Raw genomic sequence first — 71004 nt, 5'->3', positions numbered from 1 at the left:
CGTGCACAGGACTGGTTGGCTCCGCAAGGCAAATAATGGAACATATCTATCTATCTATCTAGGCCTTTCTGTCTATCTATCTATCAACGCGTGTCTAGTTTTAATGTGATGTATTGTGTGTATTATCCAGTCAGACTTTTTCTGTGTGGTATTGTAGGCTATGTCCTGTGTGGGACGAACCACCTAAATGGATTCCCGACGATTTGTGTCGTTTGGTATTAATAAAGACTTGACTATATCTATCTAGACTATTTAATTAAAAATTATTCACCTCAGGCTCCGTGAATAGTGGGGAATAGAGGGATAAAAGACAAGAGATATATCCCTTGTCATTTATCCCTCGTCTTGTCGATTAGTTTGTTTATGTGACGATTTCAAATACTTTTTTGGTTTTGTTTAAAGCATGCTACACGCGATTGGTTGGTTAGATTGGTGGCATGTAGAGCAAATTATAATGATTCCCGCTTAAATACGAACGTTCTAGATGTAGCCTATAAATACTCCCGCTTATCATCACTTGATATCCAAACCACTATGGCGTTTCGATCTCTGAACTGAAAAAGGGTGGGTTCGTACAACACCGGGTGCCCAGTTACAGCCGCGATTAATACTTCAGCCGACATTTTGTTCAGTGAGTGAATAAAGGTAGGTAGGAACCAAAGTGCCTGCCGATGTTCCCTGGGATCCACGCAAGCGAAGAGCGTCTACATTCCGATTGGCTGTCAGTGTTTGGTCGCTGAAGCGAATAATAGTCATTTGCATAAAGTTAAAAAGTTTTCAACTTCTTTTTGACGCTCTGGTCGCTCAACTTTGGCCGCTGGTAGCGTTGGTCGCTTTGGTCGCTCTGGTCGCTCTTGCCCATAGAAAGTGAATGACTTCCGGCGATTTGGTCGCTCAATTCGCTTCTGGTGTGGACGGACAGTAACTGTACGTCCACACCAGGAGCGACCAAAGCGTCAAAGACGCTCTGGTCGCTCACAAAGTTTCGCTGCGAATTTTTCTGTTCGCTTTGGTCGCTCAAGTCGCTCATGACGTACAATTCAATTATGCAGACGCATTTAAAGGAACCGTATGCGTTTAGTAGGCCCTACAGACAGCCATATCAAATAGTGAACTCTCCCATACACCTTGGCCATATTGCCGAGACGGTTTTGCTTGTTCGATAAAGTGCTTCGACAACAAGTAGGACAGTGATTCCCCCCAATATAAAAAAAATCTTAAAATGTAGGCTAATTACAACCGAGAACAAAAAACCCTGCGTGCTGTAGTAGTTAAAATATGTTTCACTGATCTGGATCTGCAAATCATGATCTGCACTCATTCGTCGCATTCAAAACAAATAGACGTTGGGACACATGGCTAATTTGCATACGTGCACAGGACTGGTTGGCTCCGCAAGGCAAATAATGGAACATATCTATCTAGGCCTTTCTGTCTATCTATCTATCAACGCGTGTCTAGTTTTAATGTGATGTATTGTGTGTATTATCCAGTCAGACTTGTTCTGTGTGGTATTGTAGGCTACTGTCCTGTGTGGGACGAACCACCTAAATGGATTCCCGACGATTTGTGTCGTTTGGTATTAATAAAGACTTGACTATCTATCTATCTAGAATATTTAATTAAAAATTATTCACCTCAGGCTCCGTGAATAGTGGGGAATAGAGGGATAAAAGACAAGAGATATATCCCTTGTCATTTATCCCTCGTCTTGTCGATTAGTTTGTTTATGTGACGATTTCAAATACTTTTTTGGTTTTGTTTAAAGCATGCTACACGCGATTGGTTGGTTAGATTGGTGGCATGTAGAGCAAATTATAATGATTCCCGCTTAAATACGAACGTTCTAGATGTAGCCTATAAATACTCCCACTTATCATCACTTGATATCCAAACCACTATGGCGTTTCGATCTCTGAACTGAAAAAGGGTGATACTTCAGCCGACATTTTGTTCAGTGAGTGAATAAAGATAGGTAGGAACCAAAGTGCCTGCCGATGTTCCCTGGGATCCACGCAAGCGAAGAGCGTCTACATTCCGATTGGCTGTCAGTGTTTGGTTGCTGAAGCGAATAATAGTCATTTGCATAAAGTTAAAAAGTTTTCAACTTCTTTTTGACGCTCTGGTCGCTCAACTTTGGCCGCTGGTAGCGTTGGTCGCTTTGGTCGCTCTGGTCGCTCTTGCCCATAGAAAGTGAATGACTTCCGGCGATTTGGTCGCTCAATTCGCTTCTGGTGTGGACGGACAGTAACGGTTGCCCGCTTGCCCGGGGCAAGTAAAAAAAATGTTTGGGCAAGTTGAGATTTTTTCTGGTTGCCCGAACGGGCAAGTGGATTTTGGGTGTATGTTAATATAAAAGCTATTTATTCAAATGTTTTTAGAAACTGCAGAACAACCTTTTTTTCCGCCAAACCACACAAAATAGAAGTATTTGCAATTGATCAGCGCGCTGTCTTCTCGGCTCTCGGAAAGCGAGTTAACAGACACGCATCGCTTCAGTGCGAATATAGCCCCGCCTTCTGTCACTCACTCGCAGTGCGGTCTCTGGCAGTGATTCACTAAAGGTTAGCCAACACAGCTAGCATCTCAAGTGCAGCACCTCCGCGAACGGTTTAGGTAGAAGTTAAATGGAGTAGTGATGGAGGAGTGCAGTTTGGAAGTACTTTGGATTGAGGCAAATTATCAAGGAAAGTCAAGAACACGGTTTTGGGTTTCATAACTGTGCACATGCACACAGCAATAGCGATCTTTTTGACGAAATTGGACCCTCACAAACTACTGTATATATTACATGAAAGCTGAGCCTCCACTTATTCCAACAGTCCAAACCATATCATTCTGTGACTAAAACTCGCAAATAACAACTTAACAAGAAATGTCCCCTTTTCTTTTAACAACCAAAAATGAAGTATTACCTTTGTGATTTTGGTCCACAAAGTTGATTCTGATCGAATAAAACCACCATAAACAGATTATCCAGTATCTGGGCCAAATTTTGCAAATTAACATGTTGTTTTCAATCAATGAATAAGAGAAGGTTTCTTAGGAAATAGGTAAATTGCCTTCAATCAGAAAACATATTCTTCAGCGCAATCTAGTGGCCATATATTTATTTGCGAGTGTTTGGCTTGGTGTATTCGATTGCCCTGAACTTTAAATAGAGGTGTCAAGTGTCAAAATTGCAAGATATCTACCTTTATTTGTGGCTCATAGTAAGACAGCGCTCCCAACTGATAACGACCAACTGATACTGATAATTATTTCAGGTGGAAATGTTATCTTCCACTTATGCCGTGTTCCATGGCTTTATTCACTTTAACTTTAAGTATTATCCCCATTGAATATTTCACTTGCACAACAATCTTTCTTTTGGCACAAAGATGACATTATCGCCCTTGCAGTTGTGGAGATATAATCTATTTACTTTGGGTTCTTTCCTGAAAAAAACGTTCCCCCTGATATCGAAAATGGTATAGAATATCGATATTTTAGTTAGAAAATACAGTATCGTGACTGACAACACTACTAGAAACGCGATTGTGATTATTCAGTTAGAGCTACAAGAAACTTGAAAGTTAAAATAGACATATCTTTGCTACTACCTCTAACATTTAGTTATATACATTTGCATCAAATCATGCAGGTCAGGTCTACATATAACTTGGCGATAGCTTTAATAGGTTGCAACGGTGGACTGAAATCACTTCATGGCACGATGTGACCGCTCGATAAATAAGTAAACAAAGAGAAGTTTGTTATTTTTTAAACACAACATGTGTGGAAGCTAACATTCAGCTTCAGTCTGAGCTAGGATGATTTTTCTGAGCCCCCCCCAAAACCAGGCCAGGTGCCTGGCAAAAAGAGGCCCGTTCACGATTCTGATTATAATTTGGGCAAGTGAACATTACATTCGGGCAAGTTGAACCTGACCTGTACTTGCCCGATGGGCAAGTGCTTTTGAAACCTTAGTGTCAACCCCTGCGTTTTTCAACGCGGGGTCCGTCAGATAGACATTCATGTTAATCCCTCACCGTCGGATATAGACGAAAGGAAATCGATGTTTATCAACGGTGATGCCGTAGCTATTGTCTATTGATTTGTTTGACAGATTCACCATTAAACGTGTTTCTAATGCCATTTCTAGCGAGAAATGTACTTTTTCCTTGAATAATCTTCAGTCAGTGAATGTGTATGATCTTTATTAATATTTATTATCTGAATGGGAAATGCAATATTTTAGGACCGATTCACCGTTAAACGTGTTTCTAATAACATTTCTAGCGAGAAATATGCTTTTTACTTGCATAATCTTCAGTCAGTGATTGTGTCTGATCTTTAGTTTTATAGTTATTAGGAAGACTTTATCGGCTCGCTCGCATGTTTCAACGACGTCAGGTTGCTAGGGACGCTGCTTTCGCTAAACTAGCATCTCACGTGTTTCCTGCGTTTGTGTTATTAAACCGTTACTTTATGTAACTTTTAATGATATTGTAATAACCACAGGCGAGGTAGTGAGCGAAGTAAGCTTGATAGCAGGTTTTATTGGATTCCACAATCGGACAGGCAGGCACAGCTCCACCGGAAAACTACAACAACCAAAACTCCCGCCCGGAAGGAAACCCCCAGAAAAGCCACCGGGTTTTCCATTGGATTTTGGATTATTGCAGAAAAATTAGCATCTTTGAAGCAACTCCTCAAAAATGGAAAATAAATAAAAATAACCGTGCTCCAAAGAACGAAGTGTATACCAATGCATTCTGAATGGGAGTGTTTCTCCGATTTTTCCATGCTACACAGAACGAAATGTAAACCCATGCAAATAAAGACTTCATGGTCATAATCATTTAAATATCATTAATCTACAGAGTGTGTAGGGAGGTATTCTATTTTTTTCAACGGGGCTGAATCCAGTCACTTGACCGTCATGGTTGCTATGGTGGTTGCTATCGACCGCCCCCTCTAAAACTCGTGGCTCTAAAAAACACGCGGCAAAGGAGCTGCCGTAAATTGTGTTGTTTTTGTCGTAAACTAGGGTCCGATGGTTGAAAAATAGACAAATATTCCAAGGTATCCTTAAAAGGCAGCTTGGATGTGTTTATTTTCTGCAGTTTAGACTTCTATAACTAATTTTTGAAAGCAAAACACCAAGCTCATTGATTTAACGAAGGAGGGTTATTTGAAACAATTTATTAAATAAATATTTGTGAGAGGTCATTCCTTCTCCTGATTTTACTTCCTATTTATGTCTAGGATAAACCCCTACTGTCCACAAGCATCCCCCCCCCTCCCCATATGGATTTGGAGAATTGTTGCCACGTCCCAGTGGTGGAGGTATCATATATATGAAAGAGGGCATTCAATTATAGCCTACTACAATGATCAATTAGGAGGCCGAAGCCCTAAAGGAAGTGATCCAATAGGTGACTGAGTCGGCAACATTTAAGTAAGCTGTATAGGGTCTCTTATATATCAAAGGGGGTCTCAAAGGACGCACACGCTTCAACCTGTGGCTCCAGCACTACAGGAAATTACTCCGCACGTGCTCCATCTCGTTGCAACTCACCCAGCGGCTCGCTTGCAAGATTTTGGCCTGAAGTTCTTCCCAGACCTACACCCTAGCCATCCAACATGCATATCTGTGAATGCAGGCCTCTCTTTAATAATGACAAAAAGTTATGAGAGAAACACACATTCACTTTTTGTTATCTCATAAGCGGCGTGGTGCCGGCTCCTTTTGACCTTTTGACCCCAGACTTCAAAAACGTGGCCACAGGCCAGCTGTGTCTACACACCTTTAGCCACAAATGTACACCTCCATCCCACAAAAAATGGGGACTAGAAACTAACCTCTGTCTTATGTACATTTACTGTACTGTTGGAGGTCACGCCCCTTTGCCAACCTTTTCGAGATAGCTAGGGATGCTAAAATGTTTACACACATTTCCCGGGGCCCCGTGAACGACATATCCGAGATTTGGAGTTCTAGCCCTTAGAGAAAAAAAGTTTTCCCAAATGGAGTGTCATTTGGACAAAGCCCCTCAGAAGTGTAGCCTGCAAGACCTTATGGTTCAGAATGTGGTGGAAAAACAGTTTTTGAGACAAGAAGGTCCTACCGCCCTAAAATTTTAATACCTTATTCTAGGGCCTAACTGGGACCTCCGCACCGAAACTTGGCCCGGTCGGACCCCGAGGGCCGGAAGGGTGGGGCCTGCCCTCGGGGTCTGACCGGGCCAAGTTTCGGGCAGGAAGGGCCCCCCCTCCCTGCCCTCGGGGTCCGACCGGGCCAAGAGACAGAGGTTGGTACATAAGACATAGGTTGGTTTCTAGTCCCCATTTTTTGTGGGATGGAGGTGTACATTTGTGGCTAAAGGTGTGTAGACACAGCTGGCCTGTGGCCACGTTTTTGAAGTCTGGGGTCAAAAGGTCAAAAGGAGCCGGCACCACGCCGCTTATGAGATAACAAAAAGTTAATGTGTGTTTCTCTCATAACTTTTTGTCATTATTAAATAGAGGGCTGATTCTCAGATATGCATGTTGGATGGCTAGGGTGTAGGTCTGGGAAGAACTTCAGGCCAAAATCTTGCAAGCGAGCCGCTGGGTGAGTTGCAACGAGATGGAGCACTTGCGGAGTAATTTCCTGTAGTGCTGGAGCCACAGGTTGAAGCGTATGCGTCCTTTGAGACCCCCTTTGATATATAAGAGACCCTATACAGCTTACTTAAATGTTGCCGACTCAGTCACCTATTGGATCACTTCCTTTAGGGCTTCGGCCTCCTAATTGATCATTGTAGTAGGCTTTAATTGAATGCCCTCTTTCATACATATATGATACCTCCACCACTGGGACGTGGCAACATTTCTCCAAATCCATATGGGGAGGGGGGGGGGATGCTTGTGGACAGTAGGGGTTTACCCTAGACATAAATAGGAAGTAAAATCAGGAGAAGGAATGACCTCTCACAAATATTTATTTAATCAATTGTTTCAAATAACCCTCCCTCGTTAAATCAATGAGCTTGGTGTTTTGCTTTCAAAAATTAGTTATAGAAGTCTAAACTGCAGAAAATAAACACATCCAAGCTGCCTTTTAAGGATACCTTGGAATATCTGTCAATTTTTCAACCATCGGACCCTAGTTTACGACAAAAACAACACAATTTACGGCAGCTCCTTTGCCGCATGGTTTTTAGAGCCACGAGTATAGAGGGGGCGGTCGATAGCAACCACCATAGCAACCATGACGGTCAAGTGACTGGATTCAGCCCCGTTGAAAAAAATAGAATACCTCCCTACACACTCTGTAGATTAATGATATTTAAATGATTATGACCATGAAGTCTTTATTTGCATGGGTTTACATTTTGTTCTGTGTAGCATGGAAAAATCGGAGAAACACTCCCATTCAGAATGCATTGGTTTACACTTCGTTCTTTGGAGCACGGTTATTTTTATTTATTTATTTTCCATTTTTGAGGAGTTGCTTCAAAGATGCTAATTTTTCTGCAATAATCCAAAATCCAATGGAAAACCCGGTGGCTTTTTGTCAAGGGAACCGAGGGCGACGCTCACTTCCGGGTTTGCCAACATACGTCGTCCCTCTCCACCACTCTATACTGTAAAAACACATGTTCAAGTTGAATGATGATGCATGAATTTATTCTTTATTCTGCCATAGTAACACGGTAAATAAATGGCAAAAATAGGCTGAGAACGAATTCGTATTTACGATATTGTAGCGACCCTGGGACAGTTAAATAGTTAGTGTGTTATGTGTTGCATTGTATTTCGTTGTCCGTTATGCCAGTTGTTCTATGTGCTTGTATTGGAATGTTCTTCTTGTCAATCAGTGTGGGGGCGAATCATTAGGTCAGCTGGGGGAGGGCCTTGGAAGAACACGAGGGTGGGGGCCTGCACGTGAGTGAGACCGTGTTGAACATGAAGGTCTATCTGACGGACCCCGCGTTGAAAAACGACGAAAAAGGTACACATTTTTCGTCGAAAAATGACGCCAGGGATCCTTGGCCATGCGTCACACACTTGACGAGTACCCCGCGTTGAAAAACGACGAAAAAGGTACCCATTTTTCGTCGGAAATCGACGCCAGGGTTCCGTGCCCATCCACCCACTCCGGTCCAACAACAATATAAAATGATACCGTAATGCACCTGTTCTTTGTTCCGTGCCCATCCACCCACTCCGGTCCAACAACAATATAAAATGATACCGTAATGCACCTGTTCTTTGTCTTTGTCTAAATGGATCAATACATGATGAATCACAATGATTGCAAGCAGAGTACCGTGAGAGTTATTGAGCAGCAGATGAACCAGTCCAAAAATCGGACACGTTAACGGAGCACTGAACTAGGCCCTCTCGGATGCCATTTGTTTCACTACGACTCCTTTCAGCTGCACACCCCTCTTCCCCAGCGAGATAATGGCTAATAAAACGCTTGAGGTGGTGTTTTGAAAAGAAAAAACGTAATTTTTTTTAGTACACGGTATAAAGATAATTATTAACCTTTGATTGATATACACACATTTTCTGCGGAGACACATTCCTGCTCCCCACTTGTATTGGAGTGAACGAGGATATCTACTTCCGGGATCCGTCCACAGCCCACTAAACCGACTGCAATACCAGGCGTGGCCTCTGAGCACTGGTGGATTCCGGAAATATGCACCAGTCCTGGGGGCCTGTATTGTAGCGTCACAGGGTTTGGGGGGAAGGGGCGGGCCTTCTGAGAGGGGGTTCCGGGGGTTTCCTTCCGGGCGGGAGTTTTGGTTGTTGTAGTTTTCCGGTGGAGCTGTGCCTGCCTGTCCGATTGTGGAATCCAATAAACCTGCTATCAAGCTTACTTCGCTCACTACCTCGCCTGTGGTTATTACAATATCATTAAAAGTTACATAAAGTAATGGTTTAATAACACAAACGCAGGAAACACGTGAGCTGCTAGTTTAGCGAAAGCAGCGTCCCTAGCAACCTGACGTCGTTGAAACATGCGAGCGAGCCGATAAAGTCTTCCTAATAACTATAAAACTAAAGATCAGACACAATCACTGACTGAAGATTATGCTAGTAAAAAGCATATTTCTCGCTAGAAATGTTATTAGAAATACGTTTAACGGTGAATCGGTCCTAAAATATTGCATTTCCCATTCAGATAATAAATATTAATAAAGATCATACACATTCACTGACTGAAGATTATTCAAGGAAAAAGTACATTTCTCGCTAGAAATGGCATTAGAAACACGTTTAATGGTGAATCTGTCAAACAAATCAATAGACAATAGCTACGGCATCACCGTTGATAAACATCGATTTCCTTTCGTCTATATCCGACGGTGAGGGATTAACATGAATGTCTATCTGACGGACCCCGCGTTGAAAAACGACGAAAAATGTGAGTAACCCCTGACTGCAGCCCGCAGATCGAGGAGGAGCTAAATGTGGGCGGGGTTAAACGTTTAACCCCGCCCACATTTAAGGACAATTCCGCGCAGTATCATACGTTCTCCCGCTTTCGAGCGGAGGAGCTAAATGTGGGCGGGCTTAAACGTTTAAGCCAGCCCATATTTAAGGAAAATTCCGCGCAGTATTATGGACCAGACGGAAATACGTTCTCCCGCTTCTGTCTTTGGTTTATTTGACTTAGCTAATATAATTGTGTACGAGTGTACGAAATAATATGTGTCTATACTAAAAAAGACATTTGAAATGACAAGTTAAAAGTAGGAATGTCTAAGTCTATCAAATGCATGAACCCTTTTCCATATTACCGGTAAGTCATTGTGCTGTGCTGTGCTGTATTGATGTTTGAGAATGTGCTGCCGGATCTCCGCCACCAGATGGCGCCCGAGAGGAAAAAACCATGGGTTAAACGTTTAGACCCGCCCACATTTAGCTCCTCCGCTCGAAAGCGGGAGAACGTATGATACTGCGCGGAATTGTCCTTAAATGTGGGCGGGGTTAAACGTTTAACCCCGCCCACATTTAGCTCCTCCTCGATCTGCGGGCTGCAGTCAGGGGCACTTGAAAAATGTACCAATTTTTCGTCGGAAATTGACGCCAGGGATCCTTGGCCATGCGTCACACGTTTCACGAGTAGGGAGTGAGACTGTGTTGACCTGACTGCTTGCTGCGCACTTCCATGGACAATCTGCTGAGGTTGCAGCCTCATGCATTTGAGGAAAGGAGGTCCGGAGGAGGTAACGTAACGTATCTATATTTATTCATGATGATGACAATCTGTACAAACTCCTTTGTCGTAGTTTGACCGAGGGCAGCGAACGATTTATCTTGATAGTTTCTAAGTTCTATCATTGACGTTGAAGCTATAGCCAACATTAGCTTCACTAAGTTCTGATTGACTTAGTTCCTCTCCCTGATCAAATGTAAACAAAGACAGAAGATTGATAACTTAATTGATTTAGCTCTGTCTTATTTATTTATTTTAAAATGCAGTGTTTTCTCCTTTTAGGAACTTGTTTCTGCCAACTCACCTCTTCATTGCCATCTACCAGTTCCTGCCTTTCATTAAGCTCTGATGTTCCTTATAAATAAATAAAAATGTGTTAACTCAATTGATTATGCCCTCTTTTTTATGAGATTTATGTGGTGTGCAAACAAAAGTCTTGTAACTTTTATTGTAATGATTTGACCACTATGACGGTATGTTGGTTGTGGTATATGTTATCAATATTGTAATTGGTTTTTGACAAAATATTGGTTTGGAGTGTGCGGTTGCCTGGTACCATGGTTGTTACTTGGTACAAATAATATGGATGATTTACGACCCATTTAGTGGGGAGTCTGAAAACTGCTAACGAAACGTCATTGAAGTGAAAATAAAATAAATAATTCGTACTGTTGTAAATTCAAAATGAATTTAAATAGGAAAGCTAAACGTTGAAGCACATAGGGCAAAACACTCCAGTAGCACTAGGCATGCTAGCCAACAGTGTGTCGCGCTGGTAGAGGCTAGCTAGCTAAAAAAAACCTCAAGAATTACAATATATTTCTAGAATAAATATTAATTTAGAGCTCATAAGACACTAGCACACTTACTGTGCATGTCAGCTTCAATTGCTTGGCTTTAAAAAAAGCTCTGATGTCCTGTCCATTACTTTTTGACATTTTGCTGTATAATTAACTAGGTAGGATCAGAGAATGTCGGGCTCTGGTTGTATCGCTATCTCGTCTTTTTTCAGTTGTGACTAGATGTCCCCTCTGCGGCACCGTAGTTGTGGATTATTTTCGTATGAGGTGCCAGCCTGACTTGGACAATGAATGAGATATTAATACCAATACTCTATGGCTGGTATGCAATGATGAGGCATCAGACAGTCAATTAATTTTAGCCTGAATACATAGGTAAAAAGCACCAGACCGCTAGTACCATGGATGGACAGTGTCAGAGCGAAAACCTGTTGAACTAAATGGATGTGGTTAGGCAGCAGGCACGCAGGCTACACCGCGGGATACATCTGCAGACCACTGGCACGTTAATAAAGGTAAGATGCGATATTTATTGCTTAAGATTTTCTGATACTTTGGCGAGATCTTTTGTGTTTTTTGCCCTCATGTGGTCAGCTGTTTTAACTTGAAATAGTACTACTAGCCATAGCCTCCAAGTAGCCTAACTTAAATTATCCAGTGTTCTTACGGTGTTGGGTATAGACTAGTGGAGATTACGATAGTGGAGTCGGTGGAGTCAGTCTCTTGTTGACTCAAAGTGACTTGGTCATTCGCTTTGCTTGAATTATGGAATGATTGTGTGTGTGTGGGGGGGGGGGGGGGGGGGGGAGTGCATGGGTTTTGGTCAGAATGCCATGTAGATTGGATGGATGTGTGTTGTGAATTGAGAACAGCCAGCTCATGATGTGATATAAAGCGTTCAGCTATAATTATTTTTGGCTTTTTCGATCTTGACATTTGTAGTGCTGTGTGTATACGTTTGCCCCTTCTGAACTTAAACACGTAAGCCCCTCTTTGTTTATTTTGGTATAGCTCATGTCATGTCACGTCAACATTGAGTGCATCATGGAGCAGAACATTGTGGGTCATCATGTCCAATGCTTTTTGAAAACGCTTTCTTCATAAAACTTGTCAGACATAATTTTTTTGTAAAAATCTTATTAATTAGTAAGCTACACAGGTATCCCGTTTTCAGAACCTTTCATGACCTGCGCTAAAGAAAAATAAGGTGCATCCCCAGCACTTCTAAAAATGCAGTCCAGATTGCGTCTCTGTCCCCACCACATTTCAAACCAAACTGACGCCAATGCCCTTATCCTAATTCTAACCCAACCCCAACCCTAACCCAACCCTAACCCAACCCCAACCCTAACCCAATCCCAACCTTAACCCTAACTCGAACCCTACTCTCTACCCTAACCCTATGCCTAACAAGGTCATAGCTTCCCAGCCCCCTTCAAGCCCCAACCCACGCTTCACAAGCATAACAAGTGGGTCGGCCGGGGCGTGACCGTATGTGAAGTCCCAGCGCCTACGGCCAGGGATCGGGGTAACCCATTCAACCGCCGAGCTATTGGGTGGTCCGACATCGGTCTCTGTTCGAGCCGTCGTGGACCCCAGCGTCCCTGACCCACTATATCCAGTTCTCTGGGCACTCATCAATTCCCCTCCTTTTTTTGTTACCTTTTATTTCACCAGTTTTCTTCACATACACATGCCAATCAAAACAACCAAAATTAATACAACTAAACGAAGGGAATGGGAGATATTGAGGTGCCAGTGCACCCAATGTCGCAGCTTTTTGTACCACGACCGAAGGCGGGAAGAGCCGTTGTGTTAATCGGCTGCAGGCATTCGTCCGTTTGTCCTGCAGCCGTCCAGCGCTCTGTCGCCCCCTGGTGTCCGATCCCACACCGCGGAGATCTGCCCACGGACCACAATCAAGAGATTTAGAGAGAGAGAGACATTCCCCGAGGGATTGACTCCATGGATGGACGCGTTTTATTCTGGAGGAACTTTCTAGTTCTCAACAACTTTTAATGGAGTAAATAGCGGCAGCAGATGAGCTGCAGGTTTAAAATATGGAAACAGGTCAGGCGACGCGAGGGCTGCGCTTCCATTTGAATCCTTAAACATGCTAATCGTTTGTTTCCTCCATCTTTGCATATTGCTGCTTTTTGAATTTCACAAAAATATGGATATGAAGCGATCATACAATAGCTCTCTATAGAGTGACAATTTTACTCTTGCCAATAATTATACACAAAATGCAGAATCGAAATGGGATTTCTGATCCGAAATTTGGTAGGCTTTTCGATAACAGTATATTCCACTTCCAGAACTAAATTAAGTAATGTAGGCCTATTCATCACGAGGAGAGTCATGTGTTCATCATGGGGAGAGTCATGTGTTCATCATGAGAGTCATGTGTTCCTCATGATGAGAGTCATGTGTTCATCATGAGAGTCATGCATTCATCTTGAGGAGCCATGTGTTCATTATGAGAGTCATGTGTTAATCTTGAGGTGTCCTGTGTTAATCATGAGTCATTTGTAAATCATGAGAGTCATGAGTTCACCATGAGAGTCATGTGTTCATCATGAGAGTCATGTGTTCATCATGAGGAGTCATTGATGTGTTCATCCTGAGAGACATGTGTTCCTCATGAGGAGAGTCATTTGTTCATGAGTCATGTGTTCATTAGTGTCATGACTTCATCATGATGAGACATTCATGTGTCCATCTTGAGGAGTCATGTATTCATCATGAGAGACATGTGTTCTTCATGAGGAGAGTCATGTGTTCACGAGAGTCATGTGTTCATCATGATGAGTCATTCATGTGTCCATCTAGAGGAGTCATGTATTCATCATGAGACATGCGTTCCTCATGAGGAGAGTCATGTGTTCATGAGAGTCATGTGTTCATCATGATGAGTCATTCATGTGTCCATCTAGAGGAGTCATGTATTCATCATGAGAGACATGCGTTCCTCATGAGGAGAGTCATGTGTTCATGAGTCATGTGTTCATGAGAGTCATGTGTTCATCATGAGTCATAAGGTCATCATGAGGAAAGACATGTTTCATCATGAGAGGCATGTGTTCATCTTGAAGAGTTATGTGTTCATCATGATGAGTCAATTGTTCATCATGGAGAGAGTAATGTGTTTATCATGAGTCATGTGTTCATCAGGAGAGTCATGTGATCATCATGGGGACAGTAATTTGTTACTCATCAGAGTAATCTGTTCATCATGAGGAGAGTCATGTGTTCACCATAAAGAAAGACATGTGTTCATAATGAGTCACGTGTTCATCTTGAGGAGACTAACGTCTCCTAGCATATATTTCACATATATTAAAGTACACATCATATTCAGTTAGGGAGTAATGGCAGACAGCGGCCACTGGGAAGCAGCATCGACACATTTCACATGATGTTAATGTTGACTCGCTGATTGGCAGCGCCGGTAACCCCCAGCAGAGGGCGCAACTAGCACACTGTGATGCGTTCTCTACACAAATGTACACAAAATGATACTGAACCTTAGAGCCTATTGAATACCCAATGCCTAGGACCAAAGACCAAACCAGACCCACCCAATAAGAACCAATGCAGAAGTGTACACACGTACACACTTATTCTATGTTGTACGTCCTTGCATATCAAGACAGTACTTGGCATTTTTTGTATCGACTTATCCTAGCTATCCGGGAACGGGTTAACCTAGCGATTGTGAGTGGTCATGTTCCTCAGTCAATAGAACAGGTTCTTCCACCCCCTTGTGGTTCATCAGAAGACTTCCACTTCCAAAGCTTTCAATCTGTTGACCAATCCAGGGAACAGCTTCCCTTACTCACCGAACACGACCGGGGGTTTAATTAATAAGCAGCAGACGAGCTTACATGGACAACTTTAATAATTCACCTTCACTCACCGCTTCTCAAGCGATTAACGTGCAAGCATGCAGACACACACGCACACACACACAAATGCAGACACACACACATCCATCAGTGTCACGTGACGTAGCAGAGGAGTGACTAGGGAAATCAATAGAGATGGTCAACGTTAACCAAACAGACATTTAATGAGATAAAAACGAGGACAGAGCCCAGAGACACACCATGAATCTCCTTCATATCGTTAGATTTAATATGTATAGATGATACGGGCTCATTAAAGCTCAGGAAGTTCAGAGGGAAGCTTGAGATGTGATGGGGTCATCGCTCTGAAACTCCCGGCGATGGCTGACGTCCACGACAACAGACGGGGGTCGATGAGGAGGTGGTCCCGGTCCAGGTCCCAGTCCCGGCCCAGGTCCAGTTCCCAGAGGGGGCATCATCAGAAGTCTCTGGCGCGGTCGTTCCCGCCGCAGAGGTAGAGGAGAGCCTTCCCATAGTCCCCCTTGGTGTCCTCCTGGGAGGGGGGGAGGTTGGGTTACGAATTCAGACCACTCACGTTCCGTCTCAGTTGCCATGGAGACCACAAGGGAGTGTGGGGGTGGGGGGCGGTTGGTTGAATTAAGTAGTGATGACTGATAACATCAACGCTGGATTGTAGCGTGCCGTCACCGCTACGCCACGTTACGTAATTGTTACATCACGCTACGTAACAGCTAAGCTCTGCTACAATATGCTACGTCACCGCGAGGTCAATGCTCTACAGCACGCTACGTCGGCGCTAGTATAGAGCAGACAAACATAGAGAGGTGAACTATTTCTAGAGAGGAGAGCTGTAGATCTAGGTCAGGGGTCTCAAACTCAATTTACCTGGGGGCCGCTGGAGGTAGATTCTGGGTGAGGCTGGGCCGCATTAAGTTTTCCACAAAAAAGTACAAATATCCAGTCTTCTCAAGCTCTACTATTAACAGTTCTGTAACATGAATGCTTTTTTGCACCGCAACTTTCTCTGTGCATATAAGACACGTTGGGATGCCCCTGTGCTCTACAAAAAAGTATTCCGTCTCCCACTTTTCCTGAAATAGTCTGTGCTCGTCACTAACCTTTCTATTCACGGCAGGTTTGAGAAAGACATGACTGGGGCTGGAGAACAGGATATATTTTCCTTCCACTTTGTGTCACTCCGGAATCACGTTTCAACCAAGCGACTAATGTTGCTTATTCGCGTTAGCAAACTTGACAACAAGCCCCCCGGAAGGGGTCCCAACCCTTTCACAGCAAAGGCTTTATTTAAAAAAATATATATATATAAAGCCCAGGGCTTTATATATCTATTTTTTATAAAGCTTGCTGCGCCCAACAACCTTGCGAAGACGGGGTGAAATGTGCATAAGCATTTTTCACCGCAAATGTTGGTGCGTGTGTGTGTGTGTGTGTGTGTGTGTGTGTGTGTGTGTGTGTGTGTGTGTGTGTGTGTGTGTGTGTGTGTGTGTGTGTGTGTGTGTGTGTGTGTGTGTGTGTGTGTGTGTGTGCGTGTCAAGCCCGACCCGGCCCGTGCATGTTCTGTACGAGCCCGGCCCGGCCCGACACATTAACTGTAATTATGAGCCCGAGCCCGATTTCAACCCGAATTTTTTTTTAATACATGTGTAACTTATGATATATAAATTTAGATTAATATGTGTCGGCCTCAACTTGATACAAAACACCCTTTCACACGTCGATATTTCCTCTCCCACTGGACACACAGGAACACACACACACACACACACACACACACACACACACACACACACACACACACACACACACACACACACACACACACACACACACACACACACACACACACACACACACACCTACCGACGTATCCAGGCCCATGCAGTTATAAAATGCAATCAAACATGTCAGAACATAGACATTTTCTATAAATAGCCTACCAACGTTTGCAGTGAAAAATAACTGACCCACATTTCATGCTCAGGGATATGAAGCTCCACAACTTCAGGAACTCGGTTGCTAAGCGGTTAGTTTCAGATGCTTCAGTAAGATCGAAATACATCAGAGGAGTCAAACAGGAGAGAACCCGGTCAGGTGCATGGTGTTTGGAAAGAGATACACACAGAAAGGGCGTATCTCCAGTGCACACAGACTTGGGAGAAGCCATACCGTTGGCCTAGCACTTTTCACCTCCGTCTTATGCAAGGTTTTTATGCGCAGCAAGCTTTATAAATGAGGCCAACGGGCAAGCGCAGCGACTCGGCAAAAAAAAAAAAAAAAAAGTAAAACGTGCGGGCCGCACTAACACTTAACTTTGATATCAAGTAGGGGGCCACAAAATATCGTCCCGCGGGCCACAATTGGCCCGCGGGCCGCGAGTTTGAGACCCCTGATCTAGGTGAACTACTTCTAGAGAGGAGAGGTGTAGATCCAGGTGAACTACTTCTAGAGAGGAGACAGATCTAGGTGAACGACTTCTAGAGAGGACAGGGGTAGATCCAGGTGAACTACTTCTAGAGAGGAGACAGATCTAGGTGAACTACTTCTAGAGGAGAGGTGTAGATCTATGGTATGGATCTCGGTGAACCACTAGGAGAGGTAAAATCTATAGGTATAGATAGTGTACCTGGATGGTGTTGTACAGCGACACTTTGTAGGTTTGGCAGAAGACCTCTCTGATGTCCAACATGTCCACCTCGCTCCGGGACACCATGACCCGGATCAGGGTCCCGTCGTCCGTCCCCGCACGCTGGCCAATCACAGACAAGTTTTAGAAACACCCACACACGCTGGCCAATCACAGACAAGCTTTAGAAACACCCCCACACGCTGGCAAATCACAGACATCCTTGAGAAACATGCAAGCCAATCACAGACCAGCTTTAGAAACACGCTGGTCAATCACAGACAAGATTTAGAAACACCCCTGCACACTAACCAATCAAGTACGATTGTGTGTGTGCGTGTGCGTGTGTGTGTGTGTGTGTGTGTGTGTGTGTGTGTGTGTGTGTGTGTGTGTGTGTGTGTGTGTGTGTGTGTGTGTTACCCTCATGGATCCATAAAGCGACACAGCGAAATAGGCGGGAACACTTCGAACGCACTTCACTGGTAGAAGAAAAAAAAACACTTATTAGTATACTACTGCTACTACTGCTAATACTATTACTAATAATAATAATAATATTACTACTACTGCTAAGAATATTACTACTACTGCTAATACTATTAATATCAACACTGCACTATTAATACTACTAGTATAATGTAGAATAGTGTATAGTACACCATTGCTACACTATTTATACTTGTATTACAACAGCGTATACTACTGCTTAATGTGTGTCCATCTATCATGTGTCCATGTGTGTGTGTTCATCCTTCATGTGGTCACCCTTCATGTGTTTATCCTTCATGTGTTAAAGGGATACTTCACCGGCGGAGACATGAATCTGCATTGAAAGTGGGTCATATATTTAGTCGAATAGTAACATAAATTTCAAATTTTGTGCCTCCTTGATCGAGAAATGGCAGACAGTGACTTTCGGCACTTGTGGATTGAAAACGACAGCTCCCACAATGCCAATCAGTGGTCACTCCCTGAGGGATGTAGCATAACAGCCCATCAGCGTTCACTCCCTGCAGTCCAGAGTGAACTGCAGCATGGAGGAGAAGTGATTGTTGCCGTTTGCGGACTCCCGGAGCTCTATATCTAAATAATATAATATGATATAAAATATAGGTATCTATATAATATAATACAATATATAATATTACGGTCAAAAGCTGTGTTCGCCTCCGGATGATATTATGAATTAAAAACTGCGTCAGGTTCTCGGACGTCTCTGATACTTCCAAAACAGGTAAAGACTCGTAGTGGGGTTTATCTCGGCCAGACTCCTGCACGGGTTCGGTTTACCCGACGGGTGAACCGCACAATTTCGATGAAACGGGGGAAAAATAATGTATGTACTGTATTGGACACGGGTGCTGTTCGTGTCGGACGCCTGAACAGCACGTGTCGGTCGCAGGTTTTGCGATTGCGAGCGAGACTTCTCCGTTGCTGGAGATGTTATTCAGGAGCGGAGGAGTCAACCAAAATCGTGCTGGCGGAAGACTATCGCGGTCCACAATCGCGGGCAACAATCCCATTCTCCTCTATGTCAGAGTTCAGTCTACTTCAGAATGATGTTGAAGTGGAAGAACCTGAGACGTCGGAGAACCCGACGGAGTCGTTTGAGACGATATTATGAATAAACGAATGCGTTGGGTTTTCCGACTTCTCTGGTCCTTACACATCAATCTGAAGTTGCAGTTCAATCTGGACTTCAGAGAGTCAAAGCCAATGTTTCTTCCCCCAATTCCTTCTCCAACATGGCCGAGAATCAATACACGGGTCTCCACTTCGGTTTTTCCTCATTCAAATTTGCATCTGCCATGGTCGGAGGTTTGTGTCGGTCTAGTTCTCTAGCTAAGTGGTGGAGAAACATGGCGGACATTGTGTTTACAAATTTGCGGAACCAGTGGTTTGTAGCCCTCGGCCCTTCTAGCAGGCAAGCAAATTTCTCCTGACCTGACGTCAGACGCGTCATTTGACGTCAGGTCAGGAGAAATGTAAGGAGGACAGCTGGGCCAAGGGCAGACTGGGTTAGACTGAGGGAAGAAAAAACTGTTTTTTATATTATAATAGCGATTTTATAATGTTAGAATGCCGGTTCTGCATCGGTGAAGAATCCCTTTAATGTGTTCACCTCACCGATGGCCACCATGAGGTTCTCCAGGTTACCGGTGGTCTCGCTCTTGATACTCTCCTCGATGTCAGTCCCGGCCAGCTTCTTATAGGCAGCGAACACTGGAGGAGAACGTAAAGCTACCACTTATTGTGTGTGGTATGACCTGACACTTAATGTACGCACTAATTGTCTGTTGTACGTCGTGACACTTAAATATTAGTACTTTAGTGGCATCTTATCCTAGTTATCTTGTTTTATACGGGGAATGGGTTAACCTAGTGACTGTTAGTACTTGGCACTTGGTTCTATGAGCATCCTTACTGTGCCGACAGCCATATATTGTTGTTTCACTTCTTATGACAAATGTACTTATTGTAAGTCGCTTTGGTTGAACGCCCTGAACCTGAATGAAAATATCTATCAATACATAATGTAACACGCACGTGGTGAGGGAAACATCCTGTACATATTCAATCATAAACGATTCAGTCACGTTCACACTATTGTTATTTTAAATGTTTTGAAGTGTACATATCAAACAGTAATCGGGGTTATGGCGAGTTAGCTTAGACTTAGTTTAGGTGAGTTTGGTTACTATAGTGACTTAGGGGGTGGGTGTGGTTAGTAAAGATAGTAAGGAGGTTAGTGGACAGCAGTGAGTTAGGGGGTGGGGCTAGTTAGTAAAGATAGTAAGGAGGTTAGTGGACAGCAGTGAGGTAGGGGGTGGGGGTGGTTAGTAAAGATAGTAAGGAGGATAGTGGACAGCAGTTTGTTAGGGGGTAGCTAGAGAAAGACCAAACCCAGTCTCAGGTGTTCATGACTCCTCTTGCCCAGGATGGAGATGAACACCTCTTCATCTGTTCCAACCTTGGAGGCTCCTGCCTCAAACAGGTCCTACACACACACACCCCCACACCCCCACACAGTTTAAGACTCGATGTAAACTGGTTTTAAGACTCAGTGTAGGCTGGTTATTTATTGGTTTTAAGACTTAGTAAAACTGGTTTCCTACCTTGGCGTCTTTCTCAATCTTTCCCTCGTTAACCCCTTCTTCCCTGTTCCCCTGGAGAAGGACATACAGATGACAGACAGGCAGATGACAGACAGACAGACAGACAGACAGACAGACAGACAGACAGACAGACGGATCAGACGGATCAGACGGATCAGACAGACAGATCAGATGTCAGACACCACTAGGTATCACCATAAGGTGATTCCAGGAAGTACAAATCCAGCTGTATATCTACCTCCCTCCTCCTACCCCCTCCTCCCCCTCCTCCTCCCTCCCCCCTCCTCATCCTCCCTCTCCCTCCTCCTCCCTCCCCCCCTCCGCACCTGAAGGAGGACTAGCAGGAATCTTTCGTAGTGGCCCGACGTGTCGCTCATGATGTCTTTCTCAAGCTTCCTGCCAAACTCTGAGAGGAGAAGGAGAAGGAGTAGAAGGAGGAGGTGAGGAGGGGAGGAGCAGCTGGTCTAGGAGGAGGGATGAGATGAAGGTGAAACCTTTCTTGTAGGTCTTGATGACTTCCTTCAGCCGCTCTGGGCTCCGCGACGCCAGGACCTCGATCAGAACCTCATCGTTCGTCCCTGCACCCTGACGACCAATCAGAACACTCCATCCTCAGTTAGACATACATAGACTGCTACTATAACCAGGCTGCTACTGTAACCAGCCTGCTACTGTAACCAGCCTGCTACTATAACCAGCCTGCTACTATAACCAGGCTGCTACTGTACCCAGCCTGCTACTGTAACCAGGCTGCTACTGTAACCAGGCTGCTACTGTAACCAGGCTGCTACTGTAACCAGCCTGCTACTATAACCAGGCTGCTACTATAACCAGGCTGCTACTGTAACCAGGCTGCTACTGTAACCGGCCTGCTACTATAACCAGGCTGCTACTATAACCAGGCTGCTACTATAACCCGGCTGCTACTATAACCAGGCTGCTACTATAACCAGGCTGATATTATAAACAGGCTGTTACTATAACCAGGCTGTTCTCATAACCAGGCTGTTATAGCATGAGGATAACATGTTGAGTTAGCATGTTAGCATGTTGAGTTAGAATGCTAACATGTTGAGTTAGCATGCTAACATGCTGAGTTAGCAGGTTAAAATGTTTCATTAGCATGCTAACATTTTGTGTTAGCACGTTAACATGTTGCGTTAGCAGGTTAACATGTCAGCAGGTTAACAGTGGCCGGCTGAGTACCTTGAGGGCCTTGTTCAGCAGCGAGGCATCGTAGAGGATCGGGGGGGTCATCAGCGCTACGATCAGACTCTCAAACAAACCGTCCAGCTCAGACTTCAGATGGCTCACCAGGTCCTGAGAACACAGATCACTAGGAATCAATACAGTATCACTGTCTCTGGATTACATCTCTGCAGATCTGAACAATACATAAAGAGAAAATCATAACATTTTCTATAGCAGGTTTCAAAGGTTTCAATTAAACCAATTAGGGATCGACCGATACCGTTTTTTTAGGGCCGATACCGATACCGATATTTTTTCATCAGCCTTAGCCGATACGCCGATACGCCGATACGGACTTTCTTGAGCCGTTTTTTTTTTTTTTTTTTTTTAAAGAAACATTTATTGAACTTCAATATAAAAAACAATATTTAACAAATAGTAAAAACAGGTGAAGTAGAACAAGTAAGAACAAGTAGATGAACAATATTTAACAAATAGTAAAAACAGGTGAGGTAGAACAAGTAAGAACAAGTAGATGAACAATATTAAACAAATATTAAAAACAGGTGAGGTAGAACAAGTAAAAAAATAAATAAAAAAATTGGCGAAAATCAGCCGCGTATCGGCCGATACCGATACACGTAAAAAACGCGAATATCGGCCGATAATATCGGCCGACCGATATATCGGTCGATCCCTAAAACCAATGATCCCCTATAAGGGGGGTTATTTGTTTATCAACACGGCGGATGCGCGAGCAGAAAGGTGGCGAAAAGATCATTTGTTTGACCGGTTGCAATGGTTATCTCCATGTGGCTAATTGGCAGTTGCGGTGTTAATTTTGTCAGCTTACTGTTACATTAAACTGTAATCAGAAAAATTGGTTATATGCTATAGCATATAAACGCGTTGTCTGGTTACAGTTTAAATAATTTTTCACAATTTACCAGCTCTCGTTTTGAAGAATAATCACCGCGCCATTCGTTTCAATGGGAATTGCGACGGCCTATACTTTCAACATAAAGTGTACATGTTTATAATTTAAATTCGTCCCGGCCTTTATAGCACAGATACTATAGGATCTGTATAGACCCTAGAGCAGGGGTCTCAAACTCGCGGCCCGTGGGCCAATTGCAGCCCGCGGGACGATATTTTGTGGCCCCCTACTTGATATCAAAGTTAAGTGTTAGTGCGGCCCGCACGTTTTAATTAATTAATTTATTTCTATTTTTTATGTTTTTTGCCGAGTCGCTGCGCTTGCCCGTTGGCCTCATTTATAAAGCTTGCTGCGCACAAAAACCTTGCATAAGACGGAGGTGAAATGTGCTAGGCCAACGGTATGGCTTCTCCCAAGTCTGTGTGCACTGGAGATACGCCCTTTCTGTGTGTATCTCTTTCGTTGGTAGGCTGTCTATGTTCTGACATGTTTGATTGCATTTTATAACTGCATGGGCCTGGATACGTCGGTAGGTGTGTGTGTGTGTGTGTGTGTGTGTGTGTGTGTGTGTGTGTGTGTGTGTGTGTGTGTGTGTGTGTGTGTGTGTGTGTGTGTGTGTGTTCCTGTGTGTCCAGTGGGAGAGGAAATATCGACGTGTGAAAGGGTGTTTTGTATCAAGTTGAGGCCGACACATATTAATCTAAATTTATATATCATAAGTTACACATGTATTAAAAAAAAATTCGGGTTGAAATCGGGCTCGGGCTCATAATTACAGTTAATGTGTCGGGCCGGGCCGGGCTCGTACAGAACATGCACGGGCCGGGTCGGGCTTGACACACACACACACACACACACACACACACACACACACACACACACACACACACACACACACACACACACACACACACACACACACACACACACACACACACACACACACACACACACACGCACCAACATTTGCGGTGAAAAATGCTTATGCACATTTCACCCCGTCTTCGCAAGGTTGTTGGGCGCAGTAAGCTTTATAAAAAATAGATACATAAAGCCCTGGGCTTTATATATATATATTTTTTAAAATAAAGCCTTTGCTGTGAAAGGGTTGGGACCCCTTCCGGGGGGCTTGTTGTCAAGTTTGCTAACGCGAATAAGCAACATTAGTCGCTTGGTTGAAACGTGATTCCGGAGTGACACAAAGTGGAAGGAAAATATATCCTGTTCTCCAGCCCCAGTCATGTCTTTCTCAAACCTGCCGTGAATAGAAAGGTTAGTGACGAGCACAGACTATTTCAGGAAAAGTGGGAGACGGAATACTTTTTTGTAGAGCACAGGGGCATCCCAACGTGTCTTATATGCACAGAGAAAGTTGAGGTGCAAAAAAGCATTCATGTTACAGAACTGTTAATAGTAGAGCTTGAGAAGACTGGATATTTGTACTTTTTTGTGGAAAACTTAATGCGGCCCAGCCTCACCCAGAATCTACCTCCAGCGGCCCCCAGGTAAATTGAGTTTGAGACCCCTGCCCTAGAGTATCTGTGGTATAAAGGCTTGGATGAATTTCGAATTATAAATAGGTACACTTTACAGTCCCTCCAGAAAAATGCGGCTTTTTTTGTGAATGTGTGAAAAATCCTTGATTATGCGGCACGTTTTCTTAAAAAATGAGATGAAATATGCGGCATATTTATGCAATTTTATGCGATGAAATTGCGGGAACTTCCATAAATAGCGTGAGCTTGCGAAAAAATGTGCGTGATTACGTCACTTCATAACGTTCCCATGGCAACAGGGGGAAATGGCTGATGTTGTGTGAAGTAAACGCAACATTTTTCAACTGTCTGCTACGATATATGTGACTTTTGCAACGAAAATGCGGGATTATGAAATAATGCAAGCCCATGTAGAAATCGGCATGTGGTGAAAGTGCGGCATATTTGAAAAAATGTTGCCCCCGCATGAATATGCAGACTTTGACTGATTATGCGTTGAATTATGCGATCGCATAATCGCGTTTTCCTGGAGGGACTGACTTTACGTTGAAAGAATAGACCGTGGCGATTTCCATTGAAACGAATCGCGCGGTGATTATTCTTCAAAACGAGCGCTGGTAAATTGTGAAAATTAATTAAACTGTAATCAGACAACGCGGTTATATTGACCCTCGAGTATCTGTGGTATGAAGGCTGGGACGAATATCGAATTATAAATATGTACAATCCACAACGTTAGCTCCCTGGCTCATAGCTCAGCGGACTAGAATACCTCCCGTTGACAAGTCGTAGCTACAGTCCGTCCTATTTATGTGAAAAACGTTGTATTTGGATTGTAAAACGCATGGAAATATGAATGGTTGATCTTGATTTATTTTCTTTGGCAAGTGACCATGGTATAAGCGGGATAATGCCCTTTGAGGTGTCAAAAACATGTTTGATCGATCGTAATTAAAGGGGACTACTTTTGAAGGGAGATTAACTCAGAGTATACATTTGATAAGCATGCAATACAAATAAGAAAAAGCATAATTATTAAAGTATTTTAATTGTTTCATTATGGTGGCAAGCAAGAAGTAGAATAAATGGGATAATCAGTCTAATTAAAAGGGTTTGTGCAACCAACCGCACAACATGACATGATTGCGGCTCTTGTCGTCTTGTCTCTTTCTGCCAACGACATGCGCGTAGAGTGGGGAGTGAAATAAAGACGTAGACTGATAATCCCTCTATAACAACTCCCCGAAGCCATGGGGGCGTGTCTTCAGGCTCCGCCCACATAGTGCATGGGGTGTGTCTTCAGGCTCCGCCTACCTTCTTGTAGCTCTTCTTATAGGCCTCTTTGATCTCCTGTCGCTGGCCGTTGCTACGAGCCGTCAGCAGCATCAGCACCGCATCCTCGTCCGTTCCTGATCAATACATCTGATCAATCAATACCTGATCTATAAATAGATCAATACCTGGATCAATTAATACCTGATCTATAAATAGATCAATACCTGAATCAATTAATACCTGATCTATCAATAGGTCAATACCGGATCTCTCATTAGATCAATACCTGATCAATTAATAATTGATTTATCAATGCATAAGTCTATTTCTTAGGTTAGAGATGGTTAAGGTTAGGTTAAGGGTATAGATGTATAAGTTAAGGTCAGAGACGGTTAAGGTGAGGTTTGAATTTAATTTATTGTAAATGTTTTTATTTCGAACAAGAAATAGAAAAGAAAAGCAATAATAAACAGTAAAATAAAATGATGAAACAAGTGGACGGTTACAATAAAGTAATATTTACACACAATGAATGGGTTGGAGATGTAGAGCGCTGGTAGCTCAGTCATCCTGGCTCCGCCCACGCTAACGACACGCTAACGACAAGCTAACGACCAGAGAATGACACTTTAACGTCTCTGGGACTGACGGGGGGATAGGAGTTCAAAGGTCAAACTGTCAAACAATAATCTAAAACCCATACATGGAGGAGGAGGTAGAAGGGGAAAAGGAGAAGGAGGAGGAAGGGGAGAAGGAAAAAGAGGAGGAGAAAGAGGAGACTGACCTATTCCTTTCATAGCCTTGTTCAGGAACTCGGCATCTGATTTTGGGTTGAAGTTGACGAAGGGACGGACAGTTCCTCGGTAATCCTAGGACCAGACCAGACCAGAGCAGGTAGGGGTTAGACCAGGGGTCTCAAACTGAATTTACCTGGGGGCCGCTGGTGGCAGATTCTGGGTGAGGCTGGGCCGCATCAAGTTTTCCACAAAAAAGTACAACTATCCAGTCTTCTCAAGCTTTACGATTAACAGTTCTGTAACATGAATGCTTTTTTGAACATGAATGGCTCTTTTGAACATGAACGACTTTAAAACATGAACCTTCTTCAGAACATGAAGTGTCCTTCTGAACATCTTGCCTACTCCTTACTGCCAGAGACCTGGCAGCGCTTCCTCTCACACAGCTCCTGCAGGGCCCATGCAGGGCTTTATATATATATTTTTTATAAAGCTTGCTGCGCCCAACAACCTTGCGAAGACGGGGTGAAATGTGCAGTTGCATTTTTCACCGCAAACGTTGGTGTGTGTGTGTGTGTGTTAGGAACTTAGGGCTTTGACTTTTGCCCAAAAATCATATTCAAAGTTTGTTTGTTTATTAATATTAATATTTGAATATATTCGAGTATTTATTAACAATATTTTGACCATTAAATGCCTTCAGTAAGACCTGGATTGGGCTTTGTGAGGTTTGTTTACCGGCGTTGCTATGGTTACCGGTCTTGCGTGTTCCAACGATTTATTAGGTTTCTAATAAATCGCTGTCTAATCAATACTTCATTCACTGCCTCTTCCGTGGTCATTACAATATTATGAATAGACTGTGTCGACGTCTCTCCCTCTTTGCCTGACCATAACAGATTTGAATATTAAGGGCTGCCTAATATTCGTTCGTTCGTTTCTATAAATAGCCTACCAACGTTTGCAGTGAAAAAAAAACTGACGCACATTTCATGCTCAGGGATATGAAGCTCCACAACTTCAGGAACTCGGTTGCTAAGCGGTTAGTTTCAGATGCTTCAGTAAGATCGAAATACATCAGAGGAGTCACACAGGAGAGAACCCGGTCAGGTGCATGGTGTTTGGAAGGAGATACACACAGAAAGGGCGTATCTCCAGCGCACACAGACTTGGGAGAAGTCATACCTTTGGCCTAGCACATTTCAAGGTTTTTGTGCGCAGCAAGCTTTATAAATGAGGCCAATGGGCAAGCGCAGCGACTCGGCAAAAATAAAAAAATTAAAATTAAAATTAAAACGTGCGGGCCGCACTAAAACTTAACTTTGATATCAAGTAGGGGGCCACAAAATATCGTCCCGCGGGCCGCAATTGGCCCGCGAGTTTGAGATCCCTGGGTTAGACAGTCCAGAGACAGGTCATTAAGGAGCAGGTGGGGGTTAGACAGTACAGAGATGGGTCATTAAGGAGCAGGTAGGGGTTAGACAGTACAGACAGGTCATTAAGGAGCAGGTAGGGGTTAGACAGTACAGACAGGTCATTAAGGAGCAGGTAGGGGTTAGACAGTACAGACAGGTCATTAAGGAGCAGGTAGGGGTTAGACAGTACAGACAGGTCATTAAGGAGCAGGTAGGAGTTAGACAGTACAGACAGGTCATTAAGGAGCAGGTAGGGGTTAGAGAGTACAGAGACAGGTCATTAAGGAGCAGGTAGGGGTTAGACAGTACAGACAGGTCGTTAAGGAGCAGGTAGGGGTTAGGGGTCATCTTGCTCGAGAAGGCCTACAGGTACACTGAGGACGTTGGGGATCGAACCCAGAACCAGTGGCTCCAGCCGGTATGTAGGTTGGAAGGATGTGAAATAGTACTAATCGACATTATAACAATGTGTGTGAGAGAGAGATACAGACCAGGACCTTCCTTATCTACAATTAGGACCGTGTTCATCTCTCCAGCAGCCTAATGGCTCTGCCGCCCTGAGAGAGAGATACAGACCAGGACCTTCTCTATCTACAATGAGGACCGTGAGCTTCTCTCCAGCAGCCTAATGGCTCTGCAGTCCTGCCGCTCAGCTTCAGATGGCCGTGGATCTGAGCCGGTCCACCGCCTGAGACTGCTGCTCCATTAACCCCCCATCAGGCACCACTCCCATCCAGTCCAACGCCTCCTCAGGAGAGGAGGAGGAGGAGAGGAGGAGTAGAGGAGGAGCAGAGCCACACAGAGGAGGAGGAGGAGAGACACCCACAGGAGCAGAGAAGGAGGAGAGGAGGAAGAGAGAGAGGCAGAGAGAGAGAGAGAGAGAGAGAGGCAGAGAGAGAGAGAGAGAGAGAGAGAGAGAGAGAGAGGGAGAGGTCTTGGATCTCCCTAACCAGGATCCCTCACCCCCAGACCTCCCAACACGGCCAGGAGATGGAAAAAATGTGAAAGAGATGGAGCAGTCGGTGGACCCCCGTAGCTCCGGTCACACGATGTTGGGGAGGGGGGGTTGGGGCGGTAGAGGTGAGCCGAGACTTGTCTGTTGTTCCGCTCCGGTGGAGCGTTCAGCGTGACAACACGACTTTAGATCAACACCCGCTCTGCTGAACTGCTGACCCACGCCCTTCCTCCAGTCCACCCCCCCCCCCCCCCCCCCCCCCCCCTCAGACCCACGCCCCTCCTCCAGTCCACCCCCCCCCCCTCAGACCCACGCCCCTCCTCCAGTCCACCCCCCCCCCTCAGACCCACGCCCCTCCTCCAGTCCAGCCCACCCTCAAGGCTCGATTCCACCGGACGCGTTCAGACCCACAGCGGCTGCAGGACTCTGATCACGATCCACCCCCCCCCCCCCCAGACGTTGTCTTCCATCCATAGATCTTACAAAAAGTGAAAGGGGACATATTATACCACCAGGTGTGAGTGTGATTAGCCTTACAAGCCGTTTCGAAAATATGCCCCATATGACATCACTAGTGGGCTTGTCCACCTAGATCTGTGCTGGACAGATGAGCAACGTTTACTTCAGTCCACTGGGTAGGCTGGTAGACCTGGTAGACCTAGACCACACCTGGTGGTATAATATGCCCCCTTTAAAGAAACAAATCCTCATATTTAGTGTCGGAAGACGGGTCTTGTCCCGACCGGACCTGGTGGTCCGAGAGAGTTAGTGAGTCGCTGTTCGGTGGATCACAAAGGTAAACAACTACTAGTCGACCAATACTAGTCTGGGGCCAAAAGCACGTGACCTTCCACACCGAGATACTATACATGAAGCTAGCCGGACAGCAACACAAAGCCCTCCACAGAGGAGTCCTACTCACCATCCTGCTGAGACCAACGAGCCGGAGAAGAGGTGGAGGAGGTGGAGACGAGGTGGAGAGGAGGTGGAGCAGAGGTGGAGACGAGGTGGAGGAGAGGTGGTGCAGGTTCCTGGACAGAGGAACAGTTCAAACTCCACTCAGGTACACAACCACAACTCTCCTTATTAACAGACTAATTGGTCGCGGCGTAACGAGGTTTCCCCGGAGAGGTGCAGGTCTTACCACGGGCGTGGGCGCGTCGAGGAGAGGATCTGCCCGTCGTCTCTCCGCTCAGCACCTTAAGGTGCTCTCTGACCCCCATGTGACATCACCGTGACGTCACCCAACACCGCGGTGTCCTGTGTCATCCGGCCGGATCCACTGCCCCTCTGGTCTCCAGTGACCGACGAAACCCTTCACCGGGCCCCACAATGTGTCCAGTGACCCAAGTTATGTTCCCAGTGCCACCAGAATATTTCCAGTGCCCATCAGGATACTTCCAGTTCAACCTAAATCTTTCCAGTGCCACCAGAATGATTCCAGTGCCCTCATTAAACCTGAACAGTAAACAGAATCTAATCAGGGGACGGAGTGAAGAGGGAATGATTTTTTTAGAATTAATTTTCCTACGTCCTCCCTAAATTTCTCCAGAAGGTGAGCCAGCTGTTGGATTGTTCTGAAGTCTTCTTTTGAGGTAACAGAATAGAGAACAACAAACCCTTGGATGAAGAGCCTTGAACACCTCATCACTGAAACACACGAGTTATGCAAACAGGAATAAGAAATCGTATTTCATTTGAAAAGGCAGCAAACCATTTGGTACTTTGCGAGGGTGCTGTGATGGAACATTACCAGATGAAAACATGAAACGTTAACTTATTTAAACCTTTTGGAGATCTTTCTAACCTCAGTGATCCTCCGTTTGTAAAAGTACACAGTACATGAGAGGCAGGGGTTGCATTTGCGTGGTATTTATTTATTCAGCAGTGTACTGGGAACAGCGCCCAGTGATGGAGAGAGCACCGTCTCAAAGTGTCAGCCGGCCGGGGAATCAATCAGTCAGACGACGGCCTGTTGACTTTCTAAATAAAGCTTTAAATATTTAAACTCATGTCTTAACATCTGAGAAACCACCTTGTTGTGGCGTTCTCGGGTTCTGCTGAATCCTTCATGAGGTTCATAACATCACAACACCACCGGCTGGCTGCTGTTGCCACGGCGATGGGACCCGGGTCAGGTGACAGCTGGGAGACATGAGAAAGGAAATGGGTCAATTAAACATCACTTCCTGGGGTCCCCCACCCCCCCTCGTGTGGAGCGTGGGGGGTCTGACCGCTGGACCGGAGCTCTTAGAGTCATCTCACAGAACAGGACGTTCAATCGTGTAGTTAAGAACGGCTCTCATTAATAATATATAATAATATATCATTAATTATGGTTACCTCGGCTGGGCTGCGTTTCTACTGCTCTTAGTTTGCACATAGTTTATCGTTTATAGTTAATAGCTTTAATTTAATTTGTAATAGAATTCATTTATTCTGGCTGACCAAAGTTTTCTGCTGTGACACCCGCATCACTGAGTAGAACATCTTTTCAGCCAGCAATGCTGAGATAATAACATGTATTATTTAAAGATTAACATCTTCAGGGGAACAACATGTGTCTTAGATAAGTAGTTAACATCCAAAAACCCAACACCTATGTCTCTAGAGAGAGGGACAGAGACCGAGTGACAGAGAGAGACAGAGGGACAGAGACAGAGGGACAGAGACAGAGAGACAGAGAGAAAGGTCTCAAGAGTCAGGTCTCAATTTTACATTTTGGTATTCGTATCAATAGTTAATGTTTATTTGATATGATAATTTATGAGTTTGACATTTCTGTTTGTTTTGTCAGGGGCTTTGTCAGAAGTTTCGTCACTCATGTCATTAAAGCTAATTCAAATGGCATTGAGAGAGACAGACGGACAGATAGACGCACACAACCACACCCATCCACACAAAACACCCATGCACACACAGCGAGCGAGCAAGCGAGAGACGTTAATTAGAGTGAGGAAAAACATTCTCTCTTCTCTTTTCTAAAGACAGTGAATGACCACATATTCGATTGACCCAACTATTGATCTGCATAACCCTAAACAGATCAATATTGTGTTCATACAATCAGGCCAATGATTAATTGAAGTGATCAGTTATTAATGGCTGAGACACATGACTTCCGGCTAAATCGGCAGTCTCGAGGGACAGAGAGACGCATGACACGGCCAGATGGGATTAATTATGATTGGTTGAGCAAAAACAACAAGCCCGCGCCTCAGAAAATGATGGTTTGGAGGATTTAGCTGCGTTTGTGCTGCAGTCGTGTCTCTCTAAAAGGCTTCCCTCAACACATTCATACTATAATAAAATATACATTAAAAAAAGAACACACTTCGTATATAGTTGTGCGCTCGTGCGCGTCCCAGCCAGGTAGATAACACGTGTAGTGTGTGTGTGTGTGTGTGTGTGTGACATCGTGTGTGTTCGTGATTTAAATCATCTCCCCTTCGAGGCCGGAAGCGCATCACATCGCATCGCGCACTGAAAAGCCAGACGCAGCAGATGGACGCTGGGTCGTAATTATGTGTCGTGGACATGAGAGACAGAAGTGACGTCACTGTTTACCTCGCGAGGACCAGGTGATGGCAGACAACCGGACGTCCTGCGTCATCGTCTCATGGTAAATGGACTGCAATTATACAGCGCTTTACAATACTGCCTAACATTCACCCATTCACACACCGACGCGGATTCAGCCACGCAGGGCGACATCCAGCTCGTCTGGAGCAGTCAGGGTGAGGTGCCTTGCTCAGAGACACCCCGACACTCAGCTAGGAGGAGACAGGGATCGAACTAGCAACCTTCTGGTTACCAGCCAACCCGCTCTACCTCCTGAACCACATACCGCCCCTCATGGACATCATTAAAGAACGACTTCCGTTCCAACTACATGCTGACTTGTTTTAGGAGAAATAAGTCATGCCGGCTATTTCCTTAAAATAACAAGCCTCAATTTGTCTAAAGGTTGGATCGGACACACGTCACCTTTAAATACCCCCTTCAAGAATGTATTTTCAAATTAAGAGCCCTTGTTGCCAGGGGTCTTAAAGCCTACACTACATCCATGTCAAGACTAAGTGCTTTTCGTTAGGAGTTAAATAATGCATTCTTTAATAAGTTTAATAAGCTGATTCTCGACTGAGAAGTGTGAAGGGCTTTTACTCTGAAACGTCGTGTTTTATTGCAGACGATACTGCTACAGACTGACCCCAAAGCTCTCAACACCGATTCCTTTGTTTTTATTGTGCGTCTGAATAGAGAGATCCAGTGTTGAGGTGTAAATTAGCCCTCAGCGCTGGCGGAGAGGATCGATTCCCTTCACTGCCTCTCCATCACATCCCCTCCTGGCGGAATCCAATCCCTCGTTTAGAACCGGTCCACCAGGGAGAAGAGGAACAGCTCTGGTCTCTGGACCGGAACTCCCCAGCCGGTTCAGAGGCAGAGTCGTGCTGCACATGGAAACTGAACATGTTTACATATTGGGGGTTCAGCCATCTTGGTTTTACATTACCTTTCGGATTGGGTGTAGGTAACCTTCCTTCGAGTTGTTCTCCATCAGCGTTCACTCCCCCTTCCTCCACCTGCAGCAGTCCTCACTCCGTCCTCCTCATCTCTTCAGACAACAGGTTGTTAAGGCTCCTCACCGCTGAGGTGACGCAGACGGTGGACGCAAGGCGGTCCACAGTGATACTCCGCGGTCTGGGGGTCCACAGTGATATTTTGGGGTCTAGGGGTCCCCGGGACAACTCCGGGGTGTGGGGGTCCCCGGGACAACTCCGGGCTGTGGGTCCCCAGAACATCTCCGGGGTGTGGGGGTGCCCGGGACATCTCCGGGGTGTGGGGGTCCCCGGGACATCTCCGTGCGTCTCTGGTGGTCCCCCTGAACCCCCCCCCCCGACCCGGCCGGGTGCGGGGGCTAGCAGTAGGAGCAGCGGAGCCCGAAGCAGGGCTCCGGGAGGGAGCGGGCGCCCCCCCGGCCCGGGAACCCCACCGAGTGCTTCAGCTGGCGGAGGAGCAGCCAGAGGAGGAGCCCCAGGAGGAGGAGGAGCAGCAGGAGGAGGCCCAGGTACAGGCCCACGTTCAGCCCCCAGCTGAGGGCCAGCGGCAGCGCGGTGGAGGTCTCCAGGTACCGCCGGGGGGACACCATGACCAGGAGGAGACCAGGAGGAGGAGACCAGGAGGAGACCAGGAGGAGACCAGGAGGAGGAGACCAGGAGGAGACCAGGAGGAGACCCGGAGGAGGAGACCAGGAGGAGTAGACCAGGAGGAGACCAGGAGGAGGAGAGCAGAAGGAGCACACCAGGAGCAACAGACCAGGAGGAGGAGACCAGCAGACCAGGAGGATCTGACAGGAGCTGCTCTGCTCCGGCAGGGCTGTGGCGTTGTGAGGGGCTAAACCCTCCATCAGGAGCAGACTCCCTCCTCCCTCCCTCCGTCAGGAGAGGAGGGAGGAGGAGGCGACCACAACCCTCCAGGAGAACCACTGGGAACCAGGCGCCACCACCATAAGGGCAAATTATTCACATGTCATTAATTTAATGATTCTGCAGACAAGTGCATTAAGCTGTTAAGCAGAGTAATGACGAGATGCAGAGTTTAAAAAAGCTGCTGGGGTAGTATGAAATAATGCTTGCAATATATTTTTAATTAAAATGATTTGAAGTCTGAATTATGTGGTTCGATTAATATCATTACCATACCGTTGTTCATTTGCAAGACACACCAGCAATAAACCAACTCTCCCGCCTCTTTCTAGCCCAGTCCTCCCAGTACACAGCGGCTCTCTGCTGCCCCGCAGCGGCCAATAAACACATGAGTGAGGCTCTCCGCTGCCCCCCAGCGGCCAATAAACACAGGACTGCGGATCTGCTGCCCCCTGGGTCCAGTAATAACAGGGACTACGGATCTCTGCTGCCTCCCAGCGGCCAATAGTGGCGAAGTCACGCCCCTTCCGGTAGAGCCCATGGGACCTATGAGATCGAAAAATATGAATGAATTCAAAGGAGAGAAAGTAATTATTTTCTGGTCCTAGTCTTAAAATGTCCCGGATTACACGCATGTTTGTGGATTTAAATAATTTTTCATGCCAAGAGTTTGACCGTTTATTGTGCAATTGTTCAGTTGAAGGCTGTAGAAAAAAAACACGAGAAAGACTACACGTCTCGTATGTGACGTCAAGCTCCCTGCGACTGGCGTTGACAAGACCGATAATCTCCCCATCGGCATAACCGAAACCCTCCACATGCTGACTTGTTTTCACCTTTCGATGCTTTTATCCTCCCCTTGGAAAAAAATGTGACGTGGAGCAGAGATCGACATGAGTTCCAAGTGCGGGAGGTGACTTGTATCATTTGCGTCGAGCAGCAAAGGGCTGTACTTCACATAGCGGCCTCACACAAAACCTAACATTAGACTTCCACAAACATCTAATCCAGTGTAAATAAAGAATGGGACTAGAAAATAATTACTTTCCAATGAAACCCATTCATATTTTTCGCTCTCATAGGTCCCATGGGCTCTACCGGAAGAGGCGTGACTTCGCCACGCTCAATATACAAGAGCAGGACTGCGGCCCTCTGCTGCCCCCCAGCGGTCAATAAACAAACACATGAGCAGAAGTGCAGTCTACAGTAGGATTTATTTACAACTGAGCAGGTGGAGTGACAGACGACCGAGACAACAGAGCAGACCCCGAGGGCGGGCTGGAAGACTTGCGGTGCATCCCTGAGGCAACGTGGGACTGCATTCAACCGGACTGGCAGTGTGTATAAAATATGTACAGAACATCAAACACTTGGTAAAGCCATGTTGTGGCTCTGAGGAGAACTGGCGTCACCGTGGAGACGGGTACAAAAACATTTTAAAAAAAAATAGAAAGACTGCAGAGAAATGCATTTTTTTTTTTGTACATCGCATGAAGAGCACGCAGGCGCGGCCCGCAGACGGACCGTGATTAACGAGGCGATGACCTCGCTGAAGCGGTTAAAACCAGTCCCCACAGGACAGTAGAAAAATAGAGTTAAAATTCCTAAACCGCCGGCCGCCCTAAAAGTGGGCGAGGTGGCTGGTCTACGATGTGCTGGTGAAGAGACGTGGGGGGCGGGGGTCAGATGTTCAGCGTGGCCGGGGGGGTGATGAGAGACACCTCGTGGTACCTGGGGGGGGGCAGAGGAGAGGTCAGTGGGAACATACTATAATCAAATATACATATATGCTCTGAGAAAATTAATGGTGTCGACCCATCTAGTGGGGGGGGGGGGGGGGGGGGGGGGGGAGGGCTTACTTGGCACTCTTGTACTTGTCGGGGACCGACTGCTGGGCGTGCTGCGAGGCGGCGAGGAACATCTGGTGGAGGTCCTGGAGACACGGGGTCAGGTCCTCCACAGAGTAGCCCGACACCTCCCATAGGGCCGCGGGCTGAGGAGAACCAGAGCGTGAGGGAACCACAGAGGGAGGGACAGGAGAACCACAGAGGGAGGGACAGGAGAACCACAGAGGGAGGGACAGGAGAACCACAGAGGGAGGGACAGGAGAACCACAGAGGGAGGGACAGGAGAACCACAGAGTGAGGGACAGGAGAACCACAGAGTGAGGGACAGGAGAACCACAGAGTGAGGGACAGGAGAACCACAGAGTGAGGGACAGGAGAACCACAGAGTGAGGGACAGGAGAACCACAGAGTGAGGGACAGGAGAACCACAGAGTGAGGGACAGGAGAACCACAGAGTGAGGGACAGGAGAACCACAGAGTGAGGGACAGGAGAACCACAGAGTGAGGGAGAGAACCAGGAAGGTTCATGACCATTTAGCAGACTCTTTTATCCAGAGTGACTTACAATAAGTCAATTTGTCAGAAGAAAGAAACAATCTCTGTCGGTACGTAAAGGATGTTCATAGACTCAAGAACCAAGCACTAATAATCACTCGGTTAACCCATCCCCCGTACACAACACAGATAGCTAGGATAAGATACTGCATGAGTTTACTGCGAGCTGGTGAGTGACTCAAGGTGAGGGCCACCATCAAGACTAAACCAAGTCGGTGTTCATCAGAACATGTAGCCTACAGGCCGGCTGTCCCGGTCCCCCAGGCTTACCCAGGACTCTCCTGTGATGGTGTGGTGGGCGAGGAGGAGGGCGGCGGCGGCCGTGTGTGACGGGAGGTACTTGAGGAACGGCTCAGAGTCCACCAGGCTCAGCTCCGACAGGTACTGCGGAGGAGGAGAACGTTCTGCTGTTAGAGAGCGGCTCTGGGAACCGACTGGGGAGAGTGCAGTACAAAACGCACACAATATAAAACCCATCGTTAGTGTCTAGTTTCAAAGCTGCAGCTATGGATTTTAAAAAAACAGCAATGGTTGTTATCTTGTTACTTGAGAAATACCAAAAAATAATATAACGTATTCATAAAAGTCCAACAGAGCAGCCTCCAGCCCATCGCCGAGATCCAACCAGGTAGGGACTAGTTTACAGGAGCACCTCTCCAGCGCTAGGGTAGGGGTCCCCTCACCATGGCCAGGCTCTCCACCCTCTTGTTGAGGGCGTGGTGCAGGAAGTACTGCGACAGGAACTGGTTGATGGTGGGCGCGGCAAGGTCGAAGGAGAGGACCTTCAGCACCAGGTGCTCCATCCTCAGGACCTGCTTCTTGGTGTAGGTGTCGTCCGTGATGTACACAAACTCCGCCACCTCGGGGGGGTAGATCTCCTCAAACTTACTGCGGAGGAGGAACACAACGATTGTCTTAACGGAACCTTCTGAAGAACACTTGAGCAGTTCAATTGGAATAAACCTGAAGCTGATCGGTCCGTCTCTGAGGGCTTAAGGCCAAACTACACCCCGACCACGTCCTCTGGGGAAATGGACTCTGTGTTTCCCCAAGCACTGTGTGGTTATGGCGGCTGCCTTAATAGGGCCCCGACTTGACTACCAATGTATAAAAAAAATTGATAGATATATTATTTATTATTATGCGTTAAAAGTAGGGGTGTAACGGTACACAACAGTCACGGTTCGGTACGTACCTCGGTTTTGAAGTCACGGTACGGTACAGGGCGGTTCGGTTCATAGTTATGGTGAAAAAACGGATTGTTTGACAGAACGAACATAAGTTTAATTAGTAACGAATTAAACACAACAGTTTTAGCTGTCAGTATGAAACATACAAATAAAATGTGTAACAAATATAAAAAAAATACTGCTGCAATTCTCCAATAACCCTAACATAAAATTAATGAAAAATCCAGTGTTAATGCTCAGTCTAGACTCTAGGCTCTTTAAGCTGGTATGTAAACAAAGATTATGTAAACTTTAAGGGTTTAAAGAAAATATTCCTGCAGCTCTCTAAAGCTCTGAAGTTCTCATAAATATAAATATCAATCATTAAATAAATAAAAGTGCAACTGCAGCCTTAACTTAAATTACAGCTTATGTATTTCATAATCTATTGGTGTTTTCATTGCCTCTCGTAGGTCAGAGACAATGAAAACACCAATAGACCTGGTGATGGCATTTGCCCGTTCTGAATTCCCAGACAGGTGTAGGGCTTGATTAAATAGTGTAGGGAGCTGGGTTTGAACGGTTTGAACAACTTTTTTTTAATTTTGCAGCGGTGACAGTAACACCTGGATGGTGCTGTCACGTTAAAATTGTACCGGGGGCGAACATTTTGTGCATGTTCGATGTGTTTCCATTTGCATAGACGATCGCTGTTGAACAATGTCTGCACACAGCTTTCGACTTGTCCACTCGTCTTTCCCCATTGTGATAATTAACCTGGAATCCAAAGTTCTCCCACACTTGGGATTTAAATTACAGGGGGGCATCTTCAAGCTCCGGTTTTCTGTTGTCGCTCGCCATGCAGTTCGCTGTCAGTTCGCTAGTAGACATCAATCCACACACAGTCGCGATCACGCTCTGCTACTGCTACTACGCGGAGTTCGCGCACGTGCGAGCCGAGCCTAATAAGTCTAAACGGTCCGGGGGGAACTCCGACTTCAAGTTTTAAGTTCCGCACCGCAAAACAAGCCTTTACATTCGCCATATTAACGCTATGTACGCCACATTTATGGACCGCGGTACACCTCTGTAACCGCACCGAAGTGCCTGTACCGTGACGGTTCGGTTCAAATACGTGTACCGTTACACCCCTAGTTAAAAGTAAAAAAACTCGTAGGGTAAGGAAACATACTTCCATCAGGTACAAAGAATAAAGATAAATAATCAGTGGTGCAACGGTTCACGGGTTACTCGTGATCCGTACGGATCAACCCTCTCGGTTCGGGACGCAAGTGATCCGCTGATCAAAAAGATTATAAGAAGTTGTGCGTTCACGTGATCAGCGCACTTTTAAAGGACAATTCCTGTATGTAGCACATTGAGCCCCTTTCTGGTTTGTCTAGGATGAAATATAGTGGTTGACACACCGAAATGTTGACTATTGGTCCCGTCTCAGGTATTTGGCTCATTTCAAATTCGCCCCTGCCTGCTTCAGAAGGGCTGGCTTTGGACATTCACGATCCTGTCCTTAAACAACCCTAAACATTCATTTTCAGAAGTGTGCAACCCACCGAGTGGTTAGGGGTGTTCGTTAATGTTCCTAATCAAGTATCGTAGCTAACCCTACAGTTTGTCGTGTTTTATTTGGCCTTTCCTTTTCGTACAGCACCTCTTCATTCTGTACAACGATGAGCGAATTCTCGTTTTTAAATGAGAACAACCTACCCACCATTCGCTCCCGTTGGAAAAAAATAAAAAAATAAAATTCCCTACCTACCCATGACCTCAACTGACAAACAGGAACCAAATATATATATATATTTTTTAGGCCCCATCTTTTTTGTTGATCCGAAAATTATCCGACCCTTGACTCAAAAACCGTGACACGGTACAAACCGTGAGTTTGGTGATCTGTTGCACCCCTATAAATAATGCATCGTAACATCGTAACATGCGATAAAGCTTTTTGAACCAACCACAACCACCCTGACTCAGACCTGGGGGGGGGGGGGGGGGGGGGGGGATCTTTGGCCTAGGGTTGCAGGATATGACCTCACGGCGGACATATCCTGCAGTTCCACGGAGGACGAAAGAAAATTAACCCTCCATAGGGACAGGAGCCGGTGGACGTGTTTGACTTACGAGGCCAGCAGCATGGCAGCCGTGCCGACCAGCTGAAGCTTCCCCCTGAGCACCGACATGGAGGACAGGAAGCGGTCGATGTAGTTGACGGCCAGGTACAGCGTCTCGTTCTGCAGCTTGTACTCCTCGCCCACCTCCACCAGCCAGTCCACCAGGATGGCCCGCATGCTGCCCGTGATGTCGGGCTGCTTCTTCATGTAGCCCGCCTTGGGACGCATCTTCACCTGGGAGAGCAACAACAGACAGACGAAGCGCCAGGAGAAGCAGAGAGGACAGAGGAGGGATAGAGAGGGAGGGCGGCGAGCAACCACAGACAAGACGCACACAGAGAGACAAGTTTAGTCACATGGGCCATGCTCACTGTTTAGAGGAAGCAGACTTCTAGTATTCATGAGGAGAACCAAAAGCTTCCTCTTCGGAAGCTCTTCCTCTTGGAAGGTGTGGATCAAAAGATCCACCTTGAAGAGAAATGCATGCTGGGAACGCAGTGAACTTTGACACAACATAAACAAGCAGGAACTCTCACCTCCACCTCCCTCAGGTAGGTGTGGATTTCCTTGGCATACTCAGGGACCTCGCTGGGGTCCTGGGCCCGTTCCTCTCCATCTATCAGAGACATGTCCATGGGGGAGTCGCCTGGGGGAGACAGACTGACACTCAGGGGGGAGTACAGTAGAGCCATGACACACTACAACGGTCACGAGAGCGAGAGCGAGAGAGCGAAAGAGAGAGAGAGAGAGACAGGAGAGAGAGAGAGACAGGAGAGAGAGAGAGACAGGAGAGAGAGAGAGACAGGAGAGAGAGAGAGACGGGAGAGAGAGAGAGACGGGAGAGAGAGAGAGACGGGGGAGAGAGAGAGACGGGGGAGAGAGAGAGACGGGAGAGAGAGAGAGACGGGGGAGAGAGAGAGACGGGAGAGAGAGAGACGGGAGAGAGAGAGACGGGGGAGAGAGAGAGACGGGGGAGAGAGAGAGACGGGGGAGAGAGAGAGACGGGGGAGAGAGAGAGACGGGGGAGAGAGAGAGACGGGGGAGAGAGAGAGACGGGGGAGAGAGAGAGACGGGGGAGAGAGAGAGACGGGGGAGAGAGAGAGACGGGGGAGAGAGAGACAGGGGAGAGAGAGAGACAGGGGAGAGAGAGAGACAGGGGAGAGAGAGAGACAGGGGAGAGAGAGAGACAGGGGAGAGAGAGAGACAGGGGAGAGAGAGAGACAGGGGAGAGAGAGAGACAGGGGAGAGAGAGAGACAGGGGAGAGAGAGAGACAGGGGAGAGAGAGAGACAGGGGAGAGAGTGGAGAGAAAGTGAGGGGAGCGGGAGAGAAGAGAGAGAGCAAGCGTGCTAAAGAAGCCTGATTAAATGAGGACGGTATAACAAACTATTTCCTCTACAACCCACCAAAGCTGACGTCCATGGCGGAGGGGAGGTCCAGGGGGGCGAGGGGTTGCCGGAGGCGGGTCATGGCCGGGTGCAGCAAGGACCCCTCGGCGGGCTTCACTCTTGGGGCGGCGGGTCTCCTGGAGACGGCGCAGTCAGGCTCGTCAACGTGGATCTGGAAGACGGGCTGCTTGGAGGTCTTCTCCGCGCAGCTCTTACTGAAGTCCTCATTCTTACAGGTCGGCTGGGATGAGCCTCCCTGGAGAGACGAGGATACGGATTATTGATGGGAAAGTGGCACGTCACAGACGTCCAATAGAAATGTTAAAGGACTGCATTTGCACAGTGCCTTTCTAACCATTGGCAACTCGTACTGCTTTACAATATTGACAAACATCCACACACCGACGGCGTTGTCAGCCACGCAAGGCGACAGCCAGCTCGTCAGGAGCAGTCAGGGTGAGGCGTCTCGCTAAGGGACACCTCGACACTCCTAGGAGGAGCAAGGGCTGGGCTGAGCTAATAACCTTCTGGTTACTAGTGAACCCGCTCTACCTCCGGAGCCACATGCCGCCCAGACATGATACAATGTTTTAATGTTTCGTAGGTTCATCGGGAGAAGGACAACAGAGCAAAATGCGCATGTCAATTAAGGTCTTAAGTAACCACTTAAAATGGCGGACACGTCTGATTAGCGCGTTTTGTTGAAACATGACTTAATAATCAGAACGTCTAGTCACAGTCTCAGGTCACTATAGTTGCCCTTGAAGGCAATCCAAGCCCCTAAACTCAAAATTTATGAAACTGATCGGAGTTGCAGCTCTAATAGCAGGTTAGCTTAGCACCGATAGCCTAGCACTGGTAGCTCCCGACCTGTTTGCCGGTGGCGCGCTGGTTCTGAGCCCGGCTGGGAGCGTTCTGCTGCAGGCCGCCGAGCACCGTCCTGGGCGGGAGGTTCTCCTGGTTCTCCGGGGCCGCGGCCCGGGTCTTGGGCGGGAGGTTCTCCCGATTCTCCGGGGCCGGAGCCCGGCTCTTGGCGGCTCCTCGGAGCCGGGAGACCATGTTCTCCTGGTTGTGGAGCTCTGACAGCGGGGCTTCAGACATCTTCAGACCTCCAGAGACACAGAGAGGAAGGAGGGCAGAGGAGGACCGAGGTCTGCACCGGGGATCAGAGACACGGAGGGGGTACGGTTAGGGTCTGGAGCGGTAGGGTTAGGTCTGCATCTTATGAGGGGGTAACCTAGCAGCCTGAAAGTACTTACACTCAGGTCCGGAGGAGAAGGACTGAAGAGGGCACCACGGGACGAGACTTCAGCCTTAAACACGGACACCGACCACTCAACGTAGCACTTTGAACACAAAGACCATTAAAACACAATTGCACAACCACTAACTCTCCATACTATGCGGTTCCCAAACAGTGCAGCAGGTCGCTTCTTTCTTACTGTGCTTCTATTGCAGTTCAAGTAGCCCGCGACTATTGAACGGACCAATGGGAGGCAGTGCAACCCGTGATGCGTCGGGACTACGGCGGCCGGCGGGGACATTCTGTACGCGATGTCTCTAAATGTCTAATTGAAACAGGTTCGTATGTAATTATGAAGTGAGTCAATTTAATAGTAAGGTTTAAAAGTTTGACTTCGGTGGTTTGCGCAAAAAAAAATAGAAGACATCATTGTACTTCATACCAACTTCTCTGTGTTTATATTTTTAATTTATTCATTATTATTACTGATTTTTTTTTTCTTTAACATCTATTTAATTGTACAGGTTCGTATGCAATTATAAAGTTAGTCTCCTTAATAGACATATTAAAGACTTTTATTGAGGTACTAACTATTGTCACCTCATCCTTGTACTTTATGCCAAGATTTCTTAGCATTCATATTTTACTTTTAATACTTTTTATTACTGGTCTTTAATATTTTACATATATATAATTCTAATCAGATATTTTATTAGCACTGTTATTTGTTACAATTGAAGATGCCGGAAATCCAAGCATTTCCCGGCCATTCATTAAAATATCTCCCGTCTGTCTTAATTATGTCTAATGTCTGCTTAATATTGGCAAAATATTTGGCATGAAGTAATTTTTAGTTTTTTAATTTTTTTAAGTAGCATTATGAGTAATACTATTTAAATTAAATGAACTTTATTTTACACACATATTCACTTGAAACCTCTATAAAATGTATATTTGCATGAATTTATTGTCAAAGATCCATTTAGGTGTACATTCTGTTATATCCGACCTATCAACACTTGTAAAAATACCTTCTAAAACACATTTTTGACAGATAAAAAATAAGTATATCCTATTATATTCAGACTATCCAACATAACTCTTCTATCCACAACCCGTCCATGGACCACCAAACTAGGCTTCACTGAAGAAGTCCAGCAGGGAGTTCAGGTCGTAGTTATCAAGTATCTCCAGCAGTGCGGACACCTTGGTCTTCACGTTCTGACCTTTGAACTTGAACTTATCGATGAAGAGGTCTGTGATCATCCCTGCAGAGAGAAGATAGAGGTATTACAGACGTGTTACATGATTAAACATTATCTCAATGAATGGTCAGATATGGTGAGCGAGTATATATGTGATTGTTATGAGAGATATATAAGATGTATGGATAGTCAAAGGTAGAGTACGGTGATAGTTAAAAGTACAGTAAAGGGATAGTTAAAGGTACAGTATGGTGATGGTTAAAGGTACAGTATTGTGACGGTTAAAGGTACAGTACGTTGATAGTTAAAGGCACAGCATGCTGAGAGTTAAAGGGGAAAGTATGGTGATAGGTAAAGGAACAGTATGGTGATAGGTAAAGGAACAGTATGGTCATAGTTAAAGTTACAGTATGGAGGGTCCTCACCGTAGAGTCTCTCCAGGTGCGCTGGCTGCTTCTTGTACTCGTCCAGGAGGTGCTGGGACTCGTCCAGGATGCTGCGGTACTCCGGGATCAGGAAGTCAGCGGTGCCCTCGTGGACCTGCAGCTCCTGGGGAGGGAGAGGGGGAGGGGGGGGGGGGAGGGAGATAGGGGAGAGTGAGGGAGATGGGAGAGTGCAAGGGAGGAGGGGGTGTGAGGGAGAAGGGTGAGAGTGAGGGAGATGGGGGAGTGTAAGGGAGAAGGGGGAGTGAGGGAGAAGGGGGAGAGTGAGGGAGATGGGGGAGAGTGAGGGAGATGGGGGAGAGTAACATAGAAGGGGCTGAGTGAGGGATAAAGGGGAGGGTGAGGGATATAGGGGGAGAGTGAGGGAGAAGGGGGAGAGTGAGGGAGAAGGGGGAGAGTGAGGGAGAAGGGGGAGAGTAAGGGAGACAGGGGAGAGTGAGGGAGAAGGGGGAGAGTGAGGGAGAAGGAGGAGAGTGAGGGAGAAGGAGGAGAGTGAGGGAGAAGGAGGAGAGTGAGGGGAGAGTGAGGGAGAAGGGGGAGAGTGAGGGAGAAGGAGGAGAGAGAGGGAGATAACAGATCAGCACACAGGGACACCTCTTAAGGCCGATATATGCTCTGTTTTAGACGTAACGCGTAAGCACGTAAGATACATAACCCCCCCTTGCGCGGTAATATATCCCCCCTTACGTGCTTAAGTGCGTCTCCCAAAATTCCTGACTATGCGACTAAAACACTACGGCCCTACGCAGCTCGCAAAGACTGTGATTGGCCAGCTAACCACATCCTTTCAGGAGTCTCACATTTCCGGTTTTACAGCATAATAGCGCCATTTTTAAAAGGCCGTGACAGAAGCGGATGAAGAATTTTGAAGCAGGAGAAGAAGAAAACACAAGAACGAATTATGATAATTATAAATATAAACAAGCCAGCGATTTCCACTTCCACGCCCACAGATTCGTTCGTTGCTCCCCCTACTGTTCTGGCGGAGAATCCCCTTGCAACACGCGCAATCCTTAAGGAACCTTAAAGGAACCGTAAATCAAAACTTGTCTAAAACAAGTCCCTTGTGTAAATTACGTGCTTACGTCTCTGCGTCTAAAACGACCCAAAATCGGCCTTTAGGCGATTGATCCAGAATGTGGTCCAGGCGTTCTGAGCGCTGATCTGACCTTCAGGGCGTCGATGAGCTGGACCTTCTTGGCCAGCATCAGCTGGTACTCCAGTTTAGGGTGGATCATCCTCAGGGTATGGCTCACCGACTCATCGTTTATATCTACAGTCAATACACAACCATTCATCAAAAGATTGTGTATTGACTGACCCAATACTATGATTAACATGATCAATATATCTACCACACAGTCAATACTACGATAAACATGATCAATACATCTAACACACAGTCAATACTAGAATAAACATGATCAATACATCTACCACACAGTCAATACTACGATAAACATAATCAATCTATCTACCACATTGTCAATAATACAAAAAACATGGTCAATAGATCTCGCACACACACTCGCAATTTATATCTATCATAAAATGTGATGTTAACCTTGTGTTATCTTAGTGTAGTGATGCAAGTGTTGTGAGGTGTTATGGTATGTTAAGCTGTGTTCAAAATCGCTCATTCACTATTCCCTATATAATGTTTATGATACAGTGCACTATATAGGGAACGAACAAACGAGAATCCGGACACTATGCTGAACATTTCTAAACGACCGCATTGCAGTGTGGTATACGGGAGTAACATGTAGGGAACATTGTTTATTCACTCAAATTTTGGGTATATTATGTCCGCATATAGTGAATGAAATTAACCACTGAGAATTTGAACACCACTACAAAATGGCGAGCTCCCTAGTATATAGTGCATTATATCCGTGATAGAGAACGATTTCGAACACAGCTTTAGTGTTATGTCAGTGTTTAGCGTGATGTGATGTTGTTGTCATGTAACAACGTCATGTGACGGGGTCATGTGACGGGGCTGCCCGCCCACCGTAGGAGACGCTGAGGTTGATCTTGCGCTGTGTGGCCTCCTTGGAGAGGACGTCACTGAGGATGGAGATGGTGGAGATGTTGTCCGAGCGGAACTGGCCTTCCCCTTTACTGGAGGAGAGGAACACAGCTGCCTTCATCTGAACATAGGACAGTGTGTGTGTGTGTGTGTGTGTGTGTGTGTGTGTGTGTGTGTGTGTGTGTGTGTGTGTGTGTGTGTGTGTGTGTGTGTGTGTGTGTGTGTGTGTGTGTGTGTGTGTGTGTGTGTGTGTGTGTGAGAGAGAGAGGTGTGTGTGTGTGAGTGAGTGAGTGAGTGAGTGGGTGAGTGGGTGAGGTGTGTGGGGGCACGCGGTGTTAACACGGCTTCATATTGCAGAGTGATATTGCTGATGCGCTCACTGGCGCCATCTGGGGGAGATGGGCGGTACACCTCGTCTACCACCTCTCCCCTGGGCCACCTGGGGCGCTGGGTCGGAGCCGGGCTGCCACACTGCGTGTGTGTGGGTGTTGGTGTGAGCATGTGTGCGTGTGTACCAGTAGGTGGCCTCCAGCTGGGTGCCCAGGAAGGTGTTGGTGAAGTGCAGGGTGACAGTGTCGCCGGCAGGGGTCTTCTCCGGGACCTCGGGAAGACAGAAGCCCACCCAGGAGTGGATCTCAGCCAGACTGAACTGACCGGACAGACTCAGACGGCTCATCGGACTGGGAGAGAGAGAGGGAGAGGGGAGAGAGACAGCATGAGAGGTAGAGGGAGAGGGGGAGGGGGAGAGAGACATCATGAGAGGGAGAGTGAGAGTGAGAGAGGGAGGGGGAGAGAGACATCATGAGAGGGGGAGAGAGAGAGGGGTAGTGAGAGGGGGAGAGAGAGAGAGAGAGAGAGGGGTAGTGAGAGGGGGGAGAGAGAGAGAGAGAGAGAGAGAGAGAGAGAGAGAGAGAGAGAGAGAGAGAGAGAGAGAGAGAGAGAGAGAGAGAGAGAGAGAGAGAGAGAGAGAGAGAGAGAGAGAGAGAGAGAGGGACATCATGAGAGGGCGAGAGAGACATCATGAGAGGGAGAGACATCATTAGAGGGAGAGAGAGAGACATCATGAGAGGGAGAGAGAGAGACATCATGAGAGGGAGAGAGGGGGAGAGAGAGACATCATGAGGGGGAGAGACATCATGAGAGAGAGAGAGGGGGAGAGGAGACAGGGACACTACTTTAGTCATGAGAGCGGGAGTGAGGGGGGGAGAAAGACAGGGAAACGTAGAGATAAGAAGAGATAAGAAGTGAGATGTGAAGGTGGAAAAGACGAGTAGCGATAAGTAGAGATAAGTAGAGATAAGTAGAGATAAGTAGAGATAAGAGGTGTAGTATTAGGGCGGTGCTGACCGCTCCTGCTGCAGGCTGTGGGTCCTCTGGTGGAGCGAGAGCGGCTTGATGGGGTACTGACGGAGCTGGCAGGTCTTGGGCTGCAGGCGGGGCGTGACGTAGGCCCGCAGGGTCCCGTACTGACCCTCGATGGACCGCACCTGGAACACAGTATTATGGTCTGTCTCCTGCTGGGAACACACACCAAGTGATACTGAAAGTGAAAGTGAAACCAATCTCCATCTCCAGCTCTGTGGACTCTCACACCAGGCCCTGATCCAGGAGCTGGGCGGCCTCTGGTCCTCTGACCGAGAAGGGCAACGCGTGTGGGACCACGTTTGGTCCTCATGTGACCCCTGACCCCCAAACCCCAGGGAGTCCTGCTGCGCTACGAGGGGTCAACAGCAGAGCCGTACTCTGTTAGCCCCGCTGCTAACGCTAGGAGCTACATGATGGAGGAGGAGGAGGAGGAGGAAGGCTGAGTATCCATCAGGTCTAACATCCTCCTCTTCCTCCCCAGGTCTGACCAGGAGGGAGGAAGAGGAGGTGATGAAGACGAGGGCCGGCTCACCTTCAGCTCCAGCCTGGTGGTGTTGGCCTGGCAACGGTACGTGGCCAGCAGGAAGTTCCCGTTGGGCTGCTGAGGTCAGACGGAGACACGGGTTAGCAGAGGGTACGGTGGGGCGGCTGTGACCTTTGACCTGAGCCTCACCTCTGAGTCACACTCGCTGAAGCTGACCACGGCCGAGTTCTTATCCACGTCCAGCAGGTCGATGGGCACGTCGCTCTGGGGAAACACACACACACACACACACACACACACACACACACACACACACACACACACACACACACACACAGCAGTGAGCAGGCTAGCCCTAGCCGTTAGCTCCTCTGGACTAGCATGCTGCACCTCATCATTAGCGTTCATGCACATCACGGGAATCAAAAGAGCATGTTTATAAGCATACTCAACCTCACGATTGCACGTGTATTGGCATATTGAGCCTCACAATAGCATTGTGTGAGCAGGTTTAGCCACCAATAGCATGTGTATTACCTTGTTTAGCATAACGAAAGCATTTGTATAAGCTTGTTTAGCATCACAAGAGCAGGTGTTTTAGCATGTTTTAGCCTCCAACAGCACTAATATACTGGGTACCACAATGCTTTGATCCTCAACAAGCTAATACACATGCTATTTGAGGCTAAACATGCTAATACAAATGCTAATGTGAGGCTTACCATGCTAATAAACATGCCATCGTGATGTCCACCATGCTAATGCAAGTGACATTGTAATGCTTAACATGCTTATAAACATGACCCGCGTCAGCCCCCCCGTCAGCCCCCGCGTCAGCCCCCGCGTCAGCCCCCGCGTCAGCCCCCGCGTCAGCCCCCGCGTCAGCCCCCCCGTCAGCCCGGCGACAGCCCGGCGACAGCCCGGCGACAGCCCGGCGACAGCCCGGCGACAGCCCGGCGACAGCCCGGCGACAGCCCCGCGTCGCTGACCTGCAGCAGCAGGTTGTCGATGGCGGTCTGGACCTCCAGCGTCAGGCTGTAGCTGGCGTCGTCCTGGCAGAGAGTGAACTTGTCGTTGATGCTGAACACGGGCACGGCGGACACGGCCGAGGGGGACTGCGCCGTCTGCTGGTAGCGCTCGCGGCCCTGCAGCACCTGGCCCTGCAGCTGCTCCAGCTCCAGCCTTGGACACACAGGGGCATCGTGGATAATGTAGGCACTGCACGACCGAACACGAATGCACGTGTTACAATGTGGTTAATGGTTGGTTGTCTGTCGTGTAATGGTGCCTTATGGGTAGTGTAGTTAAAGGTTTGACCTGTATGTGCTTAGGGGATATGAAATTAAATGTTGTTACATGTATGGGCGTAGTACAGTCGAGTTATGGGTGGTGTAGTAAGGCATGGGTCTTCCCTGGCCCTGTCCCCTGGCCCTTTCCCCTGGTTCCGTCCCCTGGCCCTGTCCCCAGGCTCTGTACCTGAGTGCGGCCACTTTGGTCTGGGTCTCCTTGCTCATGCGCAGCTCGTCCCCGGGCCCTGCCTCAGCCTTCTGGGGCTCCGTGGTCAGACCGGTCACCCAGCCTGGAGACAGCAGCACGTCAACACACAACGCAACACCCTATCGATACAACACGACACACAGTAACACACACCAACACACAGTAACAGACAAACACACCACTACACAGCAACACACAGTAACACATTAACACATAGCACCACGTTAACACAACGCGACACAGCACCACGTCAACACAACACACACACCAACACACAGTAACACACCGCACATGGTCAACAGAAGGCGACACACAGTGACACACCGCACCACATCAATAAAACACGACACACCAACGCACAGTAACACACAGCACCACGTCAACACAACAACACACAGTTACACGTGACTCACGTCAACACAACGTGACACACTGAGACACGTCAACACAACGAGACACACATCAATACACCGCAACAGATCAACCATCACCTGTGTAGGTGGCGGTGATGACCTCATCGTAGGAGTCCTTTCCGACACACCCCCCCTGGATGGACGTCACGCTCTCTGACAACACCTGGAGGAGGGGGGGGAGCCGTCAGGTTCTCACACTCTACCTTTAATAAAGCGACAGATAATCAGGCAGCTGATGGCTAAATGAACTGATGACAGAGAACTACACCGTCCAGACCGGACTCCCATACAAAAATTTGGCCGCCGTTAGAAATATGGGGTGCAGCAAAAAAAAATAGAGTTGTTCAGATACCGATACCGGTATCTGAAATTCCTCCGATACTGCCGAAAACACAGTATCGGGTATCGGCGAGTACGCAAGTCAATGTTCTGATACCATCACGTTACTCATTTACTACACAGGGAACAGAGATCATCCCAATACGTAGTTATATTGCAATCCTTAACGGTCAGAGGAGGAAAGTCGGAACGGTAAACGTGTCATCTCAGACCTACGTGCGATCGAGCTACCAAGACAGAAAAAAATGGACGGATACTTGGACGCTAACTACAAGAATAGAAATGTATCATTATAAATATTGATTATAAATGTAATTAATCTAGTTCAAGAACAATCTAGAACAGGTTATATTAGTAGTTACGATGCTAGATACTGTATCGATATGTACCCGATATCGGCCGAAACTCAAGTTCAGGAATCGGGAAGGAAAGAATGGTATCGGAACATCTCTATCAAAAACTCTGCAGGTGCCGTGTCCCCTCCCAGTAGGGGTCTTCTTGACCCCCTCCCAGTAGGGGTCTTGACCAGGGTTGGAGTGGGACCCTTTTTCAGCCCTGGGGAACACGTGGCCTAAGTACAACGGCAAGTGGGCACTGGGCGCAGTGTAAGGCTCCTACCAGTTGGGAGTGAGAATGGTATCGGAACAGAGAGACATACATGCAAATATGATGTGCATGTATTTACCTGTATGTCAATTGTGGCACCCATTGCACTCCTGACCATCCCTGGAAGAAGGGATCCCCTACTATGCGTTTCTTCTCAAGATTTCTTCCTTGCTGATTTCAAGGGAGTTTTTTCTTGCCCGTGTGGGGGCATGGGTAAAGGGGGGTGTCATAAATATTTGGCCTGTTAAGCCCTTTGAGACTGTAATTGTGATTAAGGGCTATACAAATAAAATTGAATTGAATTGAATTGAGTGACCCCGCACCGAGGCCCAAAACAAATAAATAATAATTGAACACCGGCACTCGTGGCCCAAAAGTCAGACTGGCCCATCGGGAATGGTCCCAGACCTCCCAATTAGCCACTCCGGGCCTGGTCTTCGTGACCCCCTCCGGTGAGGAGGAGCAGTCCGGCCTCAGACTCACGTGCTCGTAGCGCAGCGCTGGCTCCCCGGAGTCGTCGAAGCCGTACACCTCCACGCCGCCGTCGTCCCGGCCAATCAGCAGGTCGGCCACTCCGTCCCCTGTGATGTCGTAGGTGTCGATGCAGAGGACCCCTGGAGGGCGGAGGAAGACCACAAGCTGTGACCCCGCCTCCAACCACACGCTGTGACCCCGCCTCCAACCACACGCTGTGACCCCGCCTCCAACCACAGGCTGTGTCCCCGCCTCCACCCACATGCTGTGACCCCGCCTCCAACCACACGCCGTGACCCCGCCTCCACCCACATGCTACACCCGGCTAGTCTCGGGTTGAGGAGTCTGCTACATCACTCTGAATAGAGTGAACATGAGTGCTACACCGCTTTGATTATTGTGATTCAGAGTGCTACATCACTCTGCACAGAGTGAATATGCGTGCTACACCGCTCTGATTGGAGTGAATAAGAGTTATATATTACTCTTGATAGAGTGAATAAGAGTGATACATCACTCTGGACAGTGTGAATAAGAGTCTGCTACATCACTCTGAACAGTGAATAAGAGTTCTACATCAGTCTGAACAGTGTGAATAAGAGTGCTACATCACTCTGAACAGTGTGAATAAGAGTGCTACATCACTCTGGACAGTGTGAATAAGAGTGCTACATCACTCTGGACAGTGTGAATAAGAGTGCTACATCACTCTGAACAGTGTGAATAAGAGTGCTACATCACTCTTAACAGTGTGAATAAGAGTGCTTCATCACTCTGAACAGTGTGAATAAGAGTGCTACATCCCTCTGGACAGTGTGAATAAGAGTCTACTACATCACTCTGAACAGTGAATAAGAGTGCTACATCACTCTGGACAGTGTGACCAGTACCTCCTTTCTTCTGCTCATTGTCCATCTCCCACTGGGCGCTCGCTGACGACTCGCCCATCTTCAGCAGGCCCACCTTACCGTCCGCTGTCCCGTAGAGCACGTCCTCACCTGTAGTCAGGGGTCAACAGGACGCGGGTCAGCTTCCAGACCGTAGTTGGAGCCGACCTGTTCTAGTAGGTGCTGTTCTTTGGTGTGTGTCTTTGTTTGGATAAAGCATTATCAGATTGAATATTGATGGTAAATGGACTGCATTTATACAGCGCTTCTCTAACCAGTGTTCACTCAAAGCGCTTTACAACATGGCCCAACATTCACCCATTCATGCACACATTCCCACACCAACGCTGGAGTCAGCCACGCAGGGCGCCAACCAGGGGGATCAGCCTCACTCTCTCCTGGGAGGAGTCTGCTAATGACTTCCATTTCGATGAATGGGACGAGGGGTGACTTGCCTCCATCTTTGTTGTACAGCTGTAGGACTGAGGGGGGGCCGGGGACCTCCACGTCATACAGGAGCTCTGAGCCCTGCATGGATACACTCACAGTTAGGAATGAACACATAATATGCTGAAATCCTGGGGGTGTGTCTTACGACCCTAACCCCACCCACCTGGAGGTGTGGCTAACGACCCTAACCCCACCCAACCTGACCACACCGACCTGCAGCACCCTGAGGAGGCGGTCCTGGCAGGCGAGGACGGGCGCGGTGCGCTCCAGGTGCGGTGAGGTCACACAAGTGATGTCGTTGATCTTGTCTCCGGACAGGAAGTAGTCCTGGTCCTTACAGTCGCAGTAGTGGTTGTAGATGTAGCTAGCGCACACGAAGAGGTCCGCCCCCGACACGCGCCTGACCAGCCAATCAGAAGGAGGGTTAGTGTCACAGCCAATCAGAGGAAAGGGTATGAAATGGAAGAGTTACTGGATAGTAGGTATGTTAGCATAAATACGACTGTTAATGGTGTTGGTGTTGTAACTGTTTTAAATGCTCATGTAAAAGTTAATGTAAAGTTAGTGTAAAGTTTAGTGTAAATGCTTATGTAGATGTTAATGTTTCTGAAAAATGTAATGCTAATGTTAGAGTAAATATTAATGTTAGTAGAAGTGTAAATGTTAATATTGATGCTAATGCTAGTGTCCAGTGTAAAGAGGAGCAGTTCCTAGCGCCTCATGCTAGTGTAATAAGGCTTAGCTCCTAGCCCCTAGCTCCTACATGGCATTGATGCTCTCGGTGAGGTTGGCCTCGAAGGTGAGGAACTGTTTCCCCTTCTTGGTGAAGCCGCGGACCTCGGATCCCGAACACACAAAGATCTTCTCCTGGGGGGTCCCTAGCGCCCCCCCCAGGTCCAGACGGCTCACCTTCTGACCGGGCAGGGTCTTAAACACGGGCTGGACACACAAACACACACACAGGTCGGGTCAAGGTTTATAAAGCACATTTAAAACCAAAGTCAACTGAAGACGATTTAAAGTTGAAAACAAAATGATAGACGATAAACAGAACTGTTGAGAGAGAGCGTTCTGTTTATTAACGTTGTGTTCATGTACAAAAACGGTAGAGAAACATTTAGAGAGACAGTACAGAGACACCTACCACCGGCTCGCCCTTCTTCATCCCAAAACACGTCACCACGCCGTCTTGGTCTGCAACAGCCACCTGAGGAAGAGGAAGATGAAATCAGTGTGATGTTCAGGACAGGATTTAAGATGCTGACCTCCCCCAGTTAGACCACCAGTACCTTCTGGGTGGTCTTCTTCCCCATGGCTGGCAGCAGTCTCATGGTCTTCTGGGAGGTGACCCCGACCTGTGGGTCATAAACGTGAACGTCTCGATCAGATATATCACACGTTAGATTATGAATGTGTTTTAAGAAGTACAGCTGATGTCGTGCTCAGCTAGATCTGACCGTGGACACGATTTAGTGATACTTGGGATCACCTGCATGTAATCCACTCGGTTCAGGTGGAGTTCCATGGTGGTCAGTGGAGCGGGACCACAGCGGGTGGAGGAGACACGGCTGAGAGAAGACCTGGACCACAGCGGGTGGAGGAGACACGGCGGAGAGTGGAGCAGGATCTCAGGGGGTGGAGGAGACAATGGTAGAGGAGACACGGCTGAGAACCGGGGGCTGCTGTTCAGATCATAGGACAGATTGGTACCTCAGAGAAGAGCCGTTCATGGCACTGAGCGGTGATGGAGGAGCAGCCGAGGAGCGGTCAGGATTATCCGACACACGGGGATTAGCGAGGTGGTTTTACGTTAGCATTAGCCTGCTGTTAGCTTCTGTTAGCCTAGCTTTCAACCCGCTACCACTAACCCCGACACATGACTAACTACAGCTGGACAACGTTAACCGATGAGTCCATCACTGCTCTGGTGGACGTCTCACTGAAACGTTCTTCACAACAGGTCGACGCACTGGCCCGTTGTCCTGGCAACGAAGCATCCCACCAAGCGTGCACCTGGTTGGCCAAGCGTCGCCGTCATGGATGTAGACACGTTTTGATTGGTTGGCCTCATATTCCCCGTTCCGCTCACTATTTGGTAAACAATAATAAACTTTTATAATAAATGTTTGCACTGTTTCAAACCAAGAAAAATAAAAGCATGTAATAAAGTTCCTGCTTACTAAAAAATGTAAAAAAAATCTATAAATAAGAAAATATATACTTATAATAAGAAATAAAAAAGAATATCAGACTCCGAACTAAAGGGAAACATCTTCCTCCATATTCCAATGATTTGATTTTAAAGGTACAGGTTTGGTGCAAAAGTTTCACATTAATTCACGTTGAAGTTAGACTCGAGTTAGATCGAAACATGTCACGCATTCTGAATCATTCTTATTTAATCTTAATATTTTATTCATTTAAGGAATTATTATTACTATCTACAAACATAGAATTTTGAATACGCAAATAAATACATTTAACATGTCAAAAAATCAGAACATGCGGTACTCCAGGAAGCGACACTAGCAGGAAGCGGATGAACGAATCAGAGTTCAGACGGGGAGGTTCAGCCGCGATGCGATTGGCCGCTCACATTCACTCCCGGAACCCCAAACATGGAAATAGTGGATAATTCAGCGCAACTCGTGTACAATAGACCTTCAAATTTAAAATACATGTTACTTATCAAGACACACCTACCTACCCCAACCGATGCAGCTAAACTTAAGTTAATGGCAATTATTAGAAGTTTAATAGCACAAGTAGTAAGACATCATAAAATCCAAATGTTATACAGAAAAAAATGAATAGAAATATCTCCCCCCCCCCCCCTCCTCATCCATGCGGCCTATCGGAGTGCGGTGTGAAAAAAACGCCACGCAACCGTCAATAATCTCAGAGCGCTACCGTGGCAACGGCCAGCAGACATCACATAAATAAGACCATGGTACCGAGGGGCGGAGCTACAGCCTCAGCACGACGTAGCTCCTCCCACCCCAGGGACAGACCACGCCCTTCCAGGCGTCACAGCCGATTGGGGGGGCGGGGCATGGGGAGGAAGGGGGGAGGGGCAAAGAGGCAAGTCCGGATGTAAGATTATATAAACAGAAAATAAAAATAAAAATGAAAAAGAGACAGCAAGACGGCTCAGTGCTAGCAGGCCGGACGTCGTCGGCAACCGTACGTGGAGAGAGATAGAGGGAGAAGCAGGGAAAAAATAAAAAATGGGGTGGACATTCAGAGAACGTTTTCTTCTGTTGGCATGGTAACGTCTGTTCCTCCCCTCCCCGAGTTTGAGCCTGGTCCCTCTCGGCGGGCCGGGGGGGGCGGCCCAAGAAGTTTAAAACCAAAACAAAGGAGTGTGGGGTGGGGGGTGGGGGGTGGGGGGGGCTCAGACCCCGGTGGGCGCCAGGCGGCTGACGAAGGCGATGCTGCTCAGACACATCTTCCTGAAGAAGGCGGGGCAGGTGGGCTTCATGATGAAGTGCTCCAGGAGGACGCGCAGCTCCGTGAACAGGGTGCTGGGGGGGGGGGGGGGGGGGAGAACAACGTACGTTACACAGATAGAAGAGTGTACGATACACAAAGGGGATCAGACAGACAGACGTATACAGTGCACGGAAGAACTAAAACGGACTACTAAGGTAGAAACAGATAAACGTCAAGATGAACGCGTGAACCAACAGATTAGTGGATAAGAGTAGAGATGACCGTGGACAACGTACAAAACAGATAAACATGTTTGATACAGATAAACCAATAAACATACAGGTCAGCATGCAGACAGCCACGAACACCCACCGCTCTCGCTGTGCTAGGAGTTAACGGCCTAGAGTTAAAGAGGTTAGGCGTTGGCGGGCTAAGCGTTGGCGGGCTAAGCGTTGGCGGGCTAAGCGTTGGCGGGCTAAGCGTTGGCGGGCTAAGCGTTGGCTGGCTAAGCGTTGGCGGGCTAGCTTACCGGCAGTAGGGGTTCCTCCTGGACGTGTAGCGCAGGCTGAGGAACCGGTAGTAGATGAAGGGCTGCAGCATACTGCCCTGACCACTGGAGAGAGACAAGAACATTAACCCTGACCACTGGAGAGACAAGAACATTAACCCTGAACACTGGAGAGAGACAAGAACAATAACCCTCACCCCTGGAGAGAGACAAGAACAATAACCCTCACCCCTGGAGAGAGACAAGAACATTAACCCTCACCCCTGGAGAGAGACAAGAACATTAACCCTGACCACTGGAGAGAGACAAGAACATTAACCCTGACCACCGGAGAGAGACAGTCAACATTAACAAGAGCAGCGGTAACTATTTCAGGAGGAGCATATTGAGAGCAGTAAAACGTTTACATTCAGCAGACGCTTTTATCCAGGGCGACTTACAATAAGTCAATTTGTCAGAAGAAGAAACAAAATATCGCTGTCGGTACAGTCAGGATGTTCATATAACATTCTTACTGTACGCAGTTAATGTGTACCTAAATTGTATGCACTTAATTCGTACATTACGTGCCAGGACGTACAACATACAATAAGTGCCTACATGAAGTTCCAGTTCTTCAAACCGACTAGCACCTCACTGGCTCACATTCAGAACACACTTTCACACAACAAGATCAGGCTCAGAGCTGCTGGCATCAAGGCCCACATTCATTAGCTTCTACAGGGGTTGACACTAAGGTTTCAAAAGCACTTGCCCATCGGGCAAGTACAGGTCAGGTTCAACTTGCCCGAATGTAATGTTCACTTGCCCAAATTATAATCAGAATCGTGAACGGGCCTCTTTTTGCCAGGCACCCGGCCTGGTTTTGGGGGGGGCTCAGAAAAATCATCCTAGCTCAGAGACTGAAGCTGAATGTTAGCTTCCACACATGTTGTGTTTAAAAAATAACAAACTTCTCTTTGTTTACTTATTTATCGAGCGGTCACATCGTGCCATGAAGTGATTTCAGTCCACCGTTGCAACCTATTAAAGCTATCGCCAAGTTATATGTAGACCTGCATGATTTGATGCAAATGTACTTAACTAAATGTCAGAGGTAGTAGCAAAGATATGTATTTTTTAACTTTCAAGTTTCTTGTAGCTCCAACTATCACAATCGCGTTTCTAGTTGGGTTGTCAGTCACGATACTGGATTTTCTAACTTCAACACTATTCCTGGAAAATGATCGATATTCTATACCATTTTCGATATCAGGGGAAAAGTTTTTTTCAGGAAAGAACATACCCAAAGTAAATAGATTATATCTCCACAACTGCAAGGGCCATAATGTCATCTTTGGGCCAAAAGAAAGATTGTTGTGCATGTGAAATATTTAATGGGGATAATACTTGGTTAAAGTGAATAAAGCCATGGAACACAGCATAAGTGGAAGATAACATTTCCACCTGAAATAATTATCAGTATCAGTTGGTCGTTATCAGTTGGGAGCGCTGTCTTACTATGAGACACAAATAAAGGTAGATATCTTACAATTTTGACACTTGACACCTCTATTTAAAGTTCAGGGCAATCGAATGCACCAAGCCAAACACTCGCAAATAAATATATGGCCACTAGATTGCGCTGAAGAATATGTTTTATGATTGAAGGCAATTTACCTATTTCCTATTTCCTAAGAAACCTTCTCTTATTCATTGATTGAAAACAACATGTAAAGTTGCAAAATTTGGCCCAGATACTGGATAATCTGTTTATAGTGGTTTTATTCGATCAGAATCAACTTTGTGGACAACGATCACAAAGGTAATACTTCATTTTTGGTTGTTAAAAGAAAAGGGGACGTTTCTTCTTAAGTTGTTATTTGCGAGTTTTAGTCACAGAATGATATGGTTTGGACTGTTGGAATAAGTGGAGGCTCAGCTTTCATGTAATATATACAGTAGTTTGTGAGGGTCCAATTTCGTGAAAAAGATCGCTATTGCTGTGTGCATGTGCACAGTTATGAAACCCAAAACCGTGTTCTTGACTTTCCTTGATAATTTGCCTCAATCCAAAGTACTTCCAAACTGCACTCCTCCATCACTACTCCATTTAACTTCTACCTAAACCGTTCGCGGAGGTGCTGCACTTGAGATGCTAGCTGTGTTGGCTAACCTTTAGCGAATCACTGCCAGAGACCGCACTGCGAGTGAGTGACAGAAGGCGGGGCTATATTCGCACTGAAGCGATGCGTGTCTGTTAACTCGCTTTCCGAGAGAAGAGAAGACAGCTCGCTGATCAATTGCAAATACTTCTATTTTGTGTGGTTTACCGGAACAAAAGGTTGTTCTGCAGTTTCTAAAAACATTTGAATAAATAGCTTTTATATTAACATCCACCCAAAATCCACTTGCCCGTTCGGGCAACCAGAAAAAATCTCAACCTGCCCAAACATTTTTTTTACTTGCCCCGGGCAAGCGGGCAACCGTTAGTGTCAACCCCTGCTTCTACTAGCCTGGAGAATATCAACAGTCCTACATACTGGTGCTACAAAAAACTGACCAGACTAATTGAGTTATGGTCCATTATAACAATACTATCAAGATGATTGCGTTTCAATAGAACATTTAAAGCCAGATGTCCCAAAGTGCTCCCCAGTAATCTAAGGAGGAGGATAATGATAGCAGGAGCTGGCCAGCGGTCCCTACCTGAAGAGCATGAAGACGGTGGCGGGCATCAGGAAGATCTCGTTACAGGCGATGAACTTCAGGATATTCTGCTGGTTGGCCGTCAGCTTGTCCAGGAAGTTCCTTATGAAGCCGAGGCTGGTGGGGCCCACGGACTGCAGGGACCAGGACACACTCAGTAAGACCCTCAGAACAACCAGGACACCCTCAGAACAACCAGGACACACTCAGTAAGACCCCCAGAACAACCAGGACACACTCAGTAAGACAAGCCAGGACACACTCAGTAAGACCCCCAGAACAACCAGGACACACTCAGTAATACTTAAACCAGGACACACTCAGTAAGACTCAGACCAGGACACACTCAGTAAGACTTAAACCAAGACACACTCAATAAGACCGTAGTCAACCCAGGACACACTCAGTAAGACTCAAACCAGGACACACTCAGTAAGACTTAAACCAAGACACACTCAATAAGACCGTAGTCAACCCAGGACACACTCAGTAAGACTCAAACCAGGACACACTCAATAAGACCTTAGTCAGACAGGGACACACTAGCTTGTGGTGCTGTGAATTCTACTTCCAACTAAACTGACGTATTGACAAACAAAATGGCCGGTTTGTGACCCCATCCCGCCACTGCATTGGGTTCCATCTCCGCAGTGAGAGCAGTCCTCCTACTAGTCCAACCTGTCCCCTTCAACACAGCGCGGCATGCTGCCAACAACCTCGTTAACGACGGCAGTAACGAACCTACGACCCGTCATTGGAGCCCTTGGTTAGACATGACCGTCAAACTTGGTGACCACACCCTGCTGGCTTCAGTTGTAGTACATCAGGGCCTTGCTGGTGCGTGTTCTACATCACGCTAGTGCTATAGGGCGATGTTGGTGCTCGGTAGGGGGTGGACTTACGTCGAGGACCTTCTTGGTGTAGGTGGTGGCGTGGAGTAGAGAGAAGAGGAAGACTGGGAAGATGCTCACTGGGAACTCTGGTTAAGGATCTAGCAGAGTGGCTCGACACAAATCGTACAGATGCATGATGGGTAGATCTCCTACCCAGTGGGCCGTAGCAAGTGGTGGGCTGACCCCTTATACGTGTTGACGAAACCCAGATTTACATATTTAGGGCATTTAGCAGACGCCGTTACCCAAAGAGACTTACAACAAGTACATTTGTGACCTTGTAGCGGGTTAGACTAAATTTAATGATGGGGTGCCAGTATACCCGTATACAACACAGATAGCTAGGATAAGATGCTACACAACTTAGTACAATATTCATGTGCCAGGACGTACAGTTGAACTCTGAACAAGTGAGTCTTTTGCAGAAGCTGCGGAGCAACTCTCCTCATGTAAACACTACAAGCTCAGCTACTGCTGCTGAGGCGGGCTGGGTGGAGCAGGGAGGATACTGGTGATGGGGTAGGAGTTGACCAGGATGAGGGAGTACAGCAGGTAGTGGCAGCTGTCCTCCTGAAGCGCCTGGGACAGGAAGGCCCGGCTCAGCTGGAAGTGGGGCAGCCGCTGATGCAGCCGCAGGGCGCTGGTCAGGGCGTTGGCCAGCAGGGCGCGCTGGTAGAAGTTAGCCGCCGCGTGCGCCCTGCAAGACACACACACACACACAGGGTTGATTATGGTTGCACGTTCACGCAACTACCACGCAGATTCTTTGATGAAGTCCTGAACCTTTATGGTTCTACGTCAGGTTTTAGTAAGCTGACCAATCACAGCCCCTCACCTCGACGGAAGTTTACAATATTTTGGAGGCAAACGTCAGGCCCTTGCGGTGGATGCAAGGAGGGTGCGCAAGGACGTAAGCAGTCCGTAACCCCCTCTTGTACGTGAACGTGGGACCATAGTCAGCCCTTTAGAGTATGTAAATAAGTCTAAACGTCTTCCAGGTCCTATCTTCCAGTCTTTGTCCACCTGGTTCAGTCGGCTGACCCACACACTGATAACCCCCGCCCAGCCAACCCTTCAGCACGTCACCGGGGGTCTCAGTTCAGCTGATGCCGCCGCACTGGGTTACGCCCAACCCTCCTCCACAAAGGTCAGCTCCGTCTCCCCTGCACAGTCCCAGGTCAAGTCTAAGAACCCCCACCATTAGGACTAGAGACGTTCCCATAACATTTGTTCCTTCCCGATACCGATTCCTGATCTTGAGTATAGTCCGAGCTTGATCATTTACATTCATAATCTATGATTATAATAATACAGTTGGATCCTTGGAGTTAAGGGTCCATGCATCTATGCTTTTCTGACTTGGTAGCTCCAACGCACGTAGGTTAACGAACGCAGCATAACACTGCACTGTTTGTGAAGTTCTCTGTGTAGTAAATGAGCTAGTATCTGTATCGGATCGGCACATAAACTTGCGTACTCGCATTACCCAATGCTGCATTTTCGGCGGAATTCATGCTACTGGCATAGATATCAGAACAACTTTACCAAGGACCATGTCCCCCCCCCCCCCGCCCCCCGGGGCCCCAGACGTACCCAAGCAGCGGCAGGATGAACATGACGGAGCAGTAGACGGTGAACAGCCGGGACAGCCACATGGCCGTCTCCAGCTTGTTGCTCAGCAGGAATTGCTGCGGAGGAAAAAGTTCAGCGATTCAAAGGAGAGAAGAGGACCATCCCAACACATCCTGTCCCCCAGGACAGTGAAGGAGTTAGGCATCGTCATTACTGGGTGAGGTGTGTTAATGGAGTGATGCCTTTTAACGAAAGAGTGAGGTGTAGGGTTTGTTAATGAAGGAGTGAGATAAGATGGCCCAGTTCAGGCTCAAGATAACACTCACACCCCAACAGTTATATCTGCCTTAAAGATGACTTCAGCCCGTAACATCACATTCAGGAACAGCTTTCTGATCAATACCATGTTTGAAGGAAATGGAAAGCAATATTGTCTAAAATACATCAGTTTACTATACATGACAATTCCCGATCGACATCTATTAATGTTTCCTATCTACGCACAATCCTGTCAGTCAGGGCTGTCAGTGACGCTGCTAATAGAGGTTCTAGAGAGGTTTAATAGAGGTTCTATCGAGAGATTGTACAGAGTGGTTCTATAGGGATTATATAGAGGTTATAGCTACTGCTGCTACATGCAGACTAAAGGACGGGTTCTATGGACAGGTTCTACAGAGCAGTTCTAAAAATAGGTTAAATGTAGAATCTAGAGCGGTTTATTAGAAGTTCTAGAGTTTTGAGAGCGGTTCTATAGAGGGATCCTAGAGAAGTTCTATAGAAGGGTTCCTAGGGAGGTTCTATAGAGGTTATATAGAAGGGTTCCTAGAGAGGTTCTACAGAGAGGTTATATAGAAGGGTTCCTAGAGAGGTCCTATAGAGGGGTTCTATAGAAGGGTTCCTAGAGAGGTCCTAGAAAGGCTCTATTGAGCGGCTCTATAGAGAGGTTCTATAGAGGGGTCCTAGAGAGGTTCTATAGAGCGGTTCTTTGGATGTAGGAGGGCCCCACTCACCAGGGGCCCTGTGCGTGGGGCCGGGGGCGGGGTCTGCTGGTCGGTGTCGGACATCTTCGGAGGATTAACGTCTTTGTTTTGCTGTAGGAAAAAGAAAACACGGATCAGCACCTCCTTAAGAGACCGTCCTGTTGCCTCACTTTGCTCTAACCCCTTCCCCATTGACCCCTTCACACACACACAGGCCCTCACCCCTTCACCATTCACCCCCAGGCCCTCACCCCTCCACAAACATAGGGTCTCACCACTTCACACACACAGGGACTCACCCCTTCCCTTCACGATTCACCCCTTCACACACACACACACACCGGATCTCACCCCTTCACACACACAGGGTCTCACCCCTTCACACACACAGGGTCTCACCCCCTCACACAAACAGGCTCTCACCCCTCCGCACACACAGGGTCTCACCCCTTCGCACACACAGGGTCTCACCCCTTCGCACACACAGGGTCTCACCCCTTCGCACACACAGGGTCTCACCCCCTCACACACACAGGCTCTCTCCCCTCCACACACACAGGGACTCACCCCTTCACACACACAGGGTCTCGTCTCACCCCATCACACACACAGGGTCTTACCCCTTCACACACACACACACACACACACACACACACACACACACACACACACACACACACACACACACACACACACACACACACACACACACACACACACACACACACACACACACACACACACACACTAGCACATTAGCTGCTGCAATACTAGCAGAGCCCAGTGGCCAGGCTGCATTAGCACTAGCATTAGCACTCACTAGCACTAGCACCTTAGCTGCAGCACCACTAGCAGAGCCCAGTGCACAGGCTACACTAGCACTAGTATTAGCATTAGCACTAGCGCTGAACCAGCAGGATGTCTAGAATATTCTCGCCAGTGCTAGCTCAGCATGCTAACATGTTAGCCGTGTTGTAGCTAGTCGCTCAGGTAACGCGGAGCGTCCCGGGAGGAGACCGCCCGAAGAGCCGCTCAACGGGCGGGGAACACGGTGGCACCGGGCTACATGTTCACGGAATAAGACTTTAAAGCCACTTACGGGCTGAATGAGCGGATGAATGATCCTCCGGTGGGCTCGTGATGACGGCGTTCAGAGTCCCACGGTGCTCCGGTGAAACGATCAGCTGACCTCCTCTCGATCCCGAAGGGAATTACTATCGCGATACTTACGCGCTGCACTGCTTCAGTTGGATTTCACAATCCATGTAGTCCGATGGTCTTGTCGTTGTAATCAGGGCTGTAGTGGTCAAATTAGAGGTGGGTAAACTATGAATTTTTGATCAGACCGACCTCGACACAACGCAACGCAACGCAAAGTGTTGCGACTCTGTAAGGCTAGCCTGGCTATATTCCATTATGTTATCAATTAAAGTCATATTAAATCAATCAATGACAGTCAATGAATGTGTTTGTAGTTTATTCAAGTTATTCAAATTTCAACAGTAAAGAAAAGTATGTGTAGATTAAGAACTATCTATCTATGGCATGGGTGTATGTGTGTGCATTATATGCATGCTTTTCACAGTAGTACCCAGAGGGCCTCCTTGTCCTCCACGTCGTATGGAAAGCCAAGAAGGCCACAATCCGGACCTAGATTGGCGCGGTAAAAGTGCAAAACCGTACGGAATCCGTACGGTTTCCGTACGGTTTTGCAAGAATTCCGTACGGAATCCGTACGGAATCCGTACGGTTTCCGTACGGATTCCGTACGGTTTTGAATGACTAATAGCCGCGGCTATTAGTCATTCACTCCGGCTATTAGTTATTCACTCCGGCTATTAGGTATGCAGAACGAGCCCCTCCCCTTCTTTGCTTGACCACTAAGTTTGAAGGCTGTCTAACCAATCAGTGAAGAGAAAGACCAGACTAAAGTAACGCATTGTCGAAACTAGAGCTGCAGTGCCTCCATGTTTCGCCGTAACATAAGGCTGTGTTGTCTTTACTAGTTTCACTACAATGTAATGACCACCACTAGCTAGTGGAAAATATATTTGTGTCTAGTACAGTGATATATTTTTATATGTTAGGCTATATATTGAGATGGCAGTGTGCGAAATACCCATCATTATTCGGGGATGCCCTCATCCCCAGATTGTTCGCGATATGCAGTAGCCAGCTCGGCCATAACATTACAATATTTCATGGATGCAAGCAAGCCAAGACAATCGATCTATATCTATAGCCTACATGACAACACACACACACACACACACACACACACACACACACACACACACACACACACACACACACACACACACACACACACACACACACACACACACACACACACACACACACACACACACACACAGGGGCGGCCCCAGCACATTTGGCGCTCTAGGCGAGGGGGGGGGGGGGTATGAAGCGATTGTTGAGGGGGGGGGGGGTAAGAAGCGATTGTTGACGGGGGGGGGGGGGGGTATGAAGCGATTGTTGACGGGGGGGGGGGGGCGATTGTTGACGGGGAGACGTGGCCAATAAGTTGTTGTTGTTGTTTTTTTTCGGGCGCATTTTATATTTTGCGCTCCCCCTCTAGATGGCGCTCTAGGCGGCCGCCCCTGCACACACACACACACACACACACACACACACACACACACACACACACACACACACACACACACACACACACACACACACACACATTAAGCACACTGGTAAAGCAATAGGAGCCTGCATTGGCTAAAGTTGTTGGGATGCACCTTATTTTATAACAGGGAGGGGCAAAGTTGTGCATTACAATGCAAACACGACAATAATTGGCACCGTTCTTGCGCACTCAGAAGAACATGCAGTAGGACCGATCTTGTGACATTATTTAACCATCCATCTACAGCTAATACGATCAGACAGATACATCATTGATCACATAAAAGCCCACAACAAGCCCAACATCACCACGGCAGGTGCGCTCTCTCTCGCACATTCACACAATCACTCCAACTTCTCCAACTCCAAGGCAAGGCTGTTTCACTAAGACCACAAACAACCACAACTAACCAGCCTACATATCCACAATAATGCACAACAATCAGTTCTATACATTGCGTCTATCTTCTGTTTGGTGCACATGGCTAATTTGCATAGTTTGCACCGGACTGTCGGCTCCGCTTGTCAAAAAAATAGAACGTATTTGTGAATAAATGCTTTGAATTCTGAATACTGGACCTGGTGAGCTTGAATAGGCTAACTTTAAGTGACCTTTAGTGAGATGGCCTAAAACGGAATACAAATTAATTATTCTAGGACATATAGGCTTTCAGGATCAATTCAGAGGTTCAACTGTTCGGGATTCATTTTGCTTAGCCAGTGAAAGTGACCAGCTGTAGATTCCGCACTGTTAAAAATACTTCACTACAAGTAGGCTATAAGTCCTCCAAATAATTCAGCAGAATTGCATTACTGCCACACGCATAGGCAGCATTAGTCATTATGCGCCAAAATGGTCCCTGCCAGTGTTTTTCTATTCTGATGTTTGTGGATGAATCTTTCAGCTACAGCTTTGTTACATTTCCTTGCGATGGTTTGCTAGTTTAACTATACAGCAATAAATCAAATGATGCAAGATGATGTGTCCGTTGCGTGGCTGTCATGTGAGAGCCGTATACGCATTTTAAAAACACCTGTAATCAGCGTGACTATGACTTTCCGAGCGGATCATGGGGGGCTCTTCAATCATTTATTTTTCAGGATTTTCTCCCGTCATCCTCCAGTTTATTGCAAACATCTGGAGATAAGTCGGTTTAATGGTGGTTGTTTGTGGTCTTAGTGAAACAGCCTTGCCTTGGAGTTGGAGAAGTTGGAGTGATTGTGTGAATGTGCGAGAGAGAGCGCACCTGCCGTGGTGATGTTGGGCTTGTTGTGGGCTTTTATGTGATCAATGATGTATCTGTCTGATCGTATTAGCTGTAGATGGATGGTTAAATAATGTCACAAGATCGGTCCTACTGCATGTTCTTCTGAGTGCGCAAGAACGGTGCCAATTATTGTCGTGTTTGCATTGTAATGCACAACTTTGCCCCTCCCTGTTATAAAATAAGGTGCATCCCAACAACTTTAGCCAATGCAGGCTCCTATTGCTTTACCAGTGTGCTTAATGTGTGTGTGTGTGTGTGTGTGTGTGTGTGTGTGTGTGTGTGTGTGTGTGTGTGTGTGTGTGCAGGGGCGGCCGCCTAGAGCGCCATCTAGAGGGGGAGCGAAAAATATAAAATGCGCCCGAAAAAAAAAAAAACTTATTGGCCACGTCTCCCCGTCAACAATCGCCCCCTAATACGATCTGTCTGATCGTATTAGCTGTAGATGGATGGTTAAATAATGTCACAAGATCGGTCCTACTGCATGTTCTTCTGAGTGCGCAAGAACGGTGCCAATTATTGTCGTGTTTGCATTGTAATGCACAACTTTGCCCCTCCCTGTTATAAAATAAGGTGCATCCCAACAACTTTAGCCAATGCAGGCTCCTATTGCTTTACCAGTGTGCTTAATGTGTGTGTGTGTGTGTGTGTGTGTGTGTGTGTGTGTGTGTGTGTGTGTGTGTGTGTGTGTGTGTGTGTGTGTGTGTGTGTGTGCAGGGGCGGCCGCCTAGAGCGCCATCTAGAGGGGGAGCGCAAAATATAAAATGCGCCCGAAAAAAAACAAAAAAAAAACTTATTGGCCACGTCTCCCCGTCAACAATCGCCCCCTAATACGATCTGTCTGATCGTATTAGCTGTAGATGGATGGTTAAATAATGTCACAAGATCGGTCCTACTGCATGTTCTTCTGAGTGCGCAAGAACGGTGCCAATTATTGTCGTGTTTGCATTGTAATGCACAACTTTGCCCCTCCCTGTTATAAAATAAGGTGCATCCCAACAACTTTAGCCAATGCAGGCTCCTATTGCTTTACCAGTGTGCTTAATGTGTGTGTGTGTGTGTGTGTGTGTGTGTGTGTGTGTGTGTGTGTGTGTGTGTGTGTGTGTGTGTGTGTGTGTGTGTGTGCAGGGGCGGCCGCCTAGAGCGCCATCTAGAGGGGGAGCGCAAAATATAAAATGCGCCCGAAAAAAAAAAAAAAAAAAAACCTTATTGGCCACGTCTCCCCGTCAACAATCCCCCCCCCCCCCCCACCCCCGTCAACAATCGCTTCATACCCCCCCCCCCCCCCCCCCCCGTCAACAATCGCTTCACTTCACCCCCCCCCGTCAACGATCGCTCCATACCCCCCTCCCCCCCCCTCGCCTAGAGCGCCAAATGTGCTGGGGCCGCCCCTGTGTGTGTGTGTGTGTGTGTGTGTGTGTGTGTGTGTGTGTGTGTGTGTGTGTGTGTGTGTGTGTGTGTGTGTGTGTGTGTGTGTGTGTGTGTGTGTGTGTTTGTTTTCATGTAGGCTATAGATATAGATCGATTGTCTTGGCTTGCTTGCATCCATGAAATATTGTAATGTTATGGCCGAGCTGGCTACTGCATATCGCGAACAATCTGGGGATGAGGGCATCCCCGAATAATGATGGGTATTTCGCACACTGCCATCTCAATATATAGCCTAACATATACAAATATATCACTGTACTAGACACAAATATATTTTCCACGAGCTAGTGGTGGTCATTACATTGTAGTGAAACTAGTAAAGACAACACAGCCTTATGTTACGGCGAAACATGGAGGCACTGCAGCTCTAGTTTCGACAATGCGTTACTTTAGTCTGGTCTTTCTCTTCACTGATTGGTTAGACAGCCTTCAAACTTAGTGGTCAAGCAAAGAAGGGGAGGGGCTCGTTCTGCATACCTAATAGCCGGAGTGAATAACTAATAGCCGGAGTGAATGACTAATAGCCGCGGCTATTAGTCATTCAAAACCGTACGGAATTCTTGCAAAACCGTACGGAAACCGTACGGAATCCGTACGGTTTTGCACTTTTACCGCGCCAATCTAGGTCCGGATTGTGGCCTTCTTGGCTTTCCATACGTCAGGTCCTGCCTTGCAGGGGCGTGTTCTGGAGTTCATGGCTCCCCTGTGCTTCACCAGCCAGGACTTCACATACGTGTGGGATTGAACTTTGTGGTGGCTGAGTGGTGGGCCATTCAGTTGAATAAACATCAAGGACGACACTGTGACCAAGTGCAGACTGCATCTCAGGGGGCACACTATGATGTTCATTAAGCTGAACCCCCTCTCACACTCAGCAGTGCTAACTGGAATGAGATGGTCGATATTCAGGAGTGGTGCAAGGTTTTCTGGAATGATGCTTGAGTTATCCTTAAAATCCCTATAGCCTTCAAGAATTTTTCTGTCATCAAGTCTGAACCTTTGGGCAAGTTGTTTCTACTTGGATTCCCCATACTGCTCCTAGGGAACAGGCCAGTTTGCTGGGAAAATAACTTTAAAGAAAATAAATAATAAAATAAAAATATTTAAAATATATAAAATACAAATATTTATAAATATTTATATTTTTATTGGTTTAACCGCCAACCGCCCAAATTTAATTAAAATATATTTTTTTGACGCGTCATCCGCCCGATCCACGGTTCAGCCGCGGAGTCCACGGCTGCAACCGCCAACCTCGCATCTCCAAATTGAGGCTAACATAGCGACCAAGCTATAGCGAAGTTGATACGCCGAAACCGGAGTTTAATATGGATAGTAAAACTCTGACTGACTTTCACTCATTTTGACGTGGGCAGTACACGGATAGCATGACTACGCATTGGCCAATCTGAATGCTCGTAGTCACTTAATAGTTCGTCAAGTAAAATTGATTTATAAATCACAAAAACAACTCATGTGAATTGATCATCTTCAGTCTTACTTTGTACTTGAGGCCTTTTTCGGGCATCTGTTGGAGTTGGAGCACTCGAAGATCTCTTCAAAAATCGCCTGATATCCATGGCTAATTAATGACAGGTAGGCAGGCATGATAATCCACAACGCGCAGGGCCATGTGTTTACATACTTCCTGTTTACATATTTTCCTGGATCCTGATTGGTGTCGCTGCCGCAGCCGCAAGGCACTGATTGGAGGGTCACAGACCATAATAGCATAGGCCTACAGCGCAGATGAAAATGATTCAGATTACAGCGTTTATTTGTTCAACAATATGAAACCTTGTTTTAGGTGTTTTAAAATGATGCTGAATTTATTTCCGATTATTCCAACGGCAGAATACAAGGCACAGGGAACTTTGAGGTGCGTAAACGCTATTTAGAGGTGCGTAAACGCTATTTCCTCAATTCCAGAGGTGCGTAAACGGCGTTTACGTGCGTTTAAGCCCAGTTTAGACCAAAGATTCACCTTGCAACGGCTTGCAACTCGCAACTCCTTGCAACGCCTTGCAACGCCTTGCAACGAGACGGGCTGCGACGTTCTAAAACTGGGCAGTTCACACTGGCTGCAACGCGCTGCAACGGGCTGCGACGCTAGGTGGTTTCCATAGCAACTGTGAACGCTCTGGCACATGCTGAGAGCCGCAACATCATCATTTGCGTAGGTTAGGTTAGATTAGTTAGGTTTGCGATTAGTTAGGTTTGCAATTAGTTGTATTTTTATTTTACTTGAGAGTAGGCTAGAGTTAATATGTCTTGTCAGTCATTCTCCACTACATCTGCATTGGAGTAAATAGCTGGAGCTTACAGTTAGTTTAGATTACCCGTTGTTGGATACATTGCATTTTCCGGTCATTTGTCGTCCTCAAATCTGTATGTGCACACAATTATTCATGTCTGCGATCATCACAGAGTCCACAAGCAGCAGGTCGCAATTCCCGATGGGTCACAAATTGTGACAGCAGACCGTCGAAATCTGCGACCACACTGTAAATGCGGGGAAAATGAGTCAAACTCCAACCAAATGTTTTCAGGTCATTTGTCGTCCTCATATTTGTATTTGGACACAATTATTCATGTCTGCGATCATCACAGAGTCCACAAGCAGCAGGTCGCAATCCCCGACGGGTCACAATTCATGACAGCAGACCGTCGAAATCTGCGACCACACTGTAAATGCGGGGAAAATGAGTCAAACCCCAACCAAGTGTTTTCAGGTCATTTGTCGTCCTCATATCTGTATTTGGACACAATTATTCGTGTCTGCGATCATCACAGAGTCCACAAGCAACGCAGGTCGCAATCAACGATGCCACAATCAATATAGCGCACCGTCGAATTCTGCGCCCACACTGTAAATGCAGGAAAAATTAGACAAACCCCAACCAAATCTTTTCAGGTCATTTGTCGTCCTCATATCTGTATTTGGACACAATTATTCGTCGTAGAATTCAGCAAGATTAAAAGTGCAAATACAT

The 71004-nt window shown here is 46.9% G+C and overlaps 4 protein-coding genes across 5 annotated transcripts; all 4 read right to left on the bottom strand.

The window, feature by feature from the left end:
- Positions 1–15219: 15219 nt before the first annotated feature.
- Positions 15220–33438, bottom strand: anxa5a (annexin A5a). The gene is made up of 12 exons (XM_056601163.1): positions 33283–33438; positions 26314–26398; positions 25569–25663; positions 21837–21950; positions 21125–21215; positions 20957–21036; positions 20631–20681; positions 20419–20512; positions 19642–19737; positions 17935–17993; positions 17515–17637; positions 15220–15402 (listed from the first exon to the last, which is right to left on the bottom strand). The coding sequence occupies exons 1-12, from the start codon at positions 33436–33438 to the stop codon at positions 15328–15330; spliced, it is 1119 nt and encodes a 372-aa protein (XP_056457138.1). The 3' UTR covers positions 15220–15327.
- Positions 33439–35262: 1824 nt separating this feature from the next.
- ccna2 (cyclin A2) lies at positions 35263–42617 on the bottom strand. Its single transcript, XM_056599944.1, has 9 exons — positions 42412–42617; positions 42023–42305; positions 41171–41408; positions 40302–40411; positions 39776–39999; positions 37148–37352; positions 36735–36848; positions 35922–36055; positions 35263–35793 (listed from the first exon to the last, which is right to left on the bottom strand). The coding sequence occupies exons 2-9, from the start codon at positions 42251–42253 to the stop codon at positions 35745–35747; spliced, it is 1305 nt and encodes a 434-aa protein (XP_056455919.1). The 5' UTR covers positions 42254–42305; positions 42412–42617; the 3' UTR covers positions 35263–35744.
- A 454-nt stretch (positions 42618–43071) lies between these two features.
- bbs7 (Bardet-Biedl syndrome 7) lies at positions 43072–54578 on the bottom strand. 2 transcript variants are annotated; one of them, XM_056599936.1, is made up of 20 exons: positions 54301–54578; positions 54080–54170; positions 53880–53945; positions 53735–53797; positions 53354–53529; positions 52804–52990; positions 52596–52668; positions 52144–52251; positions 51263–51393; positions 49913–49997; positions 49401–49503; positions 48914–49106; positions 48114–48188; positions 47973–48041; positions 47423–47562; positions 46591–46755; positions 46058–46167; positions 45213–45316; positions 44026–44149; positions 43072–43663 (listed from the first exon to the last, which is right to left on the bottom strand). In XM_056599936.1, exons 1-20 carry the CDS (start codon positions 54318–54320, stop codon positions 43530–43532), a joined length of 2217 nt encoding a protein of 738 aa, XP_056455911.1. In that variant the 5' UTR covers positions 54321–54578; the 3' UTR covers positions 43072–43529. The 2 variants fall into 2 exon arrangements, with proteins under 2 accessions (XP_056455911.1, XP_056455912.1); XM_056599937.1 differs by having other exon boundaries at positions 47973–48038.
- A 270-nt stretch (positions 54579–54848) lies between these two features.
- tmem33 (transmembrane protein 33) lies at positions 54849–64326 on the bottom strand. Its single transcript, XM_056599958.1, has 9 exons — positions 64255–64326; positions 63763–63960; positions 62694–62774; positions 61705–61799; positions 60621–60808; positions 60121–60188; positions 59219–59352; positions 56552–56635; positions 54849–56114 (listed from the first exon to the last, which is right to left on the bottom strand). The coding sequence occupies exons 3-9, from the start codon at positions 62745–62747 to the stop codon at positions 55985–55987; spliced, it is 753 nt and encodes a 250-aa protein (XP_056455933.1). The 5' UTR covers positions 62748–62774; positions 63763–63960; positions 64255–64326; the 3' UTR covers positions 54849–55984.
- Positions 64327–71004: the final 6678 nt, after the last annotated feature.

The sequence above is a fragment of the Gadus chalcogrammus genome, chromosome 10, assembly GCF_026213295.1.
Source record: "Gadus chalcogrammus isolate NIFS_2021 chromosome 10, NIFS_Gcha_1.0, whole genome shotgun sequence".
Classification (NCBI taxonomy): Eukaryota; Metazoa; Chordata; class Actinopteri; order Gadiformes; family Gadidae; genus Gadus; species Gadus chalcogrammus.
This window is presented reverse-complemented; position numbering and strand designations above follow the sequence as displayed.

Bases quoted from the DNA above. Each gene is read 5' to 3' on its own strand.
- tmem33 (XM_056599958.1), bottom strand. From the start codon at position 62,747: ATGTCCGACACCGACCAGCAGACCCCGCCCCCGGCCCCACGCACAGGG. The intron at 61,800-62,693 runs GTGAGTGGGGCC...TTTCCTCCGCAG, and splicing joins CCCCACGCACAGGGCCCCTG to CAATTCCTGCTGAGCAACAA. The intron at 59,353-60,120 runs GTAAGTCCACCC...TGGTCCCTGCAG, and splicing joins ACACCAAGAAGGTCCTCGAC to TCCGTGGGCCCCACCAGCCT.
- bbs7 (XM_056599936.1), bottom strand. From the start codon at position 54,320: ATGAACGGCTCTTCTCTGAG. The intron at 53,798-53,879 runs GTACTGGTGGTC...CCTCTTCCTCAG, and splicing joins GGAAGAAGACCACCCAGAAG to GTGGCTGTTGCAGACCAAGA. The intron at 44,150-45,212 runs GTCAGATCAGCG...CTCCCTCCCCAG, and splicing joins AGCTCATCGACGCCCTGAAG to GAGCTGCAGGTCCACGAGGG.
- anxa5a (XM_056601163.1), bottom strand. From the start codon at position 33,438: ATGTTCTGGGGACCCACAGCCCGGAGTTGTCCCGGGGACCCCCACACC. The intron at 21,951-25,568 runs GTAGGCGGAGCC...CTGTGTTCTCAG, and splicing joins ATAAGAAGAGCTACAAGAAG to GACCTGGTGAGCCATCTGAA. The intron at 17,638-17,934 runs GTAACACACACA...GTGATTGGCCAG, and splicing joins CGCTTTATGGATCCATGAGG to CGTGCGGGGACGGACGACGG.
- ccna2 (XM_056599944.1), bottom strand. From the start codon at position 42,253: ATGTCTGAAGCCCCGCTGTCAGAGCTCCACAACCAGGAGAACATGGTC. The intron at 41,409-42,022 runs GTCGGGAGCTAC...TCGTCTCTCCAG, and splicing joins AGCGCGCCACCGGCAAACAG to GGAGGCTCATCCCAGCCGAC. The intron at 36,056-36,734 runs GTAAGCCTGGGG...GGTTCTCCTCAG, and splicing joins CCATCACAGGAGAGTCCTGG to CCCGCGGCCCTATGGGAGGT.